This window comes from Oryx dammah, unplaced genomic scaffold (genome assembly GCF_014754425.2).
Source record: "Oryx dammah isolate SB20612 unplaced genomic scaffold, SCBI_Odam_1.1 HiC_scaffold_27, whole genome shotgun sequence".
Classification (NCBI taxonomy): Eukaryota; Metazoa; Chordata; class Mammalia; order Artiodactyla; family Bovidae; genus Oryx; species Oryx dammah.
The window spans coordinates 19,819,535-19,891,623 of NW_024070211.1; the positions used below are offsets into that span (position 1 = coordinate 19,819,535).

The window sequence follows — 72,089 nt, forward strand, 5'->3', positions numbered from 1 at the left end:
AGGGCACAAACAAACTTTTGCATGCACCACGACCCCAAGGAAAGGAACAGTTAACCCACAGGAGACTGAACCAAAACTACCTGCTAGTGTTGGAGGGCCTCTTGTGGAGGCATGGGTCAGCAGGGGTTACCACAGGGACGGGGGCACAGGCATCATCAGGCCAGGAAGGTCCTCCTTGCTGTAAACCCTCCTGGGGGTCACCATTAACTCTACCATAGAGCCCACAGACCCCAGGGCTGGGTCACCTCAGACCAAACAACTACCAGGGAGGAAGTGGAACCCCGCGCATCAGCAGATAATTGGATTAAAACTTTACTGAGCAAGGCCCTGCCCACCAGAGCAAGACCCAGTTTTTCCCATCACCAGTCTCTCCCATCAACAAGCTTACACAAGCTTCTTAGCCCCATCCATCAGAGAGCAGACAGAAGAAGAAGCATAGTCTCACAGCGGCTAAAACAAAAACCATATTACAGAAAGTTAATCATGGTGAAAAAGCAGACTGTTATGTCCTAAACAAGATAAAACACCAGAAAAACAAGTAAATGAAGTGGAGATAAGCAACCTTCCTGAAAAAGAATTCACAGTAATCTAGTGAAGATGATTCTGGATCTCAGAAAAAGAATGCAGGCAAAGATCGGGAAGATGCAAGAAACGTTTACCAAAGACCTAGAAGAGCTAAATAAAGAACCAACAAACAGAGGTGAATAATACACTAGAAGGAATGGATAGCAGAATAACTGAGGCAGAATGGATAAATGACCTGAAGGACAGAACTGCAAAAACCACAGCCCCAGAACAGAATATAGAAAAAAGAATGAAAAGAAATACAGATTGCCTAAGAGACCTCTGGGGCAACATTGAAAGCACCAACATTCACAGTATAGGATTCCCAGGAGGAAGAGAGAGAGAGAGAGGACCTGAAAAAATATTTGAAGAGATTATAGCTGAAACCTTCCTGAGCATGGGAAAGGAAATAGTCAACCAAGTCCAGGAAGCACAGAGAATCCAAGGAAAGATAAACCCAAGGATGAACACACCAAGACACATAGTAATCAAACTGGCAAAAATTAAAGACAGAGATAAAATATTAAAAGCAACAAGGGAAAAACGACAACATACAAAGAAACTCTTGTCAGGCTATCAGCTGATTTCTCAACAGAAATTCTACAAGCCAGAAGGGAAGAGCATGATATATTTAAAGTGATGAAAGGGAAGAACCTACAACCAAGAATACTCTATCCTGCAAGACTCCTTCAGATTTGAAGGAGAAATGAAAAGCTCTCCAGACAAGCAAAAGTTAAGAGAATTCAGCACCACCAAACCAGCTTTACAATAGATGCTAAAGGAACTTCTCTAGGCAGGAAACAAGAGAAGGAAAAGACAGAAATAAAACCAAAAAATACAGAAAATAAATCCCAAACAATTAAGAAAACAGTAATAGGATCATATATAACAATAATTAGCTTAAATGTAAATGGATTAAATTCACCAACCAAAAGATGTAGACTGGCTGAGTGGATGAAAACATATGCACATATGTACTTCTACTTATCACATCGCTCTTCTTGACATCCCCCCACCAAACTGTATGTAATTATTTTATATTGTTAAGTTAATCATGTTCCCATTATGGCTTGTAATTGTAATTATCTTTTTTTGGCGGGGGGCGGTGGTTTGGCTACTGATTGTGAAAACTGATAAAACATCTTTCACTATTGTGGTTATATTTTTAAAAAAAAAAAAAAGCACAGCTATGCTTTCTCTGGGTCCCTGAGGTCCTTATTTTATAAAAATTGACTGTTCATTAAAGATTACCCTGCCCCCACCAAAAAAAAAAAACAAAAAACCTTGTGTGATGTCAGATGCTAAAACTACAATTTTGTGTAGCCCACACCTAACATCTGCCAGGAGGAAGTTCCTCCTCGTCAGTTGTCTGTTAAATAATTGGGTAAACAAAAATAAGAAAGATTTCATCCCATGGCTGGCCTTTTCCCATGCCTCTCTGGGTTTGAGACCCGGGGCCAGCCCATCGGTTCAGTCCGAAAATGGCCCAGGAGAATGTTTATCTGAAGGGACTGGTTTCCATCCAGCTGGCTCTGTGGGTGTAGTTTCCTTCTTTTGCCCCAAGTAGCTTGCAGGTATAAACAGTAGCCCCCTTGCTTGACTGTCTTGAGAACTGGGGCCTGCCCAACTAGTCCAAAGAGCTCACTGCCAGTCTTTCTTGGGACTTACACTGCAGCTTCTGCATCAGAGACACCTGGGCTTGGGCAGGTCCGCGCTTCTCCCAGGACGTTGGTGTCCCTGGATTGACAACTGGCATCTCTTTGTTAAGTTTACCTTTTGAAAGCTAGAGAAGGAAATCTTAATATGCCCTCCTTTGATTTACTTCTCACCATTGAGCAGTCTCTCCCAGCTCCCCATTTCTGTTGCCCAGCGTCCTGGAAACACTCTGGGGCACTCATGGGAGCTCTTCAACTCTTCACTCACGGGAACTCTAGGATGGTCATGTCTGACACACAGGCGACATCCTGAAGCCCCTGAGGCTGCTTTCTCCTGCACCTTGCCCATCACTTTTCCGTTTCTGAACTAAAGATCTGACACACAACTACTTCATTCCCAACAGAAAACTCAAAGGTATGAGGCTGCTATGCTAAAAATAGCAAGTTATCATGGCACGGGTACTCAAGAAGGAAGTAAACAAAGTCTTGTGAGACTCTTCCAGGGAAACTGGGCCAAAAAACAGGAAAAGGGGTCAGTATATAAGGGTCTCCCCCAGCAGAAGGCGGCATCCAACCTCCCACATCTCCTGAGTCTCCCTCCTCACCTCTCCTGAGTCCTCTCTACTGATACCATGGGCTGCTGTGGTTGTGGAAGTTGTGGTGGCTGCGGTGGTGGCTGCGGTGGTGGCTGCGGCGGTGGCTGCGGCGGTGGCTGCGGTGGTGGTTGTGGCAGCTGCAACAGCTGCAACAGCTGCAGATGCTACCGGGTGGGCTGCTGCAGCAGCTGCTGCCCCTGCTGCTGCGGCTGCTGTGGGGGCTGCTGCAGTGTCCCCGTGGTCTGCTGCCACCGCCGCACCTGCAGCTGCCACTCGTGTGGGAAGGGCTGCTGCCAGCAGAAATGCTGCTGCCAGCAGAAGTGCAGCTGCCAGAAGCAATGCTGCCACTAGGTGAGCTGGTCTGCAGGTGCTGCTGGGCATCTGCTTGCTCCTACAGCACACGCAGCGGGAGCACTGCCTCCATCCGTCTGTCTGCTCTGCACTGTCTCTCTGCCACTTGGGCTTCCTAGGAATTTTCTCTTTGGTTGTGTATATCATACTTTGAGGCTTCAGTGACTCTTCATTTCTTGAGAGTGATGGCAGGACATCTTATACAATGACATCCAGTGGGAAAAGATGGAGCTGCTTGTTCATCAGTAGCGGTAGCGCTTGGCAGGTGCTGACGGTATGGTAGTTGTAGAGACCAACCTCTCTCAATTCAATCTTGTCTGTTTCTCCGAGATCTATTACCCTGCTGTGTGGGATTTAGACTCTGTGTTGGGACTTTGTTTTCGTATCTTCTCTTTTTGCTTTGAGCGGTTCAAGTCTTCATACCTTTAAAGTGTTTAAACCCACGGGAATAATTAAATTCAAAGCTGTGAGCACCTCTAAGCAACTGATAGCAGCCCATAACCCTGATCTCAGACTAGTAGGACTGAGATCCTCAATATTTTGACCTGTAGCAGATGTTCATTGTTTCTGTCCACCAAGTTTTGCCTTTGCCATCTCTAAGCACAACGGATTCCTGATTTTGCAACGCCTGCTTTATATTTCTAATTATTACACTGCCATCTTCTAAATGTCAAATAAAATAAACTAAATCATCCTCAAAATATTGACTCAAGATTTTCTTACTCGGTGGTAACCTCTGAGGGAAGATGGAGGGGTAACGTTGAATAATGAGGAAAGAGACCTCCCTTGCTTGCTTGAATTGATTGTGAGCACAAACTACTTTAATGGAAGACCTACATTAATAAACATTAAAAGTTTAAGTGTTTTGTCTGTTTCTCATCTATTTTGTGACCTGATTCCTTTTTCAAGGATATCTTAAGTGAACTGACAATAATAGCCAAGAACATGCAAAGCTGGACAAAGTTTACCTCGGCTGTCAGAATTTCTGCCATTGTGATCCACGCATATTTCCTTCTCAGGCAAAACAATTTCAAGAAGTATGGATTTCACATGCAATTTAAATTTGATTTGTTAAGAGTGTCTTTTTGACAAGTGGGTTTCCTCAATTAAATTTAAAATCCTTGTTTAGTCACAAAAGATTAATTTCCACAGATTTTTAGCCAACTGTCTGTCTAATTACAATTTAAATATCCTCTATAACAGAACACAATACTGCTTCTCAGTTTAGAACTATATTTTCACATTTACTGTGAGCAAATCAGGTTTTGGAATTATGAAGCTTTTAGGTGAACTCTGCCATCTCCTTTGAAAAAATGAATTTTCCACAGAAGATCACACTCATCCAGCCACCATCACGGCCATCATCACCATTCCAACCACAATCACCAGCTTCACCACCATCAATTTGCATTAAAAAAGAATGAATTGAAAGAGTAGCATTGAAACATATACATTATCATATGCAAAACAGACAACCAGTGGGAATTTACTATCTATCTCAGGAAGATCACACACAGGGCTCTGTGACAGCCTAGAGGGATGGGATGGGGTAGGAGGCGGGAGGGAGGTTCAAAAGGGAAGAGACATATGTATTCCTATGGCTGATTCATGTTGAAGTATGGTAGAAACTAGCACAATATTGTAAAGCAATTATCCTCTAAATAAAAATTTAAAAAAATAAAAATTAAAAGTAAGACTGAATAGAGAAACTTAAGAAACTCACCTTTCAATGGCCTTTTAAGCAGTGTTTTCAAGGTCCCCATAAGCTACTTTTGAAAATGAGTAACAGATTGGAATGCACACAGAAAAACAGTCACTCCTCTACAATATCTGTAAGAATGCTGAATAATACTATTTCTTGGGACAGCACTTGAGCAGTCTGAACTTTCATTTTTTTAAGTGCATGTCTTTTAATTCAGAAATTTCATATCTTGGATTAAAGCATATTTTTTACAAGGCTATTCATGTTACCAAATCAAACTTGAGTCTGCTACCCACACATAAAGCCAATCTATTGATCCCAGGTGGTGGGGAGGGAAAGTGCAGCATTTATTATAAGGCACCTCACAAGGAGAATGGGTGACTCAGGCTCAGAAACCCCAAACTCACCAAAGGATTTCAGCAAAAGCTTTTAAAAAGCCAAGTAAGGGAGAAGGTCACAGGGTCTGTGATCAGCTCATGCACAGTGCTCTGATTGGTTGATGGTGAGGGAACAGGGTGGTGTCACAGGGGTTAATATATCCACCCTTAGGCACCAGGAGGTCTGCAGGACATATGATCACGATCAAGTAGTTAATTTCTTCCATTTGGTGGAAGTTTCTTTAAAAAACTTAGAAAATATGCATCAGATATTATTATCTAAGTATTCAGAGAAGAGTGATAGCAGAGGATATAGGGGAGGTGTCTGCCCTAGGAGGGTCCCACTTGGTTGAACTCATGGCATTGAACTTAAAGACTTTGTTGTTCAGTCACTCAGTTGTGTGTTTCTCTTTGGGACCCCGTGGACTGCAGAACAGAAGGATTCTCTTTTCTTTATCATCTCCCAGAGTTTATTAAAACTCATGTCCATTGAGGGGGTGATGCTATCCAGCCATCTCATCCTCTGTCACCCCCATCTCCCCCTGCCCTCATACTTTCCCAGCATCAGGGTCTTCTCCAATGAGTCAGCTCTTCGCATCAGGTGGCAAAAGTATTGGAGTTTCAGCGTCAGTCCTTCCAGTGAATATTCAGGATTGATTTTCTTTAGGATTGATTGGCTTGATCTCCTTGCTGTCCAAGGGGCTGTCAAGACCCTTATCCAACGTCACACATAAAGACTAGGAAAACACTATCTTCCCCTGTGTGTGTGTGTGTGTGTGTGTGTGTGTTAGTTGCTCAGTTGTGTCCAACTCGTTTGACCCCACAGACTACAGCCTGCCAGCCTCCTCTGTCCATCCATGGAATTCTTCAGACAAGAATACTGGAGTGGGTAGCCATGATACCACCGTTATGGCAGAAAACGAAGAGGAACGGAGGAGCCTCTTGATGAAAGTGAAAAAGGAGAGTGAAAAAGCTGGCTTAAAACTCAACATTCAAAAAACTAAGACCATGGCATCTGGTCCCATGACTTCATGGCAAATAGACAGGGAAACAATGGAAACAGTGTCAGACTTTATTTCCTTGGGCTCCAAAATCACTGTAGATAGTGACTACAGCCATGAAACTAAAAGATGGTTGCTCCTTTGAAGAAAAGCTATGACCAACCTAGACAGCATATTAAAAAGCAGAGACATTACTTTGCCAACAAAGATCTGTCTAGTCAAGACTATGGTTTTTTCAGTAGTCATGTATGGATGTGAGAGTTGGACTATAAAGAAAGCTGCTGCTGCTGCTGCTAAATCGCTTCAGTTGTGTGCAACTCTGTGCGACCCCATAGACAGCAGCCCACCAGGCTCCTCATCCCAAAGAAAGCCGAGCAGTGACTAACTGATGCTTTTGAACTGTGGTGTTGGAGAAGACTCTTGAGAGTCCCTTGGAGAGCAAGGAGATCAAACCAATCAATCCTAGAGGAAATCAGTCCTGAACATTCATTGGAAGGACTGATGCTGAAGCTGAAGCTCCAATACTTTGGCCACCTGACATGAAGAACTGACCCACTGGAAAAGACCCTGATGCTGGGAAAGGTTGAAGGTGGGAGGAGAAGGGGATAACAGAGGATGAGACGGTTGGATGGCATCACCAACCTGATGGACATGAGGTTGAGCGTGCTCCAGGAGTTGGTGATGGACAGGGAAGCCTGCTGTGCTGCAGTACATGGGGTCGCAAAATGTCAGACATGACTGAGCTGAACTGAACTGAGCTATTCCCTTCCTCAGGGGATCTTCCTAACCCAGGGAGAGAACTCATGCCTCCTGCATTGCAGACAGATTCTTTACCATCTGAGTCACCAAGGAAGCCCTGAAATCAGATTCAATTTCTCTCTATAAAACAGAATCCTGCCCAGTTGTCAAAAAAAAGAAATAGATCTCCATGAACTGAGAAAGAATGATTTCAGATCTATTAAATGTTCATAAAGCAAGCTACAGTGTAAAAGGTCAATTATGTAAACTGAAATTTACCTAAAAAATTATAATATACAATCAAGAGAAATGTGTTAACAATGAGGTATACATGAGGTGTTGTCTTAGTAACCGTAGGGGAACAAAGGGGACTAGGAAGGTCTGGGGCTTCCCAGGTGACGCTAGTGGTAAAGAACCTGCCGGCCAGTGAGGGAGATGTAAAGAGATGTGGGTTCTATCCCTGGGTTGGGAAGATACCCTCGAGGAGGGAACGGCAATCAATTCCAGTATTCTTGCCTGGAGATTCCTTTGCACAGAGGAGCCTGGCAGACTACAGTCCATAGCGTGGCAAAGAGGTGGACATGACTCAAATTACTTAGCACCCATGCAGGGAGGTTTCAGGAAGAGGACCTGATATGATGGCTCCCTGCAGGCTTTAAATGGTATGCCTGTGATGGCACTGCCACCACTGGAGCACCCTGTGACATCACAGCTGAGCAATATTAGTGCCCTGGGGAGCACTGAGCCAGGGGAAGCGATGATCTGAGTTCTTCCTCTTTGCTGGCCTTTCTGGATGTCCAACCACAACTTCCTTGGTACTGGGGCTGAGGGATTCCAGGGAAAACAGAAGCAAAGAAAGCCTGATAGTGGCTCCCTTCCTGCTGTGTTGGATGCAAGTGTCTGATTTTCAATTGACCAAAGACTTCAAGGTCTCCAGATTCCTAGTGGATAAAATAATTTGGGGGGCAATCCATGGATTCTTATGTACAAAATCAGCTCAATCTATAGATGTCATTGGCCTTTCCTGGTGCCTCAGTGGAAAAGAATTCACCTGCCAGTGCAGGAGACATGGGTTCAATCCCTGGTCAGGAAGATCCTCTGGAAAAGGAAATGGCAACCCACTCCAGTATTCTTGCCTGGGAAATCCCATGTACAGGGAAGCCTGGTTGATTGCAGTCCATGGGGTTGCAAAGGGTCAGACATGACTTAGAAACTAAACAACAATAACAACAATAGGTGTCATTAAACAATTCACACTTACCTTATTTCTTGCATGTTTTTAAATTCTAATAGGTGCTATCCTTTAAGATCTTCTATAGTCACAGAAATAGACCTACAACAATCTCTCAGATTCCTAAGGAGACACACCAGATAAGAGAGGCTTGTCTCCAAACACATTCAGGACAGAAGTGAGGACTGTATGATTAAATTATCATTATGCATTTAGAAATCTGCAACAGTATCACTGTTGAAGCTGCATAGTTGGGAATTTATTACATGCTTAAGGTTTCTTTACAATAAACAGTTAAAAAATACAAAGATCAACAAATAGTGTACAATTAGAAAAAGATGCTCAACCTCACTGATAATCAAGAAAAGTATTGATCTTTTCATCTGCTATAGTAACAAAACATTGCTTTAATACTATCTGGTGTTGGTTGCAGAGTATAAAGCAAGCATCATGCAAAGTAGGTGAGAATAACTGATGTACACTCTATAGAGGGTTATTCAGTTAACTTTCATCACTATGTAAACCATAGATAATCTTTAATATAGTAATACTATCCTTAGGAATTTGTTCAAAGGAAATAATCAGAAGAGAGAAAAGATGTAATATATAGTTAACATTTATGGAGTGCTTATTTTGCGCTGGGGCTTGACTCTTTTAATCTGCATAATAACCATATGGATCACATATTAATGTTATTATTATCATTTTTATTGGTTCAGATGTTAAAGAATCCACCTGCAATGCAGGAAACCTGGGTTCGATCCCTGGATTGGGAAGATCCTCTAGAAAAGGGAACAGCTACCCACTCCAGTATTCTGACCTGGAGAAATCCGTGGACAGAGGAGCCTGGCAGGCTACAGTCCATGGGGTTGCAAAGAGTCGGACAGAGCTGAGCAACATTCATTTTCATTTTAGGAATAGGAGACCAGAAAGGTGAAGTTATTGCACAAATGAGTAAGTGTTAAAGCTGAGAACTGAACCCTGGGAACCTGACCCCATGTGGGGAGTGATGTGTTTGCACATTCACGACAATATTAAAAGTTCACTTATAAGGAGACTTCCCTGGTTGTCCAGTGGCTAAGACTTCGAGCCCTTATTCAGGGAGCCCAACTTCCATCCCTGGTCAGGGAACTAGATCCCACATGCCACAACTATGAGTTTGCATGCCACTGCTAAGACCCAGCGCAGACAAATAAATTAGATAAACAAGTTTTTTAAAGTTCACTCATAGGCATTTGGCCAAATAAACTGTGCTATCTACAACTATTACAATAGTTCCCAGATGAGCATCAAGCACCTTTGACTCTCAGACTCATCCTACCTGTACTTGCATGTGTACAAAGCTGAAGTTCCCTATAAAATAGCCCATAGCATATTCCAAACAAGGACAAACTGTAGCAACATGCTTTAGCCACCCAAATGTCCAGGCCTCTAATTAGAGCAGGGTCACATTTCCATCAACCTCCACAGTCATGGTTGTGTCATGTAGGGTAATGGCTGGATCCGCCCCCGTTTTGTGTTGGAATCGCATCCCTCTGGCAGTCACTGCCAGGCTGCCCTACACCTCTGCACATTCCCACCTCCACTTGTTGTAAGAGATCCCTCCTCACGCCACCCACCCACATTCCTCCACTTTCAACCTCCTCACCACAGACCCTCTTTGCTGCTTCTGACCGACTCTTGTGGATCCTTGCCCTGCTGGGCTGAGGGTGCCCTTCTGGCATCCACTGCTTTTACACCATCCATACCCACCTCCCAGAGGTGGAGCAGGGTCTTCTTTTAATTCCCCACAACCTTTCAGACTCCAGACGACAACCAAGCTAGTCTCTACTTAAGGTACAAGGACCACAGAAAGGGATTTAAAATCATACCAATGCAGCCATGCTCTTTACCCCTGGATGCCTCTGTGACCCCCTCCATTCCACTACCGGTGTCTGCAGGGAGCACCAGCCAGCTCCCCTCCTCCCACAGAAATGCCCTCAGGCACCTTTGCTCCCCTTGGAATCCAGGCACAAACCACAATTAGACTCCAGTGAAAGGAAAATTGTCCCACACTGGGTGGGGCCTTGCCCTGATCTTATTCTTAAATCTACCCCAGGTCTAGGCAGGGGCTGTGGGAAAACCTGCTCCCTTCAGGGTAAATCCCACTTTATTCTCACCCACACAGATGTGGTCTTGCCTCCAAACCCAGAGTTCCCAGCAGGACAATTACTTCAGAACTCAATAAACCAACATCTGTACCACCTGATACCTGGAGTATTTCAAGTATCATATGTATGGGATGGGCTTCCTGGGTAACTCAGCTGGTAAAGAATCTGCCTGCAATACAGGAGACCCCAGTTCGATTCCTGGGTCAGGAAATTCCCCCAGAGAAGGGATAGGCTACCCACTCCAGTATTCTTGGGCTTGTCTGGAGGCTCATATGGTAAAGAATCCGCCTGCAATGCGGGAGACCTGGGTCTGTATAGTCAAGGCTATAGTCTTCCCAGTGGTCATGTATGGTTGTGAGAGCTGGATCGTAAAGAAGGCAGAATTCCAAAGAATGGATGGCTTCAAACTGTGGTACTGGAGAAGACTCTTGAAAGTCCCTTGGGAAGCAAGGAGATCAAATCAGTCAATCTTAAGGGAAATCAACCCTGAATATTCACTAGAAGGACTGATGCTGAAGCTCCAGTATTTTGGTCATCGAATGCACACAGACAACTCATTGAAAAAGTCCCTAATGCTGGGAAAGATTGAAGGCAGAAGGAGAAAAGGGTGTCAGAGGATAAGATGGCTGGACAGCATCACCGATGCAATGAACATAAACTTGGGCAAACGCTGGGAGATGGTGAGAGACAGGGAGGCCTGGTGTGCTGCAGTCCATGGGGTCGCGAAAAGTCGGAGGCAACTGAGCAACTCAACAACAACAACAAGGTATGGGATATAAATATTATGCCTCTGTTGAAAAGTGCCCAACTCTGTCTTCTTCATGTTAATGGTCCTTCCCTTCCTCTCTGAGGGTAAAACTGACCTGGGACATCTTTCCTTTGAAATGACTGCTCCAAATCATTTGCAAATATGGGCTTGAACAAGAGTGTGAACACACACACACTCCCCACACCAAGAAAAGAAATAGGGTGGCCCACACAGTTCTCTATAAACACAGCTAAAATACCTGTCAAACAGCTGTTCCCTGAATGAACCTCGCCATCTGCCTCTGCCAGATCAGGAGAAATGCTTATCTAGTGGTGGACCCTGGTAGCGCAGCTGGTAAAGAATCAGCCTGCCATGCGGGAGACCTGGGTTCAATCCCTGGGTTGGGAAGGTCCCCTAGAGAAGGGAAAGGCTACCCACTCCAGTATTCTGGCCTGGAGAATTCCATGGACAGAGGAGCCTGGCAGGCTACAGTCCATGGGGTCACAAAGAGTCGGACATGACTGAGCAACTTTCACTTTCACTGGTTGACCCAAATCAAAGGAGCGGTAACCTGAAGGTAGCTTGAAGTCGCCATGTTGAAGCCAGACATGGCTTTCAATTTTCCTATGAAACCTTTGCTGCTCTCTCCAAAGTACTACCAAGGGGCATAATTACAGGACGGAAGACAGTTGATAACTTAAGCTTTTCATGTTTGAAACTGAACTCTAAATCTTCCTCAAAAAGATGCATTTGTCACAAACATCCCTTCCTGGTTACCCTCAGTTAACAACAATCTCATCCTTTTGCACCAGCCTAAAAGACACTGATGCCACCTGGACTCCTGTTTCCCTCACACACGTGCACTGGGTTTATCAGCAAGTCCAGGCTTTACCAGAGCCCAAAGCACTCGTATTCCACTCACCACCTCCGTCCAGCAAGAACTTCCTCAAAATGGCGCAGTTCCTATTCCAGCGCCTCCAAAGTCAATTCTCAACGTGCTGTTTAGAGTCATCCTTTTACAATGAAAGGCAGGTGATCTCTTTTCTTATTTTTTTTTTAATTTAGTTATTTTTTATTTTACTTTACAATTCTGTATTGGTTTTGCCATACATTGACATGAATCCACCACGGGTGTACATGCATTCCCAAACCTGAAGATCTCTTTTCTAAAGTCACACTCTTCCCAGGTTGCCAGCTTCAGTCACAGTCAAAGCTGAAGTTTACAATTATGTATAATGACACCCATGAAACACAGTACCCATCACCTTGCTGAACTCCCTATGCTCAGCACCCTCATTGACCTGCCCTCTCACTGCCCCCTTCCCACCGTTCACAATGCTCTTGTCCAATTAACTGGCCAGTTCATTCCTCCATCACTTTCTTCCTTTGCTCAAATGGCACTTTCTCTTCGAGTCCTATTTGGACTGCCCAATACAAAATGGAAATCCCACTCATCCTCTCTGCTATTCAAACCTCTTGTATTCTGCTCTATTTCTTTTCTTTTGCAACACATTTTAATTTGCTTTGTTCTTTTTAAAGGACTTCAGAGGCCCAGAAAATGATGGACTGTAATCTCTTTGGTTCATAATACACCCTAAGCATAGTTTTTCTTATTTATTCTGCCAAGCATTTTAATAATTTATCAAGCTAGGATCTTAACAAGATAGCCTAACTATAAGGCTCCTCACCACCCCAACCCACCCCCTGTAACCTCACACCCAGGCAAGTCCCTACCTTAATGCCTGTGCACATAATTCCTTTGATTTTCTTTGGTCATGGATTGCTTACAACTATATGCATGTTTTCTATGAATATGCTCCAATTTATTTGTTCATATCCTCTCCAGATAATAGGAAGTTCCATTGTTTCCAGGTTTTGCTATTTTTGACAATGCTGCTATGAACATTCTTGTATATATCTCCTGGAGACATATGCAAGAACTGACACACACTTATGAGTGGAATGCCTAAGTCTTATGGAAATAAATGAAGATCAATCAAAGAAAATGGGTAAAGGTTATTTATTCAGAATTACTGTGGCAAAGGGGCCCCCCACCGTCACTGTGTTATGACAGAGACTCGAAGGCAGAGGAGTGGGAAAGTTTTATGGTGGAAAAAGGGGAGGATCCATGTGGACCCTGATCGGAGGCTGTTGTTGTAAGGAAGCTGGAGGTGGCTAACTAGAAGTGGGATGTCCTATATGATGGGTTAGACATACTTGACTTTCTCTGACTCGTCCTAAGTTAGAAGAAGGGGAAAACATTAGGGAAGTTGTCAGCTATTAATCAAATTGCTATAGACATTATCATTTGACTTCCTGCACCCTTTGCTAGAGATACTTGGCTGCCTGGGCTGGTCATTTAGATAACCATGCCATTAGCATGCATGCAACACAGCAAGATCAGCCCAAGACTAACACTGAGTTGTCCATTAGATCTGAAGTTTCACATATATAACATATATTTCTGTATAATTTATCTTCCTGAACTTTTTAATTATAAATTAATTAATTTAATTATAATTATATTACTTCAACTATAAAGTAAATTGTACATATCTCCAAGTTAATTATTTGTTTCACCCTTTGCAACAATTTAATAAATGCTCATTCTTTGTAGAAAAATGTGTTAAATTTTCTAACGCTCTGTGATACTTCTTCAAAATTTGCATTGTGTTGTTCCTACATAAGCTCTCTTGGAAATATCTATAAGCAATGGGACACATGCAACCCCTCAAAGATCCATCAGGAATTCAGTACCCTGCAAAGACAGTGTCTGGATAGAGCTTTTAGAGAGGATGACCTTTATACTTGTGGATGTCAATGTGTATATCCATATTTAAGGTGTATTTACTATTACAACTCCATTCTCTATTACAGTTATGAAAATCACCATGGTATGTAAGTTTCTAATTGCCAGGAATGTTCTGAAAACAATGAAGTATATATAGTATCAGTTGTGTAAAAAGAAAAAAATTCCTGAGGGCAACAATTTTTCTCTCTTTTGTTCATTGGAGCATTCTCAGTGTTTAGAACAGTGCCTAGCGCACTGCAGGCACTCAATATATATATGTAAAATGAAGGGATATGATGTATCTATAAAATACTATGTTACGGGTGCATATGTTTGACCTTGCCATTACCCTCACAAGTAAAGACTGCATCACTCAGATCTATGTCCCCTCCATTAATGCAGGCTGGTCTCCAGCTTTTGCTTATTTTTATATAATCCACTGCAACATGCCCAATGTTTGGCAAAGTTAGTGATCACCAGGTATATGCTGAAGCAAATTCATTTATTTATATTATTACCCTTTGATGCACTTATTAATGTGAAGGCTGGCAAATAGTAACAAATAATAACTCCCCAGTAAGCAGGATCACTCCTCATTGTCTAGGGACATCTGAACACAGACTGGGCCGGGTGGGGAGGGCTTGTTTTTCCCTGAGCCTTGTTAACTCCTCCCACAACCTCTCCCTAGGAGCACCCTTGTTGTTGTTATTGTTGCTGTTGTTTCGTTGCTAAGTTGTGTCCAACTCTTTGCGACCCCCATGGACTGTAGACCGCAGGCTCTTCCGTTCATGGGATTTCCCAGGCAAGAATACCAGAGTGGGTTGCCATTTCTTTCTCCCAGGGATCTTACTGACCCGGGGATCAAACCCAAGTCTCCTGCTTTGGCAGATGGGTTCTTTACCACGGAGTCACCAGGGAAGCGCACGTCATTGTTATTGCGTGTGTGCTGTTACCTGGCACCCAGGACCAGCATCTTCTGAAGTTCTTTTCAATGCAACACTTCTAAAGTATCCACCCGCTGTGAGCACTGCCCAGAGAGGAGTGGGAAAGACACAGAGGGCAGGACCTCTGTAAGTCACCTTCTCAGCAACTGCCTGACCACTGATGCAATGACCTGCCCCTTTCTTCATCTCTTGCTTTGACCAGGGAACAGATTTAGGTAGAAAATCCTAAGGGCCCAGCATTCTGAGGGTGGGTTTATCAACATCGTACACTGTGAGTGGTTTCACCTTCAAGGCACTGTGAGAGATGTGATTGAAAGTACCTTGTTGTAACCTCTTCATTTTTGATTTCCTACAACGTTCACTTATGATAGAATATAATCAAAGTGGGTAGTGTCTCAGTAACTTACAACTCTTACTAATAGATTTATTCACTCATGACCAAGACCAGTATTTTATAATCATAATCTTCCGAAAGAAAATTGACTAATACTGGTAATGAAATTTTAAAATCTCACGAAATTGTAGTCAGATGTTAAACAAATAAGACCTACACAAATAAACTAAAATAACCAAGACCTAAACAAATGCACATTGCTTTGGGCGTTGAATTTCATCTGGCGGTAGACACTGAGATCAAAATCTGTTAGAAAGTTATCTACGGGTAGACAGAAAGTGATGTCATAAGAGTTCATTGATATGGTGTTCCTAGAATCCTTTTTCTCACTTATATAAGAGGAGAGTTGAAGCCACAGAATTTTTTTATTAATTTATTATTGGAATATAATTGCTTTACAAAGTTGTGATAATTTCTGCTGTACAGTGAAGTGACTCAGCTCTATGTATACATATATCCTCTCTCTGTTGAGCCTCTGTCCCAGCTCCCCATCCCACCCCATCCCCATCCCACCCCTCTAGGTGGTCACAGAGCACCAAATTGAGCTCTCTGTGCTAACAGCAGCTTCTCACTAGCTCTCTATTTTACACATGGTCGTGTATATATGTCAGGGCTACTCTCTCAGCTCGTCCCACTCTCTCCTTCCCCCACTGTGTTCACATATCCGTCCTCTACATCGGTGTCTCTGTTCTTGCCCTGCAAATAGGTTTATCCAAACCATTTTTCCAGATTCCATGTATATGTGCTAATATACAATATTTTTTTCTTTCTGACTTACCTCCCTCTGTATAACAGGCTCTAGGTTCATCCACCTCATTACAATGGATTCAAATTCACTCCTTTTTATGGCTGAGTAACATTCCACTGTATATATGAACCACAGCCACCAAATTTTTACCATCACTTGAAAACCTATTAGGGACAGATTATTCATTAATTACTTTAAAGCCATCTTGGAAAACATCAGGGGGTCTTACTCACTTCACTGGGTTTAGTTGCATCTTTGCATGAGACACATTCAAACAAGGAAAAAAGAGATATTCACACATTTTTGAATGCCAGTTTTATGGTTTATTAGGAAAAGAATTGTCTACGGTTTACAGAATCAGAAAATAGTAGCAGAGATAGAGAACACAGAAACCACAGAGAGGAGAAAGGGATAAACATTTCAACAGTAAAATTTCGAGAAAGCATAGCATTAAAAATCATCACTCCATTTTGTGGGTCTCATACTTTGGTGATGGATGGAGAAAGACTGTGTTGGTGTTTTTCATTTGGAGGCAGAATCTCAGTGACCAGAGGATATGAATGACACTCCTCAGCTTGAGAATTCGTCTCAGGTCACCTATACGACATTCAAATCAGGGAGGACTGGCAGAAAGAAAGAAAATCTTACCAACGAGACAGTTACCAGCAGCACCTTCCCAGAGGCCAGACTGGCAGCCTAGTGGCAGCATTGCTTCTGGCAGCTGCACTTCTGCTGGCAGCAGCATTTCTGCTGGCAGCAGCCCTTCCCACACGAGTGGCAGCTGCAGGTGCGGCGGTGGCAGCAGACCACGGGGACGCTGCAGCAGCCCCCACAGCAGCCGCAGCAGCAGGGGCAGCAGCTGCTGCAGCAGCCCACCCGGTAGCATCTGCAGCTGTTGCAGCTGCCACAACCACCGCCGCAGCCACCGCCGCAGCCACCGCCGCAGCCGCCGCCGCAGCCACCGCCGCAGCCGCCACAGCTTCCACAACCACAGCAGCCCATGGTGTCAGTAGAGAGGACTCAGGAGAGGTGAGGAGGGAGACTCAGGAGGGGAGGGAGGTCGAATGTCAGCTTCTGCTGGAGGGGAGCCTTATATACCAGCTCTGGGGACAGGAGAGGAAGACACATGACCACTTCCCTGTTGCTATTTGGCTCCGTAGTCATGGAAGAACATCATAATATATTAAGTAGTACCCTTTTTAGGAATGTCAGCAAGATTTACTACATGATGTTTATTTTTCTAAGTCAAACACCCTAAACATTCCAGTGAGGGCCCCCGGGAGCTCTGGAAAAGGGGATGCTGTGACTGGTCACGGGCACACAAGGAAGTCTCACATAACACAGCATGTTGTGCTTGAAATGACATCTAAACAGCAAATAAACATTATCAGGAGGCTGTTTCTGTGTACGGCCTAGAAGTCCTCTTTCCAAAGACTGGAGAAATGAAAGTGGTCTCAGCCTCAAAAGTCACTGCCAAGTGCAAAGCAGCCCCAGGCCCCTCACCAGAGCCTCTTTCCTGGGGAATAGAAGGTCCTCGCCACATGGTTTAAGGATGGCCCCTGTGTTCCATTATGTAGTAGGTTGCACTCTGTGTGCTGGCTTAGAAAGCATGAGTAAACTTTTTTATGACTTACTTTTTTCTGCAAAAATGCCTATTGCAATCAAAATAAGAAAGCCTGGACTTCCCTGGTAGTCTAGTTGTGAGGACTTCACCTTCCAGTGCAGGGGGTGAGTGTCTGATTCCTGGTCAAGGAGCTAAAGTTACAAGTGCCTTTGGCAAAAACAATAGCAACAACAAAAATCAAACAGAAGCAATATGTAACAAAGTCAATAAAGACTTAAAAATTGATCCACATCAAAAAACAAATACATACATATATACATACATAAAATAAGAAAGCATTTCTTAGCTAGAAGGAAAAATGAATTTAGGTGCTTGAAGAATTTTTATTGACACTAGAATTAAAAATGAATTTGGGTGCTTGAAGAGTTTTTACCGATTGATATCTAAGAGGAAAATCTTATATGCAAAATCATATGGCCCACAGTGGCAGAGAGATGAAGAAAAACAATACAAAAACAAAAAAAAATTAAAAATAAAAGAAAGATACTCCAGAAAAGTGAAAGTCATTCAGTCGTGTCTCTTCTCTTTGCAACCCCATGGACTATATAGTCCATGGAATTCTCCAAGCTAGAATACTGGAGTGGGCAGCCTTTCCCTTCTCCAGGGGATCTTCCCAACCCAAGGATCAAACCCAGGTCTCCCACATTGCAGATGGATTCTTTACCAGCTGAGCCACAACTCAACTATCAAGGAAGCCCATTCAGAAAAATGAAAGATTGTACATAAAATGAATATAATCACAGTATACAATTTTTATTCTGTGATGAGACATATTTATATTGTAATAATTTTATCATCAGTTACAGATTTTACTAAAAATAGTGATATAAATACTAATATATTAGGAGTGACATGAAAGAGTTCAATCCTCATTTTAACAAAACTAACAATGGCTACCAAGAAAGAGTCATTCAAGGAATTAATAAGAAATATGAGGGTTTCCCTGATGGTTCAGGGGCTAGGACTTCACACTCCCAATGCAGGGGGCCCAGGGTTCAATTCTTGGTCCTAGAACTAGATCCCACATGCTTCAGTGAAGATCAAAGATCCCATGTAATGCAATTAAGACCAAGCACACTCATATAAATAAAGTTTTTTTTTAAATAGAAAAGAAATGTGGGGGTGGAGGCAGCTCCTAGCAGAAACGATTGGCAAGATGGCAATATTGCCTTTGCAGAGTGGCCTAGAGGGTGAGGTGGGATGAGACAGGGCAACTTAGAATTATTTTAACTGTGTATGTACATATATTTTGTTAATAATATTCAAGATATCCTGGTAATTGACTGAAACCTCCCCTGTGGCACATTTCACGGGACCCTATCACCCAGTCTTACTTCCCATTCTAAATCACAGATCAAGTAGTCACACAAAATTTTCATTTACATCTCCCAGCACAGAACTTGGTCCACACCAAGAACCCCGCCCACCTTTATTAACTAACTGAAGGACAGTTTTCTTTCAAGCAAGTCTCAGGCAATTATATTGTTGCAAAATACTAGATGGGGAGATGCTATGGAAAGATAAAACATTATCTCAGTCTCGGCACTACTGACATTTTGAGCCAGACGTTTCCTTGCCGTGAAGAAGTCCTATGCAGAATGTGGAGCAGTATCTCTGGCATTAACCCACTAGTTATGACAACTTCTTCCTCAGTTGTGACAACCAAAGATGTCTCCAAATATTGTCAGGTGCCCTGGGGTGGGGGGCGGATATGCAAAATTGCCTCCCATTGAGAAATAGTGCCCTATAGAAATGTGAATGGATCCAGTGGTAAAGAATCTGCCTGCCAATGCAAGAGACGCAGGTTCAATCCCTGGGTTGGGAAGATCCCCTAAAGCAGGAAATGGCAACCCATTCTAATATTCATGGAATTTTCCATGAACAGAAGAACCTGGCAGGCTAGTCCATGAGGTCACAAGAGTTGGATGTGACTTAGCAACAGAGCACACACAGAAATGTCATAGGGATAATCCATGCCAAGCTGTTCTGGACAATGAAGCAAGTTTAGAAACAGCCCGATGAAATCTGCAAAAGGACTTGGGGTGAAATTCTTCTTTCCTCTTAAATTCTGGGGAGAAGCCCTTGGGCATATGATTCTGAAGGGGCTAAGCACCTGAGGTGGCTGGTGAAAGAGGACAGGAGAGGCCTCATCCACTCTTACTCCCTACTGCCATACTTACGAGCAGCAATGTTCAGAAAATGCTTGCTAGAGTAAATTGATTTGCATTTTCATGTAGCTTCTTTTGTGCTAAATGTCACAAGAAGGCAGGCAGTAACAGTAAGAACACCACAGGAAATTCTACTGATGCCAACAAAACAAAATCCTGCCTCCCCTTTCTAAAAGTGGAGTAGAAAGACTAAAACACACACATACGCAAGCAAAGATGCCAAAGTCCACACGGTCTTGCCAGTCAATTATAAGCCAACATTCTATCTCGCACCCCTGTAGGAAGTGAAATAAAGAACACAAAGAAACACAAGTGATGCTTGGTGAGGGGAAAGGCAATTGTTGGAAGTGGGGTTTGCCTGCTGACTCCTGGCTGCCACAGACATTACTGAAAAGACAGGAGAGGTGAGGAAGGGGCCTGGGGAGATGGTCTTTTCTATAATATTGGGTACCCGAGGGAACTCAAAGGGCTGCCAAAAGACCTAGGTTGTGGAGAAGAGAAATACGATAAGGAAAAGGGGCGTAAAAACAACTGGGAGAATGAATGCAACGGACACACTCTGCTCCATGCTTCTCCCACAGCTCATCCCCCCACCCCAATTTATATCGCCTATAGGCTGGATAGCCTGCCATAGCCTTCTTCTTGGCTTCTGTTTGGAAGCCTCCATGGTGGTCCTTTAACCCAAATTAAAGTTTGACTTTAACCCAAGTTTAACCTGGATTTAACATCATCTCAGTTTGAGGCACTATAAGAAAGTACCAGAGTGGCTTATTAACAGTAGGAATTTCTTTCTCATTGTTCTGGAGACTGGAAGTCTAAGATCAGAAGGCCAGCAGTGTGAGGCTCTGGTGAGAACCCTCTTCTAGGCTGCAGACACTCAGCTTCCAGTTGTATCCTTACATGGTGGAAAGAGGGTGAGAGAGATCTCAGTGGTCCCTTTTAAAAGGGCTCTAATCTCATTCATGAGGGCTCCATCCTCATGACCTAATCACGTCCCAAAGGCCTCCTATTAACATCACATTGGGGTTAGGATTTCAGGATATGAATTTTGGGGGGACAGAAACATTCAATCCATTGCAACTTTCTCATCACTCTTCAACTGGCCTTTTATCATTTCACTTCTGTGTTCCTGATACAAGGATGAAAATATAAATACAATATGATACCAGACTTTGAAAAGTTCACAATCTGGTCAAGAACACAAAGGGTTATTATCTGTTAGTGTGAAGACATCAAGAAAGAAATAGAGAAAGTTCAAAAGAAGCGAGTGATGATCTCTGGGCAATGATGGTGGACAGAAGATGCTTCAGCTGAGTTTTGAATAAGACCAGAAATCTTCCCAGAGGCCACAAGTGAGGAAAATAGAGATGGTGAGATTTCTTTCTTAAAAGATGATTTCTTAAAATGATCGATCATGGTATCTTCTCAAGTATAAAAACGTCACCAAGGAATTAAGCTTGACTGTGAAAGCAAGCTTAATCCCCATTCCTCCAGGCTTTGCAATCTATGGTGGCATTTGCAGAGGGTGCCTGAGACATAACTGCTTCTTGAGAAGTGAGCATATGTGATCCATTATGGACTTCTCTGCAGAGGAACACAGTACCAACTAACCATTGTTCTACACAAAATAGCTTAAATATAATAGGAAATCATTGTAATCACTGCCACTGATGTTGGATCTCAAAGTCATAATTGAAAGCAAAAAGTCAGCCCAAAAGTCACAGCAGTAGGTTCTGAAGAAACAACACAGATCTTAGAATCGAAGAGACATGGTAGGCCCTTCGCTGTGCACAGAGTGAGGCAGAACTGAGTTGGAACCCCACTCAGACCCCAAATGTTACCCTGAGCAAATCTTTGGACCCCTTTGAACCAGAATTGCTAACCAATCTACCTTGAAGGACTATGCTGAGAATAAACACAATAGAGTACCTGACATGTGGTTGGTCCCTTTCTTCTAAGAAAGCTAAGGATAAAAGCTAACATGGTGTGCAAAGTAAGTTTCTTATATTTACACGAACCTCATTAACTGGTAGTCATGATAAATGTGTGATTTTTTTCAGACCTGGTGACACAAATATATGTGGGACAAATAATTCCAACTAGAAGACTTTCTGGAAAAGGTAAAACTGGAGGCAGGGTTTAGTGGGGAAGGAGGGATAGACAGGTAGAGCAGTTTTTAGAGCTTTTTTAGAGCAGTTTGCTCTATATGATACTATGATGGTGGCTACCTGTCATTATATTGCATTTGCCAATAACTTTGTTTGGGCTTTTCCATAAGATGTAATGGAAGAACCCAAATGAACTTTTGGGCAACCCAATACTTATCAAAACTCATAGGATATACAAGACCAGAATTCAACCCTACCATAAATTATGAACCTTGGGTGATGACATTCCAGCGTAGGTTCATAGGTTGCGACAACTGTAGCTCTCTGGTGTGGGATGTTGATGACTGTAGGTGTAGGGGGCCAGGGAGCATATGGGAAATCTCTCAAACAATTTTACTAAACAGTTACTAAAACAATTCTACTATGAACCTAAATCTAAAACTACTCTTAAAAATACAATCTAGTTCAAAAAAATAGACATGATTTAACCTAAACTTAAGGAAATGGATTCACAGAGAGACTGTGGTTTTCTGGGGGGCATGAATTCAATTGGTGGTTGGGGTTCTTGGCTTCTCTGGCCCTTACCCTGAGACAGAGATAAACCAGCATGGGACATTCACTTTGAAATCCATCATCGCAAAACCTCCGACCCCAGAGCCACCCCCTTGCCAAGCAGCTTGCCTGTAGTTCACGTACTCTCAAAATACGGACAAAAGTGAATCTGCAAATAAATGAGAAAATTCTTTGAGTTTTTGGCTTCAGAACCTTATGACCTGCGAGGAGAGGCAAATTAGGGTGCTTTGCGTCTACACATGGAATTCCACTGTGTCTGGGGTTCAGCAAAGAATATCTGCAAACAGGAGGATTTCCCTCTGAAACTGAGGGAAAGGACTTCACTGGGTGCTGAGCGAGTGATCCCAATGCCCAGAAAACAGGTAAGGTTTCGTCAAATGAAACTCACGGGAAGGTTGGACTTGCTCTTAAAAACTGCTAGATGAAAACAAAATTTAACATTTTAGAAGCAGGCTGTGAAGTCAATGCTAAAATAAGCAGTTGGATGAGGTCCGCGATGTTTCACGAGGAAATAGCCTTGGGGTCTTGTGAAACTCTCCGGAGGAAGCTGGTGGAAACCATAACAAAGGAAGTGGTCACTTGCTCTGAGATAAGCCCTGAAGATGGTATTTAAGGCAGGACCACTGAGACAAAGGGCATCAGACCTCCCTCCCTTCCTGAGTCTCCCTCCTCACGTCTCCTGAGTCCAAGTCCTCGCCCCGGACACCATGGGCTGCTGTGGTTGTGGAAGTTGTGGCGGCTGCGGTGGCGGCTGCGGTGGCGGCTGCGGCGGCGGCTGCAGCGGTGGCGGCTGCAGCGGTGGCTGCAGCGGTGGCTGCGGCAGCTGCAACAGCTGCAGATGCTACCGGGTGGGCTGCTGCACCAGCTGCTGCCCCTGCTGCAGCGGCTGCTGTGGGGGCTGCTGCAGCGTCCCCGTGGTCTGCTGCCACCGCCCCACCTGCAGCTACACCTGTGCCTGCGGCGGTGGGAAGGGCTGTTGCCAGCAGAAGAGCTGCTGCCAGAAGCAATGCTGCCACTGAGCGGCTGGTGGGCTCTGCCTCCCAGGGTAAGAGATGTTGGGAGCACAGCTCACAGCGTTTGGTAAGACTTCTCCTCGGACTTCCCTGGTGGCTCTGATGGTGAAGAATCTGCCTGCAATGCAACAGACCCAGGTTCAATCTCTGGGTCAGGAAGATCCCCTGGAGAAAGGAATGGCAACCCACTCCAGTATTCTTGCCTGGAGAATTCCATGGACAGAGGAGCCTGGTGGGCTACAGTCCATGGAGTTGGGTCACAAAGAGTCAGACACGAGTGAGTGACTAATACTTTGACTTTTCTTTTTCCCTCCATCCCTCCTACCCACTTCCTCCTGTCCCAGGTACCTGGCTGCCTTGTAACTGATGGTTCTGCCCCTTTACTCTGAGGTTTCAGGGCTTGTTCTTCCCCGTTAGTGTGGTATTATGATGACATTAATTTCTTCTCCCTGTATCTTCAGAACTCAGCATACAGAGGTATCTATTCTCTGTCACCTTTCTATTTTTATCTCCACTTGGGAAAAAAAAAGATGAAAGATGACCATATGTTACCAACATTAGTGCTTGGGAACACAGCCACTCATGTCAAAAATCTATTTATATTATACATATAACAAAATAAAATAATGATAGGTAATAATTCATTTTTTTAGAAAACATTAGATTTGATGGACTTTTTGTTCTTTTCTATTGTCCATTTACTAACTTTTCCCCTGTTTCTGTATTGTTAAAAAAGAAAAAAAAGGAACTCTTTCTTAATTAAAAGTGATCTTTCTTTATTCTAATGTATCTCTCTGGTCTATGAGTTGGATACCTGCCCATGGGTGATCCAAGAGCACAAAAGACAAAAGGTGATACTCAAAGATCGGGATAAGTTTCAGTTAATGGATGATTAGTCCTCTACTATCCTATATCTGGTTTTATAATAAAGATAGGAATTTGGGGGAAGTCCCCAACCTTCTGTTGTCAATATCTTTAAGGGAAGTTCCTAGGCTCTCCCACAGATGCTGTTGTGACATCTGTGTCTGCAACTGAGTTTTGGCTTTAAGAGTAGACTGCACCAGTCTTCAGAGGTCAGAGCTTCACTTCCTTGTTCCATGTGTTTCTTACTCACTCATTCATTCAGCAAGCATGGGCTGTATTAGGCTAGATATTCAGCCAAGTACTAGAGGTCTGAGACTAAACAATCCTTTGCCCTCAAGGAGTAGACATCTCAGAAGAAAAAGGAGAGTCAATTACAATATAGCTTTCTATTTCAGTTTTCTTTGTCTGGTCACTTTTCTCTAGGATGGATCCTACCTCAGCAATTCAAATAGATTTTGGGGGTACATAACTGCAGCCACTGTGCAGAGTACCTATGTAAGAGACACTCAATTCATTTCCTGGATAAGCCAATCAAGGAAATAGTTGATGCTTTTCACAAGGCTTTTCACCCAGCCTCCCAGCTGACCAGTTCCTTGTCCCTAATAACAAGTCCCCTTCCTTTTTCCTTTCTCCTTCCTCTTCAGCCTCTTCTGCAGCTCCATTCCCAACATTGGTACCCAAGGCTCAAGCCTTCATCTTCTTCTCCATCGTTCTACACCCTCATCTGGCCTCTACTGTTTTTTCTTTCCCATGGTACTCAGCACTTCCTGCTGCTGCTGCTGCTGCTAAGTCGCTTCAGTCGTGTCCGACTCTGTGCAACCCCATAGACAGCAGCCCACCAGGCTCCCCCGTTCCTGGAATTCTCCAGACAAGAACGCTGGAGTGGGTTGCCATTTCCTTCTCCATAAATTTACCATGCTTACCCTTTGTCATTCCCTCTGCCTTACCCCACACCCAACAAGAATGTACAAAGCAAAGATTCTCACTCTTTTGTTCACTGACCTATTTCTGGCACCTAGGATAGTCCCTGGTACATCAGTCCAGTTCAGTTCAGTCGCTCAGTCATGTCCGACTCTTTGCAACCCCATGAACTGCAGCACGCCAGGCCTCCCTGTCCATCACCAACTCTCGGAGTTCACTCAAACTCACATCCATCGAGTCGGTGATGCCATCCAGCCATCCAATCCTCTGTCATCCCCTTCTTCTCCTGCCCCCAATCCGTCCCAGCATCAGAGTCTTTTCCAATGAGCCAACTCTTCACATGAGGTGGCCAAAGTACTGGAGTTTCAGCTTTAGCATCATTCCTTCCAAAGAACACCCAGGACTGATCTCCTTCATAATGGACTGGTTGGATCTCCTTGCAGTCCAAGGGACTCTCAAGAGTCTTCTGCAACACCACAGTTGTATGCACTCAACAAATAGCTTTGTAATGAAGAGATGATTTTTCAAAAAGTGTTTAATCATGGAAAATGTCAAACGTACACAAAGGCGGAGAATAGTACAAGAAACGCCTAAGAACCATCACCCAAGAAAACAACTGTTAATGCATGGCTCATCTCTTGTCATCTATGCCCTCCTCCACACCCCTCCCATCACCGGATCATTCAGACTAGAATCCCCACGTCATCTCCTCAGCAAATTTGTTCATGTTTCTGGGAACAAATGGATTCCTCATCACCTCTCTCTGACTTAGACTATGGCTAAGAGCTATCTGAGGAATGTGGCAGTAAACGTCTCATGGTCCAAAGCGGAGTGGTCTCTCAGGAAATCATTTAGAGGAAAACATGACACCCTCACCTCTAAGAAAACTTCAGCTTTCCCTGGGAGGGCCCTACAATTTATTCTTTGCCACTTCCTAGGAGCATCTTGCTAACTTATAGGCAGACTTCTTTAAAAAATCATAGGAGGATGAGAATAAAAAACCCAAACCTATAGGACAGTGACCCAAGACACCCGGGGAGACCTTTAATCAATGTTGTTTTCACTTCTAGCCTTTAGAATCAAGCAATGTTCTTCTTCGAGGAGAGTTTTCTGTTTCCAGCAACAGATACAGAAAATAAGTTTTTAAAAATCCATTTACCAATGAGAATTTCATAATGCTTTTTTAAAAAATCTGGGCTTCCCTGATAGCTTAGTTGGTAAAGAATCAACCTGCAATGCAGGAGACCTGAGTTTAATTCCTGGGTTGGGAAGATCCCCTGGAGAAGGGAAAGGCTACCTACTCTAGTAATCTGGCCTGGAGAATTCCATGGATTGTATAGTCCATGGGATTCAAAGAGTCGGATATGACTGAGCAACTTTCACACTATACACTACTCACACTATGCTTCATAAACAGTATTAATAAATGAGCTATTTGTTTTAGAAAATTCTCAAAGCACCAGAAAACCACTCCACCCACCACTTTTAAAAACAAAATCAAGACTCAAGAGAGAGGGGACATATGTATACTTATGGCTACTGTATGGCAGTTCAGTTCAGTTCAGTTGCTCAGTCATGTCTGACTCTTTGCGACCCCATGGACTGTGGCACACCAGGCCTCCCTGTCCATTACCATCTCCCAGAGTTCACTCAAATTCATGTTCATTGAGTTGGTGATGCCATCCAACTGTCTCATCCTCTGTCGTCCCCTTCTCCCATCTTCAATATTTCCCAGCATCAGGGTGTTTTCAAATGAGTCAGCTCTTCACATCAGGTGGCCAAAGTATTGGAATTTCAGCTGCAGAATCAGTCCTTCCAGTGAATATTCAGGACTGATTTCCTTTAGGATGGACTGGTTGGATCTCCTTGCTGTCCAAGGGACTCTCAAGAGTCTTCTCCAACACCACAGTTCAAAAGCATCAATTCTTTGGTGCTCAGCTTTCTTTATAGTCCAACTCTCTCATCCATACAAAGCAATTATCCTCCAATTAAAAAGCAGAAACAGAACCGGTGATTATAAACATAACCTGACAAAGATAACTTGACAAAAATCCAGGCTTGTAGAATATTTAACAGTCTTATTTCCTCGATCATCTTATTTGCAAAATCGGATCACGGCTGAATCTCTCTCATAAGCTTCCAGAATAAATGGATTTATGATGCTGTTCAGTGGTGTCTGACTCTTTGAGACTCCATGAACTGCAGCATGCCAGGCTTCCCTGTATTTCACTATCTCCCAGAGTTTGCTCAATTTCATGTCTATTGAGTGGATGATGCTATCTAACCATCTCATCCTCTGTCACCCTCTTCTCCTTTGCCTTCAATCTTTCCTAGCATGAGGGTCTTTTCCAATGAGTTGGCTCTTCACATCAGGTGGCCAAAGTATTGTAGCGTCAGGTTCAGCATCATTCCTCCCATTGACTATTCAGGGTTGATTTCCTTCCAGATTGATAGCTTGATCTCCTTGCAAATTTACACGAAATGTCATATTTATAAGCAGATGATTGGCACTGCTCCCAGTGTCTCTTGCTCTGTCACACTGGGTAGCAACCGGGTATGGATACACTACTTTCAGTTGGTCTTTCTGCATATAGAGGTGTTTGCCCACAAACCGCGGATCCCCGCCTCCTTAAAGGTTCTGGAAGCTTGTAAAGAGCGCTTGCAAAAGGTTGGGGCGGGGCTTCCGACTCCTAGTAGGGCCGGTTCCGGCTCCACTCCGCCCATAGCCCCGCCCCAGCCCGGCCCCGGCCCCGCCCACGGCCCCGCCTCGTCCACGGCCCCGCCTCGTCCACGGCCCCGCGCTATCTTCAGAGCCTGGTTCACTGGACCGGACTGGCGAGGGTGCTGGTTCCCCGAGCTTGATAACCCAGACTGTGAGCGAGTTGGTGAGCAGAATTCCCCTCCTGTAGGTAAGGATGTCTCTGGGAGGTAAATTAACTGATGAAACAGACACCTTCATCCTTCGGCCGCCTTGTCTCCCCTCCCCCACCGTTGGGAGAGTGAGGGGGCGGGCACCTGCGCTGCCCCGGGCGGGTTCAGACTGGCCTGGGTTACAAGCCACCTCCTCCGCCCAACCCCAGCCCTTGGCGGACTGCCAGCTCCTTCCTGCTGCGGCTCCCCTGGGATCCACAGTCCTGACAAACACAGTGCTGAGACGCGCGCAAGTAGATTTGGCTAGAATTGTTACTCTCAACCATCTGGAAAAAACAGATTACATAAATCCGGAGTTCTGATACAGGGCCAGCATTCCCCATGGTTACGTCCATGGTCACAGATTTTCAACTGTAAAGAAATCTTAAAGCACAATTCTGAATCCTTATCCAAGAATGTCGAAGAGGTTCTAGTGAGGGAAAGAACGGAAACTTTGAAGTTAGGAGATCTGGGACCCTGTTGAGAAGACTCTGATTGAAGTTAACAAATAACGCAACGCGAAACTTAATGATACTTCTGGAAAGAATACCATTCATCAAATAACGTGTAAACAATGACTCATCAAGACTTTGTTGCCGCGGTAAATATGCAAAAAGTTTAAGCTTGTGGAGTGCCTAAAATTTTTCAAGGATAATGGAAATAATATTTTATAAAAATACACAGAAGAGTTTTCCGTCTGCAGCCATCAGAGTCTCCTGAGGTAGAAGATGTGTTTCATTAAGATAAATATTTTAAAGAGCCGTAAACATAACTTCCAGACAGAGACATACTTCCCTTTGTTTAGCTTTTTATACAAACTGAAGGTTTGTGGCAACCTCACCTCTTCAAGCAAGTCTATCTGCACAATAGTTCCAGCAGCATTTGCTCCCTTCTGTGTCTGTCCCTTTTGGTAATTTTTGCAGTATTTCTAACTTTTTAAATTATTATTGTATTTGTTACCGTGGTATGTGGGTTTTGCTGTTACTCCCACTATTTGCTGAAGGCTCACATGATGCTTAACATTTTTTCACACTGAAGTATTTTTAAATCGAGGTATGAACATGGGATTTTTAAGACATAATGCTATTGCAAGCTTAATAGACTACAGTATCGTGTAAACATAAACTTTTACATGTCCTGGGAAAGCAAAAAGCTCCAGTGACTCTCCTTACTGCAATATTTGCTTTATTGGGGTGGTCTGGAACCGAACCCATGGTAGCTGGGAAGTATGCTGGTATGTTTTTCTTCAGACTATCTTAGTGGTAGCTGAAATGGACAAAAATACTAGTTTCTTTCAGTCATTATTGGTTATGCACCAACAGTGAGTGGTGTCTCAAGTTTGGGTAATGGTAAATGCAATTCAAGCGTAAATATTTAAAGGTAAATTGATTTGGCTCTCTTCCCAGGCGGCGCTGTGCTTAGTCTCTCAGTCATGTCCGACTCTTTGTGGCCCTATGAACTACAGCCCACCAGGTTCTCTGTCCATGGGGATTCTCCAGACAAGAATACTGGAGTGGGTTGCCATGTCCTCCTTCGGGTCATCTTCCCAACCCAGGTATTAAACCCAGGTCTCCCGCATTGCAGGTGGATTCTTTACTGTCTGAGCCACCAGGGAAGCTAGTGGGAGACATAAGAGACATGGGTTCCATCCCGGAGTAGGAAATGGCAACCTGCTGGAATAAGAAATGGAAACCTACTCCATTATTCTTGCCTGGAAAATTCCATGGACAGAGGAGCGTGGTGGGCTATAGTCCATGGGGCCACAGAGAGTGGGACACAACAGAGCAACCAAGCACGCACACACACACACACACACAGAGACACACACAGAGAGACACACACACACAGAGACACACACACAACCTTAGCAGTTTAGGTGAAATTAACTACTGTGTATGTTTCTGAAACTACTGTCTCTGAACTATGCAGGCCCAGCTGTGTTCATTCTGGTTGGATTTGCAATGCTTGCCTGTATGAGGGCGATGGGAAGGGAGGTGGACTGAGTCCCTCATAGGGGCCGAGAACCAGATGGAGCAATTCCTGAGGCACCTTTATTCGGTGGATGTGATTATCTACATTTTAAGAGGCGGCTTGGAAAGGTTAAGTACATGCTACAAACAAGGGTGGGGCAAGGAGGAACATGGGCTTCAGATTCCAAAGTCTCTTCCCACGGGACCACACTGGTCACAGCAAACCCAAACCTAGGGGAGGGGGGAAATTAAATAAACAAGCTTAAGGCTGGGTAGTCTGTAGTGAGATGTCAAAATATTAAAGCTGATTTGGTAGTTTTAACAACTGGTCCAATATTTAAATTCAGAGGAGTAAATTAGAGGTTAGGTGCACAGGGTAGAGGCACAGCAAATACTCAGCAAGCGGACTTCCCTGGTGGCCCAGAGGCTCATGTCTGACTCTTTGCGACCCTGTGGACTGTAGCCCACCAGGCTCCTCTGTCCATGGGATTTCTCAGGCAAAAATACTGGAGTGGGTTGCCTTTTCCTTCTCCAGGGGATCTTCCCAACCCAGGGAAAGAACCCATGTCTCCTGCATTGGCAGGTGGATTCTTAAACCCCTGAGCCATCAGGGAAGCCCGAGTTACTACAGAGTTGTAAAATAGCTCAAACAATGCCTAGATTTTCCTTGAAACACCACTTTCCCCTCCACTTCCACCCACTCCGTATTTTTGACTAGTTATCACACTGCATTTCAGTGACTGGACGTGATAGTTGACTTCTATCAAAGTCGTCCACCAGTTTGATGGTTAAATAGGAATATCCCTCCAGGTACATCAGACACCAGATTTATCTAACCATAGATACACAGAGAATAAACAATCTGAGAGGGGATGATCAATTTATCAACAAATGTTTTGTGCAAATTAAAAAAGTGATGCCAAATATGATAAAATAAGACTTGAAGCATGTATTTTAAAGGTCACTTGTATCTACTCTTGCTATGGTTTTGACCAAAAGCAGAACCATCTGAGCCTGAATATTGAATGTTATTGTTGTTCAGTCACTAAGTCGTGTCCAATTCTTTGGGACCCCATGGACTGTAGTCCCCGAGGCTCCTTTGTCCATAGGATTTCCAAGGCAAGAATACTGGAGTGAGTTGCCGTTTCCTTCTCCAGGGGATCCTCCTAATCCAGGGATGGGACCTGAGTCTCCTGCATTGACAAGAGGATTCTTTACCATGTGAGCCACCTGGGAAGCATATTGAATATCTGGACCTAATTACCTTTTGAAGTTGTGTGGATGCTTCATTTCAGTGAGGAGTCCATGGTTTTGGTTTTGATTGGTTTGGGAGGAGGGAGATACCTGAAGGATTATGAGTGGGTGATGGGTAATAGGGCTACTTCAAAGTTTCCTGCGATTCTAAGTCACTTTCACAAAATTCTGAAGAAACTAGATTACTTTAGTAATATTACTCAGAGGAAAGTGTTTTGATATGTTTACCTCCCTAATCATCTGTTGCAGAAGGGAATAGCAACCCACGCCAGAATTCTTGCCTGCGGAATTTCATGGACAGAGGAGTTGGCAGGCTGTACAGTTCATGGGGTCACAAAGAGTCAGATACAGCTGTGCAAGTAACTTTCACTTCCAGTCATCTGTGTTTTAGAAAAATGTGAATCTCGATCTTATTCAACAGCATTCCAAAGAGGGTGGCTTCAGAAGAGGGTGGGTTCCTCCTCCATTAGAAGGAGGTGTGGTTTGGTGCATATAAAGCCATTGCTCCTGACAACTCAGTTCTGAAGGAGGAGGACTTGAGACTCCAGTGAAAGGAAGGGACATTGTAATAGGGACTCACAGCAGCTGGTGGCAGGAAGGAGCTGAAGTTGGATCTGAAGGCAGGAAATTGGACTAGGTTCTAGGAAGAAATAAGTTCAGGGCACAGAAGGAACAGGTAACTCTGACTCTATCTGTATTATTTTTTAGGATGCTATATGTGGTCAGACTTGCAAAGTTTGTTGGCCTGTCCTGGGTTTGATTTATGAGCCCTGTTTCCTTTCTAATATTCTAGGACAGACCCAATTTCAAAGGTGCTGTTCTATTTTCGGATTAAATTGAGGTCCTGCTCCAATGTAGAATTTGGGAAAACCTTAGTAGTTGCAGCAATAGGAAAGTTCCAGGGCTTTGGAGAGTCATACACAGTAAAATGCTTTGATGGAGGGTGGGGGGTAGTAGAAGGTAAGAGATATGTTTCTGTTAATTAATGTACATGCAATATACAAAGTATAGATTTTTAGCTTGAGTGTCTATAATTGCATACATGTATGTAACACTAGCATACCAGAATTTAGGATATTTCATTATCCCCAGAAAGTTCTCTCATGCGCCTTTACAGACAGTTCCCACGTCCTGCCCCTCCTGATTTTAATCAGTGGTTTATCATATAAGGATGTTTTTGTGTGTCTGGACATTTTTAGGCCCATAATATTTTAGATTTACTTGTTTTAGTCCATGTATTAATGATTCACTCCTTTTTTAAAAATTATCTTTATTGAGGCAGATAATATATACATAAAATGCAAATAAATTCTGACAAATCTAAGTTTATAATCACCACTACAATCAAGATGTAGAGCTTTTTCATCACTCCAGAAAGTTCCCTTGTGTTCCACTGCAGTTAGTCCCCACCCACATCTCCTACCCCATGCAACTACTGACCTAATTTCTATCACTATAGATTAGTTGTGCTTGTCTTAGGGCTTTATATGTATTAATAAAACTGTATGGCTTTGAGTCTTGGTTCTTTAGAACAGCATGTTTTCCATATTCACCCAAACTTTTGCAAATAATTCATTCTTTTCTATTGCTGATTAAAATCAGTATTAGTTGCTTAAATATACAGTATTGTTTATTCATTCACCTTTTAATGGACATTTCAGTTGCTTCCCTTTTTTTTTTTAACTATTATGAATCACATGAACTTTCTTATATAGAGTGCCAAAAGGTTTTCCAAAGAGTTGGTACCATTTCACTTTGTCCCAAGCAACTGTCTCAACCCAGCTGCACTAAATCTTTGTGAACATTTGGTATGCAAGTGTTTTTGTACTTAGACCTTCTAATGGTTATAAAGCATTTTCTGTGATTTTCCTTTCTGGTTTCTAAATGATATCTCTTAAAGAGCAAATATGGTTTTTTAATGAAATTCCATTTATCTTTCTTTTTGTTTTAAGTTTAGTCCTTGTTGTCATTGCAGTGAAATATTTACCAGCCCTGGTCATAAAGATCTGTTTTCTTCTAAATGGTACTCTCTGGTACTAAAGTCTATTATGTGAAATTAGTTTTTATGTATGGAATGAAGTAGCGATAAGTATTAATGCATTTTAAATAAGATGAAGTCACAGCTAAAATGCAGTCTCTCACTAGAAACTGGTGAAACCACTCTCCAACCTTGATTTTGCAACAGAGCATTAGTAGTTAAGCAATTCCCAGGGGTCATTTCCCCAGGCCTTCCTCCAGCATCAGCTTGCCTTGCTTAAGCAGACTTGGATTTGGATGTTTTACTCAAAATTATATTCTCTTCTGTTTTAGTAGTAAATAGATTAAGAGGCATAATTGGTTGTTATACTCTATCAGCAAAATGCAGATGTTTCAGTTTTCAGTGATTAAATTTTTGATTTGCCTCTGTCTGGTGAGGGGCTTGGTGTGGCAGGGTTGAAAAATCTAAAAGGGGAGCCTGAATTTTTTGGAAAATGTAACAAATATTGGCCCTAACTCTATTTTCACAAAGGCTTTGGGCCTTGGGCAGTGAAGCCATTTGCAAACGTCATCTACTTCCCAGTTGCCCAACCCCTTTGGAATTTAGAGGCTGTGAGATGCATGATCCTTTTGAATTACCAGTCTCTTGCTGTGTTGTTTGAGATAGGTGTGAGATTCTGAAGAATAATGTGAAAATTAGGCCAGTCCTCTTCTTAGATGCTGGTTGTCTTGTCAAGCACTCCCTCCAAGATGGATAGAACAATTAGTAAGGAGGGGTGGATGGGAATGGGGTAGAGGCTGGGGCTTCTAGATAGTTTCCCTTTAAATTACTAGCATCTCAATTAGTTCTGGCATCATCTTCTAAACAAGCATGGCAGAGGATTTGATAAAATGATTGCTTGCTGCTGACCCTATCCCTGTACTCCAGGTAAATGTTCTGGGGAACTTATGCAATACCAAATTTGGAGAAGGTCTTTGATCAGGTCGCCTTGACCCCTGCCCCAGGGAGCCCCACAGCTCTGAAAACTGGCTCTGAGCAGAATTCCATCTTCTGGGAGTGGGTGGAGGAATCTAATCAACTAAGATTTTTAGCTAGGAAATCTACCCAGACCTCAAAGAACCAGAAAGCCAATTGGTGTGTGCCAGTCTCTACAGTTCTTGCTTTTTAATAGCTGACTTCCTATGCAAATGAAAATATATATTTAGAAATGCCTATGGTCATAAGAGTTTTTATGCATATACACAGGCTATGGATTAGGAAATAGGACACTGCCCATGCCTAAAATTTAGATGAAGTTGTCATAGGCCCAATATGTTTCCCTGTGGCAAAAAAGAATAATACATGAAAATTTTTTATGTGAACAAATGTGGAAAAGGTTTGTTCCACACAATGAGTCTACAAGTGAAGACTAACTGAAGGACATACAGCAAAGTGGAGGGTCTGGACTTCAAGAACCAAGAAATGTGAGTTCTGGGTTAACCTTGCAACTCTTTGAAAAGGAGTCAATTTTTTTGTTTGCTTTCCATTTTAAAAAGTTTCATTTTCCCCACATTGTAGAATTATAGTGACAAATGAACTTCTTTTGCAGTCCGCATAAGAAAACTGAGAGTTTCAGAGATGATATTATAAAATCCAGGAAATACCTAAGATATTTACTAAAGCTATGCACATTCATATGAAAAAGAATGTTTGCTTGAAAGCAGTTAGAAAGATTTAAGGACATGGTTAAATAACAATAGAAACGGAAAAGGTCAATAACACAGCAATTCTTGGAATAAAAGAGAAGAGGAAAAGCTGAACTCTATACCAAGACACTAAAAACATGTAAGAGATTGCATAGAAACAAATTTTTCCAAGGCAGATGGAAACACCCAGCCCACCTGTTCATAGCTGAAAGACAAGTAAATCTTCATTTTTTTTTTTCTTCAGGAAATAAAGAAGAATTTATGAGCACCTCAAAGTGAAGTCAGATAAGACATGCCAGCAAAGAGATTATGTTAAGAAGGTTACCGCGCCCACATACCCTGAGAAAGGGAAGCAGCAGTAAAAATAAGGGACCTTCTAGACCTAGATCCAAATGAGAGACTGAGAGACACTGGAGAATTAAGAGTAGAATATGAAGGGACCCTGGTGAGATGGCTGTGGATTTTAATGAAATATAATCATTATCTGCCTGCCAGCAAAAAGAGAAAAGAACATGTAGGTCCCAGAGTGGTTAGGAGAGTCACTTCCAGTCGAAAAGGTGTTGGTGGTTTGGGGGCTTGTTCAAGGCCCCAAGGGCTGGCTGGTCACCCCAGTGGTGCACGTGGCAATGTACGCCCAGGGCCCATGTGATATGCTGCCTGTGTGTACAGATGGCACAACTAGATCCGGTCTGCGGGGCAGGCTGAGCCAGGAGACGGCGACCTGCCAGGGGCCACCGTGGCTCAGCAGTGACCAGAGGCTAAAGTTCAGTGCTCAGCTCACCTGTCAGCAGGAGCTCGCCCTCCTAAGAGCACTCCAGGGTGTCCCAGGCTCCAAATCTCTGTTGATTCATTCAGCCTCCCTTGTTACTTGCAGTGTCTTCATCGTAGATTTCAAGTCATGGTAGCCTGATAGGCTGAATTTTGTTTGGAGACCATCTTTTTTTTCCTTTTTTCCCCCTCTTTCATCCTATTGCCTGCTGCAGTGTTTTTATACCTTTTAAAAAATGATGATGGAGCATGGAAGTAATATGTGAGAATTGCTGCCACAAGAACAACTTTTGAAAGGATTGTCATATTTGGAAAACACAGAAAGGGGAAAGATATTCTTTCAAAACTGCCAACTCAGAAAATCAACATGATTCATATCCTCAGGTTAGATTCACTGAAGCAAAGGGAAGTTTAAAATACTCTTTAGGAGGAGGAGAATTTTGTATGGAGTCCAGATGGAATGATAAATGGATAAAGTAGCAAGAGAACAGCCTTTTCAGGATGGTGCATTGCCGTGAAGGCTGTGGGCCTCCCAGACAGAACAGGTGTTCTATGATGACGTAGACAGGTGAGTTTATTCTGAGGGATGTGATTAGATATTTAGTTCTCTTCTTTCCTCTGCAACTTCTAACCCAGTGGCTATATCTGCAGTAATGTAACGTAAAGTCCGGGTCATAAAGTTGACCCTTGAACAATATGGTTTTGTGCTGCATAAGTGTGCTTGGTCATAGACTTTTTTCAGTAGTAAATACTACAGTAGTACACAGTCTCTTTGGTTGTATCCATGGATCCAGAATCGTGAATAGAGTAGAACATTGGAGCACAGAAAGCCAACTATAACTTCTACTCTGATTTTCAACTGTGTGAAAAGATGGCACCCCTAACCCCCTGTGGTTCAAGGATCTACTGTATTGATGAACTGATAATCCAAACTAAAGTTTTGGAAGAAAGAGGCATACTCTGCAGTGCACTTTGATACTTAATGTTTTTTATGAAACTTTTTTTTAAAATCCTACTGACAACCCACTAGAATTTTTTGACACTGACCATCTGAAAGACACAGTTCTAAAATAAATTGGAATTGGAATTCTGAGGATATAGCCAGGCAGGCTCAACACAGTGTGAGAGGAAAGATTACTGACCTTGTAATTAGAAAAACTAAGTCCAAGTCCAGGTTTCGATGTTGGTTGAACATGAAAACCAGTGCAAATCTCTGGCCCTTGGTTTCATTACATATAAAACAAGGACTTTACCACCTCTTTTATCTACTTCATAAAATTTTCAGAGAAAAATTAAAATAATTGGCAGCCACGGAGGAAAACAATATGGAGAATCCTTTAAAACTAAAAATAGAATTACCATATGATCCAGCAATTTCATTCCTGGGTGTATAATCCAGAAAAAATAAAAATACTAATTCAAAATGACACATGCACCCCAGTGTTTAGAGTGGCACTCTTTATAGTAGCCAAGACATGTGAGCAGCCCAACAGAGAATTGAATTAAGAAGATGTGGTGTATATGTATGCAATGGAATATTACCCATAGAAATACTACCATCTGCAGCAACATGAATGGAGAGTATTATGCTTTGTGAAATAAGTCAGACTAAACCGTGCTGCATGATACCACCTACATGTGGAATCTAAAATATTATACAAATGAATGTGTATACAAAATAGAAACAGACTCAGACATAGAAAACAAGCTTCTGGTCACCAAAGGAGAAAGGGAAGTAGGCAGGGGCAAACCAGGAGTATGGGATTAACAGATAAAAACTACTATACATAAAATAGGTGAGCAATAGGGATTTACTGTATACCACAGGGAGCTATATTCAATATCTTCTAATAATCTATAATACAAAATAATCTGAAAAGGAAAAAATATGTATAACTGAATCACTTTGCTGTACACCTGAAACAAACACAATACTTTCAAGTGACTGTACTTCAGTTTAAAAAATTAAAATAATTTTCCAAATGTAAAAATTGTACAAAGAAATTGCATAAGTAACTTGATTAACGTAGTCATAGCCATGATGACAATAAATGGTAGCATCTCGATAAGATAAAAATATCGTGACCAAAACTTCCAGTCATTGTGGGACCAGCAGCCTCAGGTTTCTTCAGTAGGAGAGCGAGGATTTGAGTGATAACCAGGTTGTTTGGTTGGAATCCTAGAGCTCATATCAACAGCGCTTTCCAGGGTAGCTGACAAGGAAATGAGGAGGTGGAAATGGTGCCACGAAAGTAGGAAGCAGTACCCATCAGAGAAAAGGAAGATAGAACCTTGGAACCAACAAACCCAGCCCTGAACTCAGCTTTAGCCTTTTATAGCTGAGTGGCCATGAGCTTTGGGGAGGCTCTGTTTCTGTGTCTGAGAAGTTGGGGGCCATGTATATATTTTATATATATATAATGTATAATACATACGTTACAATTTTATATTATGTAATATAAATATACAATTTGATAAAAATATAATATGTTTAAATTGTTATTTAAATAGTATATGCATTAAAATATATCATATAATGTATAATATGTGTACACTTTAACCTCTGAGCCACCAGGGCAGTCATATATATATAAATATATATTAATAGCTGTGGTAACTGAAGGAGCCAGTTGTTCAGTCGCTAAGTTACGTCTGACTCTGCAACCCCATGGATACAGCATGCCAGGCTTCCCTGTCCTTCACTATCTCCTGGAGATAGTGCTCAAATTCATGTCCAGTGAATTGGTGATGCTATCTAAAAATCTCATCCTCTGCTGCCCTCTTTTCCTTTGCCTTCGATCTTTCCCAGCTGGGTCTTTTCCAGTGAATTGGCTCTTTGCATCAGGTGGCCAAAGTATTGGAGCTTCAGCTTCAGCATCAGTCCTTCTAGTGAATATTCAGGGTTGATCTCCTTTAGGATTAACTGGTTTGATCTCCTTGCAGTCCAAGGGACTCTCAAGAGTCTTCTTCAGCAACACAGTTGGAAAGCATCAGTTCTTCGGTGCACAACCTTTTTTATGGTCCTACTCTCACATAAGCCATGGTGTTTTGTTTAGGGCTGAACACAAGCACTCTGGGGCCACGACTGGACAAGCAGTTTAGGTTGGATGGGACAGAATAGGTCACAAGCAGAGTTATGTGTGCCTGTCAAGGGGTTAGTGGGTAGGGCAGGGTTTGAGAGTCCTATCTGAAACATCAGATTGTCTTCCCCCTATCTTGTATGCTCCAGGACTTAGAGCACCAGCAAAGAATTTCAGGGTAATAGGTCTACGTGTAGGTTTGGGAAAGCTCCCTAGTTGATTTCTACCCACTTCCCTCCCAACCCTGCGGCATGGAGCCGCTCAGCCCAGTGCATAGATAAGGAACCAGGGGTCCTTGGGGCTCTGGCATCAGAATCACTCAGTGCCTATAAATGTAGGTTCATGGGCCTCACTAGACTTCCTGAATGAATCACACACACGTAAGGGCTGGAGTCCAGGAAGCCATATTTTCACCAAACCCCCAGTGATTCTGATGCTAATCAAGTTCATAGTCACAGTAACTGGCCAGAATAGGGAAGGGCTGTGCAGTGAGGCAAGTGCTTGACAAGGTGACCTGGAGAAGGGGGCGAGGGGTGGGAGGAAGGAGGCATGGGGTAAGTAAGGACTGTGGGGGTAGAACAGCCAGACATTAGCAGCCAAGAGTCCGAGAGTGCCCCAGTGGACAGCAGACAGAGAGAGGGTCAGTGCAGAAGAAACGCTTCAGGCTCACAGCAGGTTAGTATCTTTCCTATGAATTATACTGGAGAACTTAACCATGTCTAAGACCACCAAAACACATGTCCCTTTACAGAGGAAAACTTGATGCAAAATTAGGAAGGCGTGAGAGTGTACTTCCTGTCACGCATTGTAATCCACATGAAAAAGCAAGATGTTCTCAAATGTGGCCGCCATAAAATAAAGGCTTTGTTGTTCTTGTTTTTCTGTGCATTGGCGGATGAGATCCTTCACTAGAGTTTTTGTCTGAAATTTGAATTTCAAGCAGTGTTATTGGTGAGCTGGCAAAAGAAGTATGAACTTAGTATGAATGATCAGTAAGCTACCTGCCCCATTGAGCAGCGTGAAACTGCAGACTTAGAGATGAGATGGGGCCCATCATAAAAAAAAGGGGGGGAAATAACAGTCTGAGACATGGCTGCACTCACAACACAGAGTTACACCAGGATGGAAAAGAAGGGAAACAGGAAAAAGATGGCAAGTCAGAGCTTTACCAGCTCAATTTTTTTAACCAAAGAATTATTAATTCCCAGATCATAGACACTTAAAAATAATGTGGATGTCTGTTTTGTGTCAAGCACAATACTAAGCAAGGAAAGAGTCTGATGGTGACAAATTGTGTAAATAAATACCTTCAGCATATTAAGATTTCAGAGTCAGAGGTTTCTGTGCAAAGTGTACTAAGCAGATTATAGAAGCCTCGATCAAGTCAATCTCTGTTCTAGGTTTGACCTCCTAGAAGGTCTTTCACAGACAGACTTGCTTTTATTGCACTTAATTGCGCTTTGAAGATTCTGCATTTTTACAAGTAGAAGGTTTGTGGCAACCCTGCCTCGAGCAAGTCTATCCACACCATTTTCCCCAACATCATTTGCTTGCTTCCTGTCTCTGTGTCCAAACTACCCCACAGTTGCACTCATCTCACATGCTAGTAAAGAGATGCTCAAAATTCTCTAAGCCAGGCTTCAGCAATACGTGAACCGTGAACTTCCAGATGTTCAAGCTGGTTTTAGAAAATGCAGAGGAACCAGAGATCAAATTGCCAACATCCGCTGGATCATGGAAAAGGCAAGAGTTCCAGAAAAACATCTATTTCTGCTTTATTGACTATGCCAAAGCCTTTGACTGTGTGGATCGCAATAAACTGTGGACAATTCTGAAAGAGATGGGAATACCAGACCACCTAACCTGCCTCTTGAGAAACCTGTATGCAGGTCAGGAAGCAACAGTTAGAGCTGGACATGGAAGAACAGACTGGTTCCAAATAGGAAAAGGAGTACATCAAGGCTGTATATTGTCACCCTGCTTATTTAACTTATATGCAAAGTACATCATGAGAAACATTGGGCTGGAAGAAGCACAAGCTGGAATCAAGATTGCCGGGAAAAATATCAATAACCTCAGATATGCCAATGATATCACCTTTATGGCAGAAAGTGAAGAAGAACTAAAGAGCTTCTTGATGAAAGTGAAAGAGGAGAGTGAAAAAGTTGGCTTAAACCTCAACATTCAGAAAACTAGGATCATGGCATCCAATCCCATCACTTAATGGCAAATAGATGAGGAAACAGTGGAAACAGTGGCAGACTTTTATTTTTCTGGGCTCCAAAATCACTGCAAATGGTAATTGCAGCCATGAAATTAAAAGATACTTACTCCTTGGAAGGAAAGTTATGACCAACCTAGATAGCATATTAAAAAGCAGAGACATTACTTTGTCAACAAAGGTCCATCTAGTCAAGGCTATGGTTTTTCCAATGGTCATGTATGATGTGAGAGTTGGACTATAAAGAAAGCTCAGTGCTGAAGAATTGCTGCTTTTGAACTGTGGTGTTGGAGAAGACTCTTGAGAATCCCTTGGACTACAAGGAGATACAACCAGTCCACCCTAAAAGAGATCAGTCCTGGGTGTTCATTGGAAGGACTGATGCTAAAGCTGAAACTCCAATACTTTGGCCACCTGATGCGAAGAACTGACTCATTTGAAAAGACCCAGATGCTGGGAAAGATTGAGGGCAGGAGGGGAAGGGGACGACAGAGGATGAGATGGTTGGATGGCATCACTGACTCAATGGACATGGGTTTAGGTAGACCCCGGGAGTTGGTGATGGACAGGGAGGCCTGGCGTGCTGCAGTTCATGGGATCACAAAGAGTCGGACGCGACTGAGTGACTGAACTGAGGTGAGCTGTCTCTGTGTCACCTTTTGGTAATTCTCACAGTATTTCAGACTTTTTCATTTTTATGATGTTTGTCTGGTGACCTGTGACTAGTGATCTTAGATATTAGTGTGGCAGAAAGATTATTATGATTCACAAAGGGCTCTAATGATGGTTAGCATTTTTTGGCAATAAAGTACTTTTTAATGAAGTTATGCACAGTGCTTTTTTAGATATAATGCTCTTGCAGAGATAATAGACTACAGTGCAATGTAAACACAATTTTATATGCAATGGGAAACCAAAAAGTGTGTGACTCACTTTATTGTAGTATTTGCTTTGCTGTGGTGGTCTAAAAGACTCGCAATATCTCTGGGGTATGCCTGTACACCAGTGATTCACTAACCGAAGTTTTACTTACTTTCACATGTCCTTTGGCCCATTGTTTACCCTTTATTGTGTGCCTGTTCATTCGCATCAATCATGTCCAACTCTTTGGGACTCCATGGACCGCAGCCTGCCAGGTGTCTCTGTCCATGGGATTCTCTCAGCAAGAATCCTGGTGTGGGTTACTATGCCCTCCTTTAGGAGATCTTCCTGACCCAAGGATCAAGCCCACATCTCTTGCATTACAGAGTATTCTTTACCACTGAGCTTCTGGAGGAAGCTCTTACCCTTTATTGCATGCTAAGTCACTTCAGTTGTGTCTGACTCTTTCTAACCCTATGGACTGTAGCCCGCCAGGCTCCTCTGTCCATGGGATTCTCCAGGCAAGAGTACTGGAGTGGGTTGCTGTGCCCCTACCCTTTATTAGTAGCTACTTATTACCAGGATTATGATGGAGAGCACTAATGAAGTGGGCCTCTACTTCTAGCAATAATGAGTAAGAAGTTTGTTGATAAAGTAGGGTTAACTGGCTTCCATAAGAAATATTTGAAAGCAGTTGTTCAGGTCAGCTTGAGACAGAGAAAACTTTGTCCTCTCATTAAACATTTAGAAATCAGCTCTTCATGATATCCAGGATGCCAGAAAGAATAAACCTCAGTTCATTTCTGTTTTGTTTTCACTTGATCAGCCATGAGTTGTTTCCAGACTTCAGAGAGCCAGTCTTGGATTTATCCCACTGTGATCCTCTGCCTGTTTGGATTTTTCTCCATGATGAGACCCTCAGAACCCTTCCTTATGGTGTATTTATCTGGACCAGATAAAAACCTGACCAGTGCAGAGGTGAGTTAATATCCATACAAACCTTGATGTTGTTTAATCTTACAGTACTTACATAAGGACATAGAGTCAGGGTGTCATTCAATTGGAAATAAGATTAACATACCTCAGTGAATCCCATTTTCATGGTATTTGTTATTTTATAGAACTGTTCAAGCCGTTCTTCACTCCTCACACTTGCAAACATGGGAAACCTAAACACATTGCATGTATAATAAATATTTTCACTTTTACAGAGTTCTAACATTAGGCTTAATGCATGGGAACATGTCAAGTCTCATTGATTCTGTTACACTTATCCTAAAATACAATCACTGCCAGGCACAGGATCTAGTCCTAATAAACTTTTAGTTTCTTATGGTATAAGCAGAATATATATTTTTAAATGTAGCATTTCTTTGAAAGTGTTGAGAGTGTTAGTTACTCAGTAGTGTCCAACTCTTTGCCACCCCATGGACTGTAAGCCACCAGGCTCCTCTGTCCATGGAATTCTCCAGGCAAGAATCCTGGATTAGGTTGCCATTCCCTTCTCCAGGGGATCTTCCCTACCCAGGGGTTGAACCCAGGTCTCCTGCATTGCAGGCAGATTCTTCACCATCTGAGCCACCAGTGAAGCCTTTCCTTAGGATACTTAATTTTGAAAAACTGTTTATCAGCAGATGAGACATTAACAGTTTATCTCCCAGCTTTATCTTCCCTGGAAGTTCCAATTCTCTAATTCAAAAGGTCCGCCGCTTTTTTTGTGTGTAAGTATAACAAGGAAGTGCCCTGACCCATTTGGAGAATCACCCTTGGCTGGTTCTGTAATCTCCAGCCCTAGCTAAGAAGACACTGCAGATTGTGAGGCTTCACTTGAAAGGGTCATTGATGCTGTTTTATTTGGTGATGAGGCGATAAGGACAGAAGGGCAAGTTTATTCTGCTACACTATAAAATCACTTAGGGGCAGCTCTGTTTCAGAGTTTCCGAGACGGGAACGTGACTCTGTTAAGACAAAGCAGACCACAGACAGAGGTCCAGAATCGGCCAGCGAACCCCAAGCCTCTACTTCTGCAACCATTATGGACCAGTGAAAAAGTGTTAGTCACTCATCTTGGCCGACTCTTTGCAATCCCATGGACTTTAGCCCGCCAGGCTCCTCTGTCCATGGAATCCTCCGGCAAGAGTACTAGGGTGGGTTGCCATGCCCTTTTCCAGGGAATCTTCCTGACCCAGGTCTCCCGCATTGCAGGCAGATTCTTTACTGTATGAGGCACCAGGGAGCTGCTGTGGACTAGCTAGAGCACAAAGGCGCAGCCCAGTCCCACTGGCCTTGAAAATCACTGAACTTCCCCCCTTGTCACTGACACGGGAACCCACTGAGGTTGCTGGAGGAAGCAGGGGGTACAGAAGAGAGGCTGCTGTGGCTGACCTACTCCTGTACCCACCATGCGCCAAAGACCAACAACTTCTTCACTGCTTTCTCTGAATGAACAGTGAGGTCCCCTGCATTTCTGACTAAATCCACGAGACAGCTCGTATTAAGCTGAGACCGAGAATTGAGTAAACAGAGATGAATCAACAGAATTGAGGAGAAACGGGGTTGGAAGCCCATCCAGTTTGTCCAGGAAGGAGACAAAATGCGTTGCTTGTTCCCACATCGTAATTCTGCAGGGTGATTTACTCTTTGCTGTCTTCCTGTGTGTTTTCATTCAGACTTGCACGGGCTAAGATTTTTTGCCATAATGGTGAATCAACACAAAGATAAAGGTTGCTGAATTCTCCTAACACTGTAGCCGCTTTATGAAGTGTTGTTAATCTTCAGGCAAGACAAGGATAGTATTTTTTTAATAGCCTGAAAAGCCCACAGATCTGTTGAACAATTTTTAACTAGTTTACAGGCATACCTCAGAGACATTGCTTGGTTACAGACACAGTAAAGCAAACAATGCAATAAAGTGAGCCACATGAATTTTTTTTTATTTCCAAGTGCATAAAACAGTTATGTTTATACCATACTAATCCCTGATGGCTCAGACAGTAGAGAGTCTGCCTGCAATTCAGGAGACCTGGGTTTGATCCCTGGGTCAGGAAGATCCCCTGGAGAAGAGAATGATTACCCACTCTAGTATCCTTGCTGGAGAATTCCATGGACAGAAGAACCTGGTGGGCTACAGACCATGGGGTTGCAAAGAGTCGGACATGACTGAGCAAGTAATGGTCTCAGCTGAGCATGACTTTCACTCAAAGACTATTAAATATGCAATAGCATTATGCCAAAAGATAGTATATACCTTAATTGAAAAATATTTTATTGCTAAAAAAATGCCAAAACAATTAAAATAGTAACATCAAGGATCACTGATCATAGATTCCATAACAAACATAATAACAATGGAAAAGCTTTAAATATTGCAAGAATTATCAAAATATGACCAAAAAAAAAGACATGAAATGAGCAAATGCTACTGGAAAAATGGCACCAATAGTCTTGCTCAATGCAAGTTGCCACAAACCCTTAATTTGTAAAAATAAATAAATAAAAAGAACAAAAAGTAAAAAGCCCAGTATCTGCAAAATACAATAAAATGAGGTATGCCTGGACTGTAGCGTGCATACAGTTAGTGTAGTTCACATTGGGCTTCCCTGGTGGCTCAGTGGAAAAGAAACTACCTGCCAGCACAGAAGATGCAGGTTCGATCCCTGGGTCAGGAAGATCCTCTGGAGAAGGACATGGCAACCCACTCCACTATTCTTGCCTCAGAAATCCCATGGATAAGAAGAGCCTGGTGGACTACAGTCCATAGGGTCTTGAAAGAGTTGGACGTGACTTGGCAACTAACCCACAAAGTTCCGATTGCACGTTAAGCTGATATATTCTTGTAGTAAAATGCATGTAGATGTATAAAGTGAGTTTTTGAGGGGGTGGGGGAGTTCTCCTTTCCTAGGGTTTCCTTGAAAATCAGTTTTCTATTCTGCTTTCTCGTCATGTGAAGATACCCTATCTAATTAGGGCTTCCCTGCTGGTTCAGACGGTAAAGAATCTGCCTGCAATGCAGGAGACCTGGGTTCAATCCCTGGGTTGGGAAGATCCCCTGAAGGAGGGCATGGGACCCTTTTCCAGTATTCTTGTCTGGAAACTCCCCACAGACAGAGGAACTAGCGGGCTACAGTCCATGGGGGTCACAATGAGTCAGACACAACTGAGCGACTAAGCACAGCACCCTATCTGATTAGATACAAAGTTTTATATTGGGCAAGCCACATGGATCAACACTTTAGTAATACACAAGTCTGAGAAAGGTAACCCTCCTCACTTCCCAGTGCTTCGTGGTCACAGAATCCATTTTCCACCTCTGCAGCTCACAAATGAGATCTTCCCCGTGTGGACCTACTCTTACCTGGCGCTTCTGCTCCCAGTCTTTATCCTCACCGATTATGTCCGCTACAAGCCAGTCATCATCCTGCAGGGGATTAGCTTCATCATTTGCTGGCTGCTGCTCTTGTTTGGCCAAGGAGTCCAGACCATGCAGGTGCTGGAATTCTTCTATGGCATGGTCACCGCCACCGAGGTGGCCTACTATGCCTACATTTACAGTGTGGTCAGCCCGGAGCACTACCAGAAGGTGAGCGGCTACTGCAGGAGTGTCACGCTGGTGGCCTACACGGCGGCCTCCGTGCTGGCCCAGCTCTTGGTATCCCTGGCCGGCCTGTCCTACTTTTACCTCAACGTCATATCCTTGGCCTCTGTCTCCGTGGCCTTCCTCTTCTCACTTTTCCTACCCATGCCTAAGAAGAGCATGTTTTTTCATGCAAAACCCAGCCAAGAAGCCCTTCCAAAGCCACCAGGAATGGACGCTGTCTCAGAGGAACCTCAAAAGGATCACAAACCAGTTGGAAAAGAAGTGTTCACTGATTCAGGGAACCCAGATGATGGCCAGGTGACCAACCCAAAGCCAGGAAATGTAGCTCTGAGAGTTTTTGTGCAGTGGTTCCAAGATTTGAAGCAGTGTTACTCCTCAAAACATCTTTTTTACTGGTCCCTGTGGTGGGCTTTTTCCACAGCAGGTTATAACCAGGTTTTGAACTATGTTCAAGTCCTGTGGGATTACAAAGCACCGTCCCAGAGTTCAGTATACAATGGAGCAGTAGAAGCTATTGCAACCTTTGGAGGTGAGTAAACATTGATCTGTCTTCCTTTCCTGCCCAATCCCCGCCCCCCCCCACCTCCACAAACTAAATTCATTTCTCCAGTTGCTAAATTCTCCACAGTGGTAAATTAAGTCTGTTCAGAAGGCATATTAATCGTTTTCAGGAATAGAAGGCAATGGGGGAAAAAGAGAGACACGACATTTCTGTTTAATGTGTTACAGGTAACTCAAGAGTTCAGGATTCAACACCAAGTGATTACATTCTTACCAGATTGCTAAAATTCCGTTTCCTCATCAAGAAAAGTGTTAATAATGCCCTCTTTTCTTTCACTTAATATCAAAAAGAAAATGGTCATTGTGTATTAATATATAAGCAAGGTGTTTTGTTATCTAAGAAAATGAACTGCAATAGTAAGACTTCCAAATTTTCACTGGAAGGGTTTTTGTTAATAAAGAATTTGATTCAGCTAGTGCCGGTCTTTAAGCAATTCCACGTTGTACACCACACATTTCCAAAATTAGCTTTCTCATGAGATTTAAATCAGAAGTGGAAGGTATTTGAGAGTCAAGATTCTAATATCAGAGAGAAGTCTGCCTTTGAAGTTCACTCTGCAATAAATATTTATATCCTGGTTAACAGAAACTTAAATTCAGCTAAGACTTTGAAGATATTTTCTAGGAAGTGGGAGATTTCCACACCCTCCTTTACAAAAAAATTTCAGAAACTTCATGTGGCATCCATTTTACTATTGTTTCCCTTTTAAGAAGACTTACATTTAAACTCCTAGAAACCAGGGCAGTCTTGGAATTGGTTCACTGAAATTATTTATTCCACATTTCAAGTTCTGAGAAGAAAAGTAATTTTATTTCTTTTGTAGTAATGGTTGTTGCCTACATTACATGTGGAAAAGTTAATCAAATGTCAGTAATTCAAAACATAAATACCTCTCACTTCCTTAAAGAGAACTATAATTACTAACCCTAATTTCTGTCAATTACTCAATCTCTTAAATTCTGTAACTTGTTCACCTCAAACCTGAAGTAGATTTAAGCCAAATCTTGAAGACATTGGGATGGGGATTAGAAGAAAGATGATTAGTGCTAATGACTGAAACTTACTACCCAGTGCAACATATCTGTTATGTATTGCTGAGAAAAACAACAAAGAAAGGCAAACATGAACAGGCTAGGTGTACTGCCAGAACAATTGTTTCATATTTATCTATCCCTGCCCTGAGCTTGTTATATTAAGCAACTGAGTTTATGTATCTTTTTTCCCCACTCTGATGATTAAGAACCTTTCTGGTCCCACTGGAACCTTTCTGATGCATAAAACAGTGTTTGGCATCTAGTTGATGCTAATTTAAAGTGTGACAACTAAATGTTTGAAAGAATAGAAATTAAAGACAGTAGCCAAGGGAAAACATGCTTGAGAGGTGGATAAATCCCCATTTATGAGGGTCATATTATTTTCACAAATTGTGAAAGTAATATATTCCTCTTTCAGAATTGCCTGAAACCTGAATTCTTAAGACAGCATGTTAATATTTCATTGGGTACGTTGGATCTTCCTTAATGTTTCTTCTGTAGGGGCCCTGGCTGCCTTCGCAGTGGGTTACGTGAAAATCAACTGGGATCTTCTGGGAGAGCTGGCTCTGGCCATCTTCTCAGTTGTCAATGCAGGCTCTCTATTTCTCATGCATTACACGACCAACATATGGGCATGCTACACTGGCTATTTGATATTCAAGACTGTCTATATGCTCCTTATCACCATAGCAGTGTAAGTATTACTAAGCATTTCTTCCCACTCCCAAGACAATGCCATGTTCTCTTTTCTGTATTCCTGTAATTCCACTGAGAACTTTGGAAGGATTTTAATCAATGCAATATTAAATGTTGACTACTTCATATTAAATTAGGCACAGTTAAGCTATCTTTTCATTCAATTGTTTATCCATTGAATATTGATAATATTAGTCAGCAAGGAGAAATGTTTTATAAGGTCATAAACCAAAGGCATGTTACAATGTCAGTTATAATTTTTATTTCAAGCAATTTTCTGGTTTGCATGATGCAATTTGATTTGTGATTAAGTTGAGATTTCATCTCTAATTTCACTTGGTTGCTAGAGCAATTCCAGGCATATACTTCTGTAAGAAACAAAATATTCTCAGCCAGTCATAAGAAGTTGGATACTGAAAAAAAAGTAAATGCAAAAATCACAGGAAATTATAAATCCCAGCGATTTTTTTAATGATTAAAAGAATTTGGTTCCATATTTAAGTGCAGAGAAAGTTGAGTATAGGAAATATGATTTGGTTTCACTGAAAGAGATAAGAAACATTTGAATTTCAAACACATAAAAGAAGTAATGCCAAAAGCTTTATGAAGTTTTAGGTTTTAATCTGTGAAAAATGTTTGATAAGTAATTGACAAAACACAAAAATATAAAGACCCTGAGAAAAGATCATGAAACATAGGAAAAACATAGGAAAGAGGTGAAATTTGTGGCATGCTCTCTCTCTTACTGAATGGAATCAGGTTAATGTATCAAACTCATGTCTTGAGGTTTTTTTTAATGTATTTTGTTAAGGTAGAATAACATTATTTCTTTTCATTTTAAGAATATTCAGAACCCAAAGCCTTTTACCTTCATTCCAAGGAAGAACTGCAAATATCATATATTTGCCAGCCTTTCAAAGTTGTTTTGTAATAAGACTTCAAAATCTATATAATTATTTAAAAAAAAAAGAAGTTAGTTATAGATTCACTCAGCTATACCACCAGTCATGGTTTGGATCTTCCAAAGAACAATTCACCTACAAAACTTTAAAACTGCCGATAAAGTCAACAATAAAAAGAATAACTGTCCAAAAAATTCCTTAGGTTGGATGTTGCTGATTTTCATAAAAAATTCACTGTGAAACAGTGTCTAAGATCAGATAGCCTCTCATATTCTCAAGTTATGAGAACTAGAACATTTAGGTTTGATTTCCAAAAGTATTAAATTGGATAGAAGCAATTTTGCCATATTTCCTTTAACTACATTTTAATTCAGCCTGTAAGTATATATATATTTTTTTCTCTGCTCTGCCTGTTTGTCTGTACTAGAGGAGATTTAGACAAAAAGTTCTGTTAGTAAGACACTTTCTCTTCCATCTTTATCTTTTAAAGATAAGAATCCCATGTATGTTCATGTTTTAAAAGCTATTCTGTGTTGAATGACAGGTTTCAGATCGCTGTTAATCTGAGTGTGGAACGCTATGCCCTGGTGTTTGGAATCAACACCTTCATTGCCCTGGTGATTCAGACCATTATAACTGTAATCGTAGTAGATCAGGGAGGACTGGGGCTTCCAATTGGCATTCAGGTAGGTCTCAATACTTCCACTTACCTATTCATGTAATTGGGGGAGCGTAGAATGAAAGGGCTTTGTTCAGCCTTACCACTGCCAGTATTTAATGTCTTGAATTCCTTGGCTAGGAAATTTTAAAATAAGCCATTCCTTTAATTACCAACTGTAAAATCAAGCAGATCTTAAGCAGTAATCACTATAGGTTAGCATTTGCTTTGGCTCCTAAAGCCCCATCAAGTGATGCTCACTGCCATGGCCCTCTTATGTCTCCTCTCCTTCCCATAGTCTAGGACCAAGGTTTACTAAGATGCCACCGGGGAGGCGTACATGCTTACCGAGTCTACTTCCTTTTTCCCTTGAGCACTGAGAGACTTAAAATTAGACCAGCGTCACGTTTTACTTTCGGTTCCGAAATAAAGGGGATAAGGCAGGTGAAAAATAACCTGTGTTTATAATCCATTCCTGGAGACACTACATATGCCCTGTTCTCCAAAAATGGACACATACATCAGTGGGATTTAGTGGTTTTGTTTTTCACCATTAGTGGTATCTGCTAGAATTTAACCCAAGCAACCTTGACTCTAGAGCCCACACTCTTAACTACTGCATTGCTTATCCTTTCACACCTGGTTCTTCTAAAAGGGGAGAAGGAAGTTTTATGCAAATCTAAAAGATCTGTATTAAGATCTTAGGTCTCAGTAACCCCATAATCCAAGTAAATCAGTAGCATCGCTGTGTATTATTAAGGACAACCATATTTCATGTGTGTCTAATTCACTCTATTTGTTTTTCTCTAGTTTTCAGTTTATGGAAGTTACTTTGCAGCCATTGCTGGCATTTTCCTAATGAGAAGCATATACATTATCTACTCAGCCGCATGCCGAAAGAGAGTACAGAACTCTGTTACTACAAGTTAGAATCAATATAGGCCACACCCAGAGGAACCAAAGAACGTCTAATGAGCAAAGCTGTAACCTCTGTCAGCCACTGCAGCCTCTGAGCAAGGACTCTGCTGGTCACACTCACATAGATACTGAGTGTCATATATTAACACCCTTCACAGGTCTAGATTCCAACGAACATTTTCAAAACCAGGAAACTTCAGCTTTGGACTAGATATCTATGTGCCCACCTGACCTGGATGCAGCTGACCAGGGCTATCATCTCAATTCAACAACCCACGTCGGGGAACTCCAATGAATAGCCATGACTGGAAAATTCTGGTTTTGCTCGCTTACAAGGATACGCACATGGTATGGAAACAAACCATGAAAAAACCCCAGTCATCCTTAAGCTGATGTTCCCCAGCTGTGAACAAAAATACTAATTGAAGTGACCTTGTTCCTTTATTAGATATTTATTTTACCAAAATAGGCAACACAATGGACATTTTTTGTCACATGAACCATTGTCCTTCTTCCATTAAATATATTTCTTTAAAACATACAGTTCCCTGGGAAAATCATAAGACTTGGTCCCATTTGTAAGGACTCCTTTTCTCTCCTGAGAACACAATATTATTCACAAGCTATTATTTGTTAATATCACCACTTAATTTTTTTCAAGGTGACATCTCACTTCGTGCTCTCTGAGCTTTGTTGTTGAAACTCTACTTCAGAAATGGCTTCAGACGCTCCTGTGTGGCCACAGAATGACATTCATGCCAATTTCCAGTGGTCCCAGGAGAGGCAATAAACTTTCTCCTGTCATGACTCCTGAAGACAGAAATGGCAACCCACTCCAGTATTCTTGCCTGGAGAATCCCATGGACAGAGGAGCCTAGCAGGCAGACCTCCATGAGGTTGCAAAGATTCAGACACAACTGTGCGACTGTCACTTATCACTCACTATCTTGACTCCAGAGAGGTGTTGTAATATCATGTCAGTGTGATGTCTGCCTAAAACAGAAAAACCTAAGTAGACATTTTAGGGATTTCTAGAAGTATCTGTAAATAAGAAAATCTAATTTTTAGATGGGAGAAATTGTGCTAAATAAAATAGATGTGTGCAAAAAAAGAGCCTTTCTAATTTTTTGATGAAATGTGCTGAAAAATGTCTGAGTTTTCATGTCCTTTAAAACTTCAACAACAGTCCCATTGAACAATCTGCCACTGGGAATAAAGAATGCTGATTCAATATTTGTCTTTCCAATAGACTTTTCTCTAAATCTCAAAATTCAGTCACTGGATGAAAAATTAAAATTCAGTCCAAAAATCAACATACTTACTTAGTGGAGAAAGCTGATACATAATTAAATCAAAAACAAAGAAAGAATGACCACTGTTGTCCTTCTTGGTTATTGTAGTGAAGATATTAGTCAACACAGTGAGATAAAGAATGAAAAGTCAAAACTTGGAAAGAAGGGGAATTCCCTGGGGGTCTGGTGGTTAGGTCTCTGCACTTTCACTGCCGAGGCCCCAGGTTTGACCCCTGATCTGGGAACTAAGATCCCACAAGCTGTGCAGCATGCCGTAAAACAAACAAAAAAAATTAAAAAGGAGGAAAGACTCACAATTCCGGAGGCTATAGATATGCATCCAAGAGACTCAAATAAAAACAAATAGTAGTAGAGAAAGTAAGTGTATAGAAATCAAGAGGTTTTGTGATACAACCACCATTTAGAAGATACATGTGAGTAAAAGGCCACATTTATAGTAGAATAAAAATAAAATATCTAAGATTACATTAATCTAACAATTCAATAAGTGTGTAAGACATATAGAATATGCCTGAAAACACTTGAAAATTACTTAACAACACCTAAACATATGGAGTCACCTACCTTGTTCTTGACTAGTAAGAAAATACATATAAAGGCATTAGGCTCCCTAAATAATTTTATGGTAAATCCTATCCCAGAGGAAAAAAAAATACTTTTTAACTAATATAGGTGATTCTAAATTTATTTGGAAATTAACAAGAACCAATAGAATGGTTTTTTAAGTGGAAAACAAGATTAAATTATTTGCAGAGAATAAAATCTAGCTCTAAAATCTTAATTACAGTAACATAATCAGCATGAAGAGACAGTTGAATTAGTGCCTAATTCATATGAGAATTTATTATAAAAATAGCATTTCATACAAGAAGAAATGTGAATAATAATATTGAAATTATTGTTTTCAAAGGTAAAACTAACTTGGGCTAGAATAAGTATCAATATGTAATGTATATGTATCAATAGGCAAATATGAAAGATGAAACTGCAAAACTACCAGAAGAAAACATGTAAAACTTTATAACTTTAAACATTTCAAAAGTAACAAAAAATCTGGAAGTGATAAAAAAGTGAATTGACAGCATAAAACTAACCTTAGGCATGGAAAATAAAGCAATACAAGCAAAGCCAAAAGACAGCTGATAATCTAGAAGAAATATTACAACTCATCAAAGCTACTTTTCCTAATTTATATGGAACCAATATGAATTGATAAGAAGTCAAAAACCTAAGGAAAAAATGGGCAAAGAATGTGAACAAGGAATTCAGAGAAAGAAAAATATAAATGACCCAGATATATGAAAAAATGCTTAACTCATAAGAGAAATGCATATTAAAAGTACAATGAAACTCCATTTTTCACCTCTCAGAGTAGAAAGTAATCTAAATGTGTGGTAATAGAATTTGTTCTCTGGAAATGGGTCAATGGCAGTCTTGAAGATTCTTGGTGAGAGTGTACGTTGTCTTCATGGCTAGGAAGGAAAATTCAGGATTTTCAAACTTACAAATGTATACATCTTTCCACCTATAGATTTGTCTGGTAGAAATATGTATTACTGATATACTTGCATGCCTGGGAACTGACTTGTGTAAATGTATTTCATTACAGCAAAGTTTCTATGCACAAAGGATTGGAAGCTATTTAAGCTTCATTAAAAGGGGAGAAGGAAAGCGTATTATGGGACACCAGTATATTCACGTGTAATAATATTAACTAGATTTAAAAAGGAGGAATATCTTTTCATTGTGATAAAGGGCTCTAAATATATTATTACTATTTAGTAAATAATGATAAATTATTGTTAAGTGAAGAAAAGTCAAATGTCAAAATAGTAATGAATGCAGTAGCTCATCATTCATGTAAAAGTAAGGAGAAAAGTAACTACACTGGCTTATATACACATACAACTTTCATGGAAAGAGGAGAAAAAGCTGATAATCTTTCCCTGCTGTGGGATAATGGGAACCTGAAGGAGTTGTCATCTCATCATGGTTTTTGATGTTTGCACCCTGAAATTAAAATATTAATTTTCCAAAAAGCATTTAACTTCTTGGGAAATAAATTAGCATGGATGAATAAGGAGCTAAAATTTTTCGATTATTTCTATATAACCATTCCAATGTTTTTACATTTTGGGCAATACGCAAGGTTAACAAAATGTACATTTATTAATCAAAGGAACAAACACACAAGAAAAAATCAAGTATTTTTTCAAGAGAAAGTTTTATTTGGTATCTCAATAAAGAGAAAGGTTAACTTTTTTGAATTGAAACATAGGTTTGCTTGGTAAGATGTAGGATTTTGTGACTGGTAAGTATACCTTATGGAGAAAAATTTTTAATGTTTTGCTTTATAGACGGAATGACTCAGAAATAACAGAAACAGACTCATAGACAACAGAAATAAGGAGGAAGAAATAGCAAAAGAATAGCCTTTTCTGAGAAGGAAAAAAAAATGGTTATGGTTATGTTTCTAGCTTGTTTGGTTTGCTCTCTGCCTGTATTTAGGCCTTGACGGAGGTGAAATATGTTGCTCTAGTTGAGAAACTTGTCACAGAAGAGGCACTTTTGGCAGATAAGCAGGGTCACAGGGCCTGTGAGGAAGAGGCACACAGATAGCAGAAGTGAAAATATCTAAAGGAAGGTGGCAGGTAGCTGGGAGGCCTGGGCCCCAGAGGCCCTGCACATTCACCGCTGCCAGAGAGAGTCAGGCTGGGGCTGTGTCATCAAGGAAGGACCACCGGGTCCTGACTGCAACCAGGGAACAGCTTTGACTCCTGTATGTGTCATTTAGCTTTATTCCATTATCACAACCACAGACTATATCCAGAACCTCCCTATTGCCTTGTAAGTGTTCACCAAGGTTTGGCAGGTTGGCTTAGGTGAGGAAATGTGTATTGCTCAGAGCAAATCATGACGGCCTCTAGACACACAGTTGAAAATTCATGTCCTTTGACAATGACTAAATCAAAGGCAGAAATAATTACTAAATCAAACAATTATTAACTCATTGTCTCAACACAATGAAAGTCAGAAGACAGTAGAAGATAACTGTCAACCAAGACCTGTACCCCAAAGAAACTTCCTTTCATATTTTTTTTATCACAGGGAAGAAGGAAATCCCCTGTACTGGACAGCATTCATTTGCAAGTTTACAGATAAGAATTATTTTCTGTCTCTTTCAGTTATCTACAATGTACAGCTCTGTGAAATAGCCCACCTGGCCGTAAAAGGCTAGAATCAGGTCACTGGAATCTAGATAATGCCTCTAGAATCTAGATAATGTCTAGTTCTGCACTGATGCACAAAGTCTTCCCTATGTATCAACATACCTCATATTCAACAGAAAAGTAAAACAGCAAGATAACAACAACAATATTCTAAGCCCACCATTCCATGTTGCTTTACTTCTGCAGAGGCTGGAAAAACATCACCTGGGGTGGGGCAGGCTAGTGGGGAGGGGAGTGTTCTGCCAGCAGTGACTTTGGGCTGGAGGCTATCCTGGGAATCTTTTCTAAATCTATGCTCCTAGGACTTCAGGTCACTGACCACAACATTCTAAAAAAATTCTGAATTTGGTTTCTTTGATCACATCAGTTTAGGAGAAATCTTGGTTTATGATTTTTTTTTTTTCCTTATTTCCAGGAAGAACTAGATCCAAGAATGGAGTTTTGTGTGACTTTACAAAAGAAGCTGGCTTCAGCAGGGTGTATGCTTCAGTGTCAAGACCCTGACATTTTAGCAGTGGAAGGTGGTAACTCTGGGGCTGTCTCAGAAACTGGGAAGCCACAGGTCCTGGGAGTAGGAGAAGTAGAAATCAGAACTCATCCAGAAAGTAATCAAAACAGACAGAAATGAGAAAGGGAAACTGCTCCAACCTCCCGTTTTCCTCAACAACAGAGGGGGCAATCGGGTGATTTAACATGGTATTCTGACGCAGCATCAGGGACGTTTGTACTTGTGCAGTCAAACTGCCCAGCTTCCCATCTCCAATCAAAACAGACAGAAATGAGAAAGGGAAACTGCTCCAACCTCCCGTTTTCCTCAGCAACAGAGGGGGCAGTCAGGTGATTTAACATGGTATTCTGACGCAGCATCAGGGAGGTTTGTATTTGTGCGATCAAACTGCCCAGCTTCCCATCTCCATGTACCGCATGACTTGGGGAAATTTGTCTGCACCTCAGTTTTCTCACCTACAAAGTGGGAACAAGAATGGTGTTAGGTCGTAAGAGTGTTGTGAGGATTAAATGGGTTAAGACATACATGTCACTTACCCAGAGGCTTCAGGACACAGGGCAGGGTAAGTCTTAGCTAGTATTACTGTTAATAATTATTTTTCTAAATGTGAGATGTTCAGGTATATATGTTTCCTTGAGTTGCCTGAGTTTTGATTCAGAGATCACATCGTTAGCATTTTTCTAAGTAGAAATTTCAAGTATCCCAGGGTACTGAGTAATTACCTAGCAGACCAGTAGCTTGGGTTTTGGAAACTACGGTTACTGAACCGTAGGAAAAATAAAAGTCTCAAGACCTTTTCAAAAAGAGACAGTTTGTATGAGGTTGAAAATACTGAATTGTCCTGGAGGAGGTCCCTTCAGAAGTAAAACTTTTTATGTACTATTAATTAATGGAGTGGGCTTTCCTGGTGGCTCAGTGGTAAAGAATCTGCCTCCCAATGCAGGAAACGAGGATTTGATCCCTGGGTTGGGAAGATCCCCTGGAGAAGGAAATAGCAACCCACTCCAGTATTCTCACCTGGAAGATCCCATGGACAGAGGAGCCTGGCAGGCTTCAGTCTATGGGGTCACAAAGAGTTGGACATGACTGAGCAACCAAACAACAGCAACAATTAATGGAGTGCTGATATGAACCAGACATTGTTCTAGTCCTGCATTAATTAGAAGGCAAAAAAAAAAAAAAAAAAAACAACCTCCATTTTCAGCAGAGAAATAGAAATTAAACAGTCTTTTTTCTTCCCTTAGCATGTGCTTCTGCTCCATCTGGACCAAATTAGATCTTGGCCCAGATTAGAACATCATATGATAGTTTTATCTAAATGGATGAAGAGTTTTCCCTGCTTTAACACTAGGAGTAAATTTAAGAAATGTATTTTATTTGACTGTATATGAAATTCAACTAAATCCTTAAATTTCTATTTCCGGTATCCAATATTGGTAGACCCTACCCTCAACCCCTCATCTATAACTTGATAGTCAGAGTTTATTTCTGGGGACAAGTACAGAAAAATTGTAGGTTATGCAATGTTCATTGCAGCACCATTTACAATAGCCAGGACGTGGAAGCAACCTAGATGTCCATCGACAGATGAATGGATAAAGAAGTTGTGGTACATTTATAGAATGAAATATTACTTAGCCAAAACAGGAACAAATTTGAGCCAGTTGTAGTGAGGTGGATGAACTTGGAGCCTCTTATACAGAGTGAAGTTCGTCAGAACGACTGGTTGGATGGCATCACCTACTTGAAGGACAGGGAGGCCTGGCATGCTGCAGTCCATGGGGTCACAGAGAGTCGGACAGGACCGAGCGACTGAAGAACAAGTCAGAAAGAGAAAAACAAGTATCTTAATGCATATATGTGGAATCTAGAAAAATGTGTATTAATTTATGCATCTTAATGCATATATGTGGAATCTAGAGAAATGGTACTGATGAACTTAGTAGAGAACAGACCTGTGGGCACAGTGGGGAAGGTATGGAGAAAGCAGCATGGACACATATACACCATCATATGTAAAAGAGATGGCAGCAAGTTGCTAAATAACACAGGGAGCCCAGCCGAGCATTTAGTGTGATGACTTAAAGGGCTGGGAGGGAAGGCAGGAGACAGGCTTTGAGGTGAGGTAAGTTACTGTGTTTGCGTTTATCTCCCAGGATGGTCTAGAAAAGACAAGGGATGAATCTTGAAGGGCAAGGGAAGGCTAAAATCACCCAAAGCAAATTCTTAAGTGTATCTATGAGGACACACATCCCTCGTTCTGTTCCCTTCTGTGCTCTCAGTCGCATCCTACTCCTTGCAACCTCACGGACTGTAGCCCACCAGGCTTCTCTGTCCATGGAATTTATTTCAGGCAAGAATACTGGAGCAAGCTGCCATTTCCTTCTCCAGGGGATCTTCCTGACCCAGGGATCGAACCTGCATCTCCTGTATCTCCTGCCTTGGCAAGTGGATTCTTTACAACTGCGCCACGAGGGAAGCCTTGTTCCCTTCTACTTTGCACAAACTAGAATCTTGGATAACGTTGTTGTTCCTCTTTGCTTTCTCCATGAATGTCATTTCTCTTCCAGATCTTTCATAATGATTACAGTTGATTCTGAGGGTTTCACATCTGAGGATTCAATCAACCTCAGAGCAAAAATATTCAAAGAAAAAATTCCAAAATGTCCTAAAAGCAAAATTTCAGTTTGCCACTTCTTGGCAACTATTTACATAACATTTACATTATTTTAGATATATAGGTACTCTAAAGCTGGATTTAGAAAAGGCAGAGGAACTAGAGATCAAATTGCCAACATCCGCTGGATCATGGAAAAAGCAAGAGAGTTCCAGAAAATCATCTATTTCTGCTTTATTGACTATGCCAAAGCCTTTGACTGTGTGGATCACAATAAACTGTGGACAATTCTGAAAGAGATGGGAATACTATACCACCTGACTTGCCTCTTGAGAAATCTGTATGCAGGCCAGGAAGCAACAGTTAGAACTGGACATGGAACAACAGACTGGTTCCAAATAGGAAAAGGAGTACGTCAAGGCTGTATATTGTCACCTTGCTTATTTAACTTCTATGCAGAGTACATCATGAGAAATGGTGGACTGGAAGAAGCACAAGCTGGAATCAAGATTGCCGGGAGAAATATCAATAACCTCAGATATGCAGATGACACCACCCTTATGGCAGAAAGTGAAGAGGAACTAAAAAGCCTCTGGATGAAAGTGAAAGTAGAGAGTGAAAAAGTTGGCTTAAAGCTCAACATTCAGAAAATTAAGATCATGGCATCCAATCTCATCACTTCATGGGAAATAGATGGGGAAACAGTGTCAGACTTTATTTTGGGGGGGCTCCAAAATCACTGCAGATGGTGACTGCAGCCATGAAATTAAAAGACACTTACTCCTTGGAAGAAAAGTTATGACCAACCTAGATAGCATATTCAAAAGCAGAGACATTACTTTGCCAACTAATGTCAGTCTAGTCAAGGCTATGGTTTTTCCAGTAGTCATGTATGGATGTGAGTGTTGGACTGTGAAGAAGGCTGAGCGCCGAAGAATTGATGCATTTGAATGTGGTGTTGGATAAAACTCTTGAGAGTCCTTTGGACTGCAAGGAGATCCAACCAGTCCATTCTGAAGATCAGCCCTGGGATTTCTTTGGAAGGAATGATGCTAAAGCAGAAACTCCAATACTTTGGCCACCTCATGCGAAGAGTTGACTCATTGGAAAAGACTCTGATGCTGGGAGGGATTGGGGGCAGGAGGAGAAGGGGACGACAGAGGATGAGATGGCTGGATGGCATCACTGACTCGATGGATGTGAGTTTGAGTCAACTCTGGGAGTTGGTGATGGACAGGGAGGCCTGGCGTGCTGCGATTCATGGGGTCACAAAGAGTCGGACACCACTGAGTGACTGAACTGAACTGAAAGATGATTTAAAGCACACAAGAGGGTGAATGTAGGTTATAAACAAAAATGATGCCATTTTATATAGGGAATTTATATAGGAATTTATATAAGGAATCTGTGGCTTTTGGTATCCGAGGGAGTCCTGAAACCAATCCCTTCCAGATGGCTGTATACAGACAACTGACCTGAGCTTCAAATGTCTATGGGCTTCAGGGTCGTTATATAAAATCCACAGTGCTGACTGGCAAATGTCTAGCCCTGAGCTACACCCACATACAGACAGAAGGGTGTTGGCCTGGAGCCAGCGCATATGTCTTAAAGGAGGTGGTTCAAGAACGGGTTGTAAGAGATATAGCAGGACAAATGGAGGAGCACACTGATTGTTGATTACAATGAAAGGAGACAGATGTCTACATTTTAATCGTAAAAGACCAAAACACTCTTGAGAGCCTGGAAAGGGAAATTTTACCAAATAAAATAATAGGGGAAATAATGTAACCAACCTTCAAGATGAGAATTAATAAAATGTCTTGGGGAAAAAGGACAAGCATGCAGAATTTTTAAAATTCAACCCAATTAAGTGTTCCAGAAAGAAAACTGTGACTTTAAAGAAGCCTTCTGGCATAAGATTTAAATACGAAGCCTGTGAAATAGTAAGAATGTGATGGTTCTTCTGGTCACTAACAAAACTAGGTGCTTACTTCACTCTGTATAACAAGCTCTAGGTTCATCATATATTGATGCATGTATAGGAAATTTAGAAAAATGGTACTAATGAACCTATTTGCAGGGAAGGAATGAAGACGCATTTGTAAAGAACTGACTTGTGGACACAGTGGGGGAAGGAGAGTGGAGTGAATGAAGAAAGTAGCATTGACATGTATACACTCTCATGTGTAAAACAGATAGCTAGTGGGAAGTTGCTATATAACCCAGGGAGCCCAGCCTGGTGTTCTGTGAAGACCTGGAGGGGTGGGGTGGGGAGAGGGGAGGCAGGCTCAAGAGGGAGGGGATATATGTATAATTATGGCTGGTTCATGTTGTGTGGCAGAAACCAACACAATACTGGGAAGCAATTTTCCTCCAATTAAATATATACATACATATATATATATACACACACACATATATATATACATATATATATATATATATGTATGTCTATACAGGCTTCTCTGGTATCTCAGCTGGTAAAGAATCCGCCTGCAATATGGCAGACCTGGATTTGATCGCTGGCTTGGAAAGATCCCCTGGAGAAGGGAATGGCTACCCACTCCAGTATTCTGGCCTGGAGAATTCCATGAACTGTATGGTACATGGGGTCGCAAAGAGTCAGACATGACTGAGCAACTTTCACTTTCATATATATATATTTATATATTTATATATATATAAACTAGGTGCTGAGAAAATCCAAAAACTTAAATTCTTCAAGAAGTTGCTGATATAATAACAGTGATTTATTTTTAATACAAGGACAATGCAAAGGTGGAGATTTCATTAATCTGTGATAATGAAACGCTGACGTGGTTTGCTAAGGATGGCGGCATGCCATGGCATGCTTTATTGCTCAATAAAGACTTGTGGCAGGTGTTATCCTGTCTGCCTTATAGATGGGAACTCTGAGATTATGACTGTTTGTGGCTGGCCTTTGTGTTCCAAAAGGAACACAGTATAGAACTCCACATGCCCCTTGTTAATTCCGGGTTTTCTTTTGGCAAACACTCCCTCTTTGGGTAAAGCCTTCTTTTCCTTTCAAGATCACAAAGGACCATTTAACGATCTTGGTTTATTTGCTGGAAGGCGCTACTGATGAAAGACATCTTTCTTATTTTTGCTTCAGACATCGGTTTCACCAAATGGAACTTCTCTCGCTTGATCTTAATAGGATAAAATATAGTACATAAAATTATTCATTCCAGAGAGAAGAAAAAAACTTATATCAGAATAGCAAAATAACAATTTGTATGAATTCTTATTTCTACTCCTCATGAGTTAAAGAGTCATTTAAACATCATTGACCTTGTGATTTTCCATAGGTTGGAGAGGGTGTGTAATATGTACTCAAAATTATAAGCCATTAGGTGCAATAATAAAGGCAAAACATCTTTATGACAACCTCCAAAACTCTTGTTAGCAGCATCAGCAGCAGACTGAAACAGGTCCTGGGGGATAGAAAAAGAAAGGGTCTTCCCCACTGTGTCCTGATATCTCATGGACACAACCATAAGTCTTGGTGTACATGCTCCTTACATTTCACCCAAACTTTCAATCTAGGAACCTTTCCAGATGGGAAATTAAACATCTTATCACTAAAAGCCTGACAACTAGTAGATGTCACCAGCATTAAGTCATAAAGGATTGCTTTGGTAGAAGGAACAGCTTTAGGGGATGGGGTGCTTAAACAATTCCAAGAAGAGCTTCTGTAAATGTGCTCTGAACTGATTTCAAGAACTCATCCTCCACTTCTTATCAATTAGGATGGTACATGTCCATTTAACGATACTTATTTGAGAAGATGGTCTTAAGTCAAATACCACACAGGTTCAATCTTTGGGAGGAGCCTGTAAGAACAAAGGAAGTAAACAAGCTTGTGGGTTAACCTGAAAGGAATGAGGGAAAGAAATGAGATGATAATCATGTCCTAACCCAGTAGGTAGGGGAAAAAAAAAAAAGAAGAGTTTAGGCTTTGCATCCTTATAGAACTGGATTCTAAACTCCATGACCCTGGGCAAACTTCATTATCTATCTCTGAACTTCTGCTTTCTCATCCATACGGTGGAGATAATATCTACTTTGCAAACTTTTCAAAGGATTAGAAACAAAGCATGGGAAAGAAGTGCTATTAATATCTGCCCAAATAGGAATTAAGTATAAAATGGCAGCTACCAGCAATGTTACTTTCAGGAGCTTATTGTAAGCATTTTTTGTTTGTTTTTGCGTTTTTGTCTGTACCAGGCGGCTTGCAGGTTCTTTCCTCTCTGATCAGGGATTGAACCCTGACCCACAGCAGTGAAAGCACCGAGTCCTAACCAATGGACCACCACGAAACTCCCAGAATTTGATTTGTTTCTTTTTTAAATTAATTAATTTATTTTTGGTTGTGTTGTGTCTTCATTGCTGTGTGTGGGTCTCACTGAGGTGGCTTCTCTTGTGGCGGAGCACTGGCTCTAGATCTTGGAATGGGTAGTTGTGGTGCACAGGCTTCTTTGCCCTGTGGCATGTGGAATCTTCACAGATCAGGGATTAGACCCATGTGCCCTGCATTGGCAGATGGAATCTTACCCACTGGACCACCAGGGAAGTCCCAGAAATGATTTGGTTTTGCTGAAGAGTTGCATACTTGGAGGACAAGCTAACACTCAGAATCTCAGGAAATGTGGACAGACAGGAACAACCAGACTGAACTAGGTTGCTAGAAACCATATTTATAGGCAGTTATTAAAGTTAAGGGGGCAGGAGCTTCCCTGATGACTCAGTAGTAAAAAAAAAACCACCTGTCAACACAGGAGACATGGGTTCAATCCCTGATCCAGGAAGACCCCACGTGCTACAGAGCAACTGAGCCCATGCACCACATATTGAACCTGTGCCCTGGATCCTGGGAACCACAACTCCTAAAGCCCTCTCACCCCGGAGCCTATGCACCACAACAAGAGAAGAATCCCCAGTGAGAAATCTGCACGCTGCATCTAAGAGGAGCCCTCACTTGCCACAACTAGAGAAAAGCCCACGCAACAACGAAGACCCAACATAGCCAGAAATAAATAGATAAAATTTTTAAATTACTTCAAAAAAGACCCAACACATCAAATAAACAAAAGTATTTTTAAAAATTAAAGGGACTTTCCTGGTGGTTCAGTGGTAAAGACTCTGCCTGCCAATGCAGGTGTTGCAAGAGATGCAGGTTCAATCCCTGGACCAGGAAGATGCCCTGGAGTAGGAAATGGCAACCCACTCCAGTATTCTTGACTGAAAACTCCTGTGGACAAAGGAGCCTGGCAGGCTACAGTCCATGGGGTTGCAAAGAGTCAGACGCAACTGAGCAACTGAACAACAACAAAATTAAAATTAAAGAGGTGTTAGAAGAAAAGTGGTTCAGTTTCACTGCCAGGAACTTCCAGGAGGTGTGAGGGAGGTAGAAGCCTTCTACTAATGTCAGCTATTCGCATGCCTGTTTCTTTTCGACAATGAAGACCTGTCTCTTCACTCCATGCAGCACTAACCTAGGACAGCATGGAGGTCTGACTCTCAGGTGGTCCCTTTCTGGGAAAGCCATCCGGGCAGGGGCTCCAGAGTGGGCCTCAGCTTGGGGATGGGGCACATCAGAAACAGAAGAATCACAGAATAGAAGCCAAAAATTGCACATAGGAAATTCTAGTACCTCCTCTTGGTAGGGCACTCCAAGATCTTCGTGAGAGACGGGGAAAGCCCTAAGTAAGGTGTAATAAATTCACATCCCACCTTTGTGAATGTCACTGTGGTATATACCTCAGGGGGCTGCCTTTGGGAGACCTAGACCAGGGAGAGGATGAAATGCAGGGTCCCTTGTCTGCTGCTATGAACTGTGGCCACTCTCCATCAGTAAGAGCAGTGCTTTGTGAGCATGCAGATTCTTGGGCTTCGAACCTGACCTATCCAGTCAGAAGCTGGAAAGATGAGACCAGGACATTTATATTTTCCCCAAGTTCCCCATGTGAATATAACCCTGAAAGTTACTCATTACAGTCTTGGTAAATCACCTGCGTGTGCACGTGAACGGATCAAAGGATAAGGTCGGCATGTAAATACGTCAGTTGGGACAGCCACCCACACATTGGAATAAAGGTGGAGCTGGAGGAGTGCCCACATCTGACATTTGAGAGGCAAGATTCCAGACTCAAAAGCCTTACTGTCAGATCTCATAGATGAGGTTGAAGGTCAAGGCCAATAAAATTGCTTCTTCCCAAGGCATCCTCTGATGATTGCTGAAAACCTCAGTTCTCTGCAATCCTAGACTCCAGCCTTTCCACCTGTCTTCCCAAGAACAAAGGTCTCCAGTTGTTCTGAGCAGGTGATCTGCCTGTCACTTACCCCTGGCAGTAGCACCTGCTTTGAGCACAGTGGACGTGAAGAAAGAACCTCCCCAGAAGTCAACAACAAACCCCCACCTCTCCCTTGACCACTACTCATTGTTTTCATCTGCCAAGACCAGTATCTGGACCACGAACACCCACACACTCATGCAGGCAAGTAAACAGTTGCTAGTTATAAAATGGAAGGAAGGACAAGGGGAAGAAGGAAAAACTGGAACCAAGACAATATTGAACAGTAACTTCACGCCAGATTCTGTGTTGAGTTCCTTACATGCACAGATATCATTTAACCTTCACAGCCTTAGTCTAAAGTCTGTATTATGCTCCCTAATTCAAAAAAATTAGGCAACTGGGGCTCTGTAGATTTTCCATTCATTAAAAAAATATTTATTAAGCCGATACTCCACCAGATCCTTTTCTAGACACTGGGGATAGACTTGCAATCAACAATAACACACTTACTTCGTGATGGCATGGAGCTCACAGACTAAGGGAGAACTCAGCTCCTTATACAATAGACACAATAATGAATGTAAAATCACAGACTAAAAAATTGGCTCTGTAAAAATCCCAGTTTTTCCACACAGGTGTGATCAAAGCATTTACAGGCAAGGGAGTTTAGGGGCATTGATATGATTATTACAGAAATAAGAAGGGAAAGAAAGGAGAAGCCTGGGAGATTGGAAGGAGAACAGAGGTATCTTGATGAAGAAGTGTGCAGTGAAGTTGTGTTGTTCGGTCGCTCAGTTATATCCGACTCTTTGCAACTCCATGGACTGCAGCACACCAGGCTTCCCTGTCCATCACCAACTCCTGGAGCTTACTCAAACTCATGTCCATCAAGTTGGTGATGCCATCCAACCATCTCATCCTCTGTTGCCCCCTGCCCTCAATCTTTCCCAGCATCAGGATCTTTTCTAATGAGTTGGCACTTCACATCAGGTGGCCAAAGTATTGGAGCTTCAGCTTCGGCATTAGTCCTTCCAATGAATAATCAGGGTTGATTTCCTTTAAGATTGACTGGTTTGATCTTGCTGTCCAAGGCACCTCAAGAGTCTTCTCCAACACCAGTGGGAGTAGTTCATCCAGTAATAAGCAAGAAGAAATGGCTGTAGTCAGAGTCAGATGACTGAATTCCTTATTAGAGGGGGAATAGGGTATGGTCTTGAGAGTGGGTGACTGAGGTAGAATGCAAAAAAAAAAAAAAAAAAAAAAAAGGTCTTTAGAACTAAAGAAGTTTGGAGAACCAGAAAGACAAGATGCCTTTCATGTGGCTGTTGAAGAACTTGCAAGATAATAGCAGGACTTGGGATGAAGAGTTGATGCCAAAGAGGTTGATGACCAAGGAAAAGAGGTCAGGAAGTCAACAAATACCAGCAGCTAGGAGAAGGTGGTCAAGTTAAACGAGTTTCCAGAAAATGAACATGTTAATGTTCTCCCAAGGAGTTGGGGATAGTTGTCTGGACACAACAGTAAGAAGCAAGAATAATATCAGTTAACATACATTAAAAGCACAAAATCACACCTAGAGAATGATGAAGCTAGTATTTGAATTCAAGAACCGGAAAAATCCTGGCAGCATTATTGGTCTCCTTATTAACTGGGCAAAATAACTTCCATCTCCCTTCCTCCTGAAGATCACCTGCCTTCATTTCTCCTTGATCCTAGCACCTTTTCCGATTCACCACCACCATCTCTTTGAGGAGGCTCTGGTCCTCTCCACCCACATTCTTTTTCTGGGGAGTACCATGTTTCATGATAAGCATTATTTCTACCCTCTTTTTAAAGTGAAATTACCTGAGGACTAACTGATTGTCATTAGCAAGTTAGTATGAAAGTATTTATCCATATACTTTCATCTCTCATGTACACAGGATTATGCTAGCTGATAATAGAAGTCAGGTATTTAACATGTGAGTTATCTAACACATCGATCTATTTTCAGGATTTCTTTTATTTTGAAGCCCCGCCCCAACCCACCCACCCACCCACCCACCCACACACACACACAGCTCCACTCCTCACTCCTATTGCCCTGTAACCTCATTCAGCATGGGAAGAGAGGGAGGGGCCTTGTGATTCAAGGAGAAAAGAGAAAACCCCCAGAGGCTTAGGTATGGCTGGTGGGAAAGGTGGACCTTATCACTGTAAGTCAATTAACCTCAGAAACAACTTTGAAAGATCCTGGGCTTCTTTTTTGGGAACTCAACTTCACCCTTTACCACCACCACCACCTTCCAGGGCCCCCTCCTCCTGCAAGGAAAAAGTCTGGGAAGGTGTTTGTCTGGATTCATTTCCCATTATGCTTGTAGATCAATGTGTCGATCAGAGGCATTCCTGTGACGTTTGGAGAGGGGAAGTTTTTACAGTGGCCAGTTTTCTCCAAGGCAATTATCTTCTCTGTGTGTGTGTGTGTGTGTTTTTTTTTAGAAAGATATTGGGTTGGCAAAAAAGTTTGTTGAAGTTTTCCCAAAACATCTTAAAAAACCTAGATGAACTTTTTGGCCAACCAGCCATGAAATTGAAAGATGCTTGCTCCTTGGAAGAAAAGTTATGACCAACCTAGACAGCATATTAAAAAGCAGAGACATTACTTTGCCAACAGGGGGCTTCCATGGTGGCTCAAATGGTAAAACGTCTGCCTGCAATGTGGGAGACCCAGGTTTGATCCCTGGGTTGGGAAGATCCCCTGGAGAAGGAAATGGCAACCCACTCCAGTACTCTTGCCTGAAAAATTCCATGGACAGAAGAGCCTGGCAGGCTACAGTCCATGGGGTCACAAAGAGTCAGACACGTCTGAGCAGCTTTACACTTACACTCACTCACTACTTTGCCAACAACGGTCCGCCTAGTCAAAGCTAGGGTTTTTCCAGTAGTCATGTCTGATGGGAGAGTTGGTCTATAAAGAAAGCTGAGCACTGAAGAATTAATGCTTTTGAACTGTGGTGTTGGAGAAGCGTGAGGAACTCCGCCCGAGAAGACTCTTGAGAGTCCCATGGACAGCAAGGAAATCCAACCAGTCCGTCCTAAAGGAAATCAGTCCTGAATATTCATTGGAAAGACTGATGCTGAAGCTGAAACTCCAATCCTTTGGCCACCTGATGTGAAAAGCTGACTCATTGGAAAAGACCCTGATGCTGGAAAAGATTGAAGGCAGGAGGAAAAGGGGACAACAGAGGATGGGATGGTTGGATGGCATCACCAACTCAATGGGCATGAGTTTGAGTAAACTCCAGGAGTTGGTGATGGACAGGGAGGCCTGGCATGCTACAGTCCATGAGGTCACAAAGAGTCGGATATGACTAAGTGACTGAACTGAACCAATACATTCAAAGAATCTGCCTGCAAGGTAGGAAACCTGGGTTCGATTCCTCAGTTGGAAGTTCCCCTGGAGAAGGAAATGGCAACCGACTCCAGTATTCTTGCCTGGAGAATCCCATGAACAGAGGAGCCTGGCAGGCTACAGTCTGTGGAGTTGCAAGAGACGGACACGACTTAATGACTAAACCCTATACATTCGTTAAAACTTTTGGTGTAGATTTTCTTGAACACATTATCTAATAAGGAAACCCATTAAGTCACAATGGGGTTCTTATCTTTTATAATTTTATTTTCTACTTGTTAATCTCTGCTTTTAATTATTTCCTTTTGTCAGCTTCCCTGATTGTATCTTGTGGTTTTTATTTTTTTAATTTGATTTTAATTTTGGTGAGGTAACACTGGTTTATAATTTTATGTCTTTGGTTCAGTTCAGTCGCTCAGTCGTGTCTGACTCTTTGCAACTCCATGAATCGCAGCACGCCAGGCCTCCCTGTCTATCACCAACTCCCGGAGTTCACTCAGACTCACGTCCATCGAGTCAGTGATGTCATCCAGCCATCTCATCCTCGGTCATCCCCTTCTCCTCCTGCCCCCAATCCCTCCCAGCATCAGACTCTTTTCCAATGAGTCAACTCTTCGCATGAGGTGGCCAAAGTACTGGAGTTTCAGCTTTAGCATCATTCCTTCCAAAGAAATCCCAGGGTTCATCTCCTTTAGAATGGACTGGTTGGATCTCCTTGCAGTCCAAGGGACTTTCAAGAGTCTTCTCAAACACCACAGTTCAAAAGCATCAATTCTTCGGCGCTCAGCCTTCTTCACAGTCCAAATCTCACATCCATACATGACTACTGAAAAAATCATAGCCTTGACTAGATGGACCTTAGTTGGCAAAGTAATGTCTCTGCTTTTGAATATGCTATCTAGGTTGGTCATAACTTTTCTTCCAAGGAGTAGCGTCTTTTAATTTCATGGCTGCAATCACCATCTGCAGTGATTTGGGAGCCCCAAAAAAATAAAATCTGACACTGTTTCCACTGTTTCTCCATCTATTTCCCATGGAGTGATGGGACTGGATGCCATGATCTTTGTTTTCTGAATGTTGAGCTTTAAGCCGACTTTTTCACTCTCTTCTTTCACTTTCATCCAGAGGCTTTTTAGTTCCTCTTCACTTTCTGCCATAAGGTTGGTGTCATCTGCATATCTGAGGTTATTGATATTTGTCTCGGCAATCTTGATTCCAGCTTGTGTTTCTTCCAGTCCAGCGGTTCTCATGATGTACTCTGCATAGAAGTTAAATAAGCAGAGTGACAATATACAGCCTTGATGTACTCCTTTTCCTATTTGGAACCAGTCTGTTGTTCCATGTCCAATTCTAACTGTTGCTTCCTGGCCTGCATACAGATTTCTCAACAGGCAGGTCAGGTGATCTGGTATTCCCATCTCTTTCAGAATTTTCCACAGTTTATTGTGATCCACACAGTCAAAGGCTTTGGCATAGTCAATAAAGCAGAAATAGATGTTTTTCTGGAACTCTCTTGCTTTTTCCATGATCCAGCGGATGTTGGAAATTTGATCTCTGGTTCCTCTGCCTTTTCTAAAATCAGCTTGAACATCAGGAAGTTCATGGTTCACATATTGCTGAAGCCTGGCTTGGAGAATTTTGAGCATTACTTTACTAGCATGTGAGATGAGTGCAATTGTGCAGTAGTTTGAGCATTCTTTGGCATTGCCTTTCTTTGGGATTGGAATGAAAACTGACCTTTTCCAGTCCTGTGACCACTGCTGAGTTTTCCACGTTTGCAGGCATATTGAGTGCAGCACTTTCATAGCATCATCTTTCACCATTGGGAACACACAGTCTTAGCCACTGGACCACTGGAAGTCCATAATATTATGTCTTAATTGCATAAAACCCAATGCAGACTGCCTTCTCAAAGAGGCCTTTCCATAAACATAGATACCCATTACCTTAATAGTATTTAAATTCAAACTCCCTGAAGTCTGTAAAAATATTCTCTAACATAAGCAGAGTAAATAAAAATAAAAATCACATTAAACTTAAATAATACAGCACAGCGTCAGATAGTGTATTTTTTTTTTTTAGAATGAGTTTTTTTTTTAATTTTATTTTTATTTTTACTTTATTTTGCTTTATAAAATCTTGATTCCAGCTGTATTGGTTTTGCCAGATAGTGTATTTTTAATGCCCGAAATGCAAGTGGAAATGTTTGTATAAATTCCAAGAGTGTTCATATTATCTAGGTCCTATTAGAACTATTTCATAAGGCACTCCAGTTTTTACCATCTAAACATATTTAACATTTAATATTCTTATATGCTAACAATATTGTCCTATTGTTCTGTTTCTCTGGAGAACCCTAACTGGTACAATAATGAATCTTATATACTTGCATACCATTAATTAATTTATCCAGAAATAGATTAATGAACGTCTACTTAGTACCAGCAATATAACAGACACCAAGATGGATAAAATCCCTTCTGTAAACAAGGATATACTATCACAGGGAACAATACTCAGTATTTTATAATAACCTTCAATGGAAAAGAATATGAAAAAGAATATATATATAATATAGATGTCTATGTATATATATAGGGCTTCCCATGTGGCGCTAGCGGGAAAGAACCTGACTGCCAATGCGGGAGACCTAAGAGATGCAGGTTTGATCCCTGGATCAGGAAGATTCCCTGGAGGAGGGCACATAGCAACGCACTCCAGTATTTTTGCCTGGAAAATCCCCATGGACAGAGGAGCCTGGCAGGCTACAGTCCATGGGGTCGCAAAGAGACAGACACGACTGATATAATTTAGCTTACATGCACACATATTTGTATAAACTGAATCACTCCTTCCTGAATCTCCTTCCTGAAATTATTAATAAACAATATTGTAAACCAACTACACTTAGATTTTTAAAATCTCTCCTGGGGACTTCCTTGGTGGCCCAGTGGTTAAGACTCAACCTTCCAGTGCAGGGGTCATGGGTTTTATCCCTGGTCAATAACTAATATCCCACATGCCTCGAGGCCAAAAAACCAAAACATAAAAAAGAAGCAATATTGTAACAATTCAATAAAAACTTTGAAGATGGGCCACATCAAAAAATAAATAAATACATTAAAAAGTAAATAAGTAATCCCTTCTATTATGGCTCTTCTATTTTAGAAAGTGAAAGTGAAGCCGCTCAGTGGTGTCCGACTCTTTATGACCACATGGACTATAGCCTATTAGGCTCCTCCACCCATGGGACTTTCCAGGCAAGAGTACTGGAATGGGTTGCCATTTCCTTCTCCAGGGGATTTTCCCAACCCAGGGATTGAACCCGGATCTCCTGAATTGTAGGCAGACATTTTAC

General features: G+C 41.9%; 3 protein-coding genes across 4 annotated transcripts; 2 read left to right on the plus strand and 1 right to left on the minus strand.

Annotated features, from left to right (window-relative positions):
* Positions 1-16,686: 16,686 nt before the first annotated feature.
* On the minus strand, positions 16,687-16,992 carry LOC120855171 (small cysteine and glycine repeat-containing protein 7-like). Its single transcript, XM_040229858.1, has one exon. It carries the CDS (start codon positions 16,990-16,992, stop codon positions 16,687-16,689), a length of 306 nt encoding a protein of 101 aa, XP_040085792.1.
* A 6,178-nt stretch (positions 16,993-23,170) lies between these two features.
* On the plus strand, positions 23,171-23,482 carry LOC120855172 (small cysteine and glycine repeat-containing protein 4-like). The gene has a single exon (XM_040229859.1). It carries the CDS (start codon positions 23,171-23,173, stop codon positions 23,480-23,482), a length of 312 nt encoding a protein of 103 aa, XP_040085793.1.
* Positions 23,483-28,055: 4,573 nt separating this feature from the next.
* SLC19A3 (solute carrier family 19 member 3) lies at positions 28,056-52,362 on the plus strand. Of its 2 annotated transcripts, none has more exons than XM_040228437.1 (6): positions 28,056-28,170; positions 42,815-42,966; positions 46,304-47,114; positions 48,683-48,875; positions 50,324-50,465; positions 51,248-52,362. In XM_040228437.1, exons 2-6 carry the CDS (start codon positions 42,817-42,819, stop codon positions 51,365-51,367), a joined length of 1,416 nt encoding a protein of 471 aa, XP_040084371.1. In that variant the 5' UTR covers positions 28,056-28,170; positions 42,815-42,816; the 3' UTR covers positions 51,368-52,362. The 2 variants fall into 2 exon arrangements, with proteins under 2 accessions (XP_040084371.1, XP_040084370.1); XM_040228436.1 differs by lacking the exon at positions 28,056-28,170 and adding an exon at positions 31,386-32,071.
* The last annotated feature ends 19,727 nt before the right edge of the window (positions 52,363-72,089 follow it).

Excerpts from the sequence above, each read along its gene's own strand:
- LOC120855172 (XM_040229859.1), top strand. The coding sequence starts at position 23,171 with ATGGGCTGCTGTGGTTGTGGAAGTTGTGGCGGCTGCGGTGGCGGCTGC.
- LOC120855171 (XM_040229858.1), bottom strand. The coding sequence starts at position 16,992 with ATGGGCTGCTGTGGTTGTGGAAGCTGTGGCGGCTGCGGCGGTGGCTGC.
- SLC19A3 (XM_040228437.1), top strand. The coding sequence starts at position 42,817 with ATGAGTTGTTTCCAGACTTCAGAGAGCCAGTCTTGGATTTATCCCACT. Across the intron at positions 47,115-48,682 it reads AGCTATTGCAACCTTTGGAG|GGGCCCTGGCTGCCTTCGCA; the intron begins GTGAGTAAACAT and ends TTTCTTCTGTAG. Across the intron at positions 48,876-50,323 it reads CTCCTTATCACCATAGCAGT|GTTTCAGATCGCTGTTAATC; the intron begins GTAAGTATTACT and ends GTTGAATGACAG.